We start from the raw sequence: 72,089 nt of genomic DNA, 5'->3' as shown, positions 1-72,089 counted from the left end.
ACTGAAATTGGCTATTATATCTTTCTATCTCTGCTAGAAGCATTTCTTAAATTGAGACAGTTTCATTGAGTCTTTTCGGGATTCCAATCTTGTTTGTTTTTGAAACTCCACAAATTTAGGGTCTGGGGATTTAGGCTAATGTTGAGTTCAATAAAAAAAATGCAGAACTATTAACATGCAAAAGGTAGTGTGGTCTGTTATTTAAAAGATGCAATGAGTGTTCTTGAATGTTCTGCTTCACTGGAGTCCTCCTACACCACACATGTTACCAGTAAAGGCACAATGTTTTCTCCTTGAAATGGTCCATGCTGTTTCATTTGAAACGGTGTGTGCTGCTGCTGGGTGTTCTGTGGTTCTGTCTCAACAACATTACTCAGAACTCACATTCAGCAGGTATCAACCAATAGGCCCTTTGGTATCAGAGGAGGAAATAAATCACATTCTCTAGAAACACCCATCTGTTTTGAATAGTCCCATAGATGGCTGGCTGTTTCAGGGAATATTTAATATTAGAAAAAACTAGTCCAAACAGTTTACTCTCCTTAAGACTAAGCAGCAAAAGGTCTTCCAGTAAATGCACTGCATAATGGGAGAGGCCAGAGACATCCCTCTGTGACTCAAAAACGGAAAGAAAACAAATACTGATAATTTCTGTGACTTTGGTGACCTCTAGCGATCAAATCTTAGAACAAATCCACCAAGTTTCTTTTCTAAAATAGAGGGCTCTACAGAGTTAGATACTACATATTCGTTTTGCAATTTTTCTATTCATTTTATTTATTGGTTATTATTTTTAATTGCCACATAATAAGTGTACATATTTGTGAAGTGCAGTGTGATATTTTCATACATGTGTACAATGTGTAACCATCAAATCAGGGTAATGAGCAAGACAGTCACCTCAAACATTTATCATTTCTTTGTGTTGAGAATACTCAAAATCCTCTCTTCTAGCTATTTGAAAATATACAATAAATTGTTGTTAACTCTGGTCCACCCTACAATGCTATAGACCATTAGAACATATTCCTCCCATCTAGCTATAATTTTGTATCCCTTAACCAATCTCCCCTAGTCCCTCTTCCCCCTACTCTTCCCAGACTTCGTAACCACTGTTCTACTTTCTACTTACATGGTATCAACTTTTTTAGCTTCCACATATGAGTGAGCTCATGTGGTATTTGTCTTTCTGTGCCTGGCTTATTTCATTTAATATAACGTCCTTCAGGCTCATCCGCGTTGCCACGAAGGACCAAATTTCATTCTTTTAGTGGTTGAACAGTATTCCACTCTTTATACACCACATTCTCTTCATTTATTCATTTGTTGATGGACACTTACTTAGGTTGATTCCATATGCTGGCTATTTCGAATAGTGCTGGAATAAACTGAAGAGTGCAGGTATCGGCTGGGCCTGGTGGCTCACTCCTGTAATCCCAGCACTTTGGAAGGCCGAGGCTGGCTGATGACCTGAGGTTAGAAGTTCAAGACCAGCCTGGCCAACATGGTGAAACCCCATCTCTACTATAAATACAAAAAATAGCCAGGCATGGTGGCGGGCACTTGTAATCCCAGTGACTCGGGAGGCTGAGGCAGGAGAATATCTCGAACCCGGGAGGCAGAGATTGCAGTGAGCCAAGATCACCTCGCTGCACTCCAGCCCGGGCGACAAGAGCAAGACTCCATCACAAAACAAAAACAGAGTGTAGGTATCTCTTTGACATACTGATTTTTAAATATACACTCAGCAGTTAGTGAATCATACGGTGTTCTATTTGTAGTTTTTAGAGGAACCTCCATACTATTTTCCACAGTGGCTGTACTATTTTATATCCCACCAACAGTGCATAGGAGTTCTCCTTTCTCCAAATCCTCACCAGCATTTCTTCTTATTATTATTATTTTGGCTTTTTGATAATGTCCATTCCAACTTGGGTGAGATGATATCTCCCTGTGGTTTAGATTTGCATTTCATTGGTGATTAGTCGTTATGAGCATTTTTCCAAATACTTGTTGACTATTTGTATGCTTTCTTTTGAAAGATGTCTACTCAAATTATTTATTCATTTTTCATTCAGATTATTTGTTTTTTGCTGTTGTTTGAGCTTTTTGCTTTCTAGCCATTCTTTAAATAAAATAACTGAATAACTGTAGATGCTTTTCCTTATTAGTTAACAGCAATGTGTTCCCATGGTAAAATATTTAACAAACAAAAGGAGGAAACAATCTTGTTCTTTGAGATCATGTTCTTTTCAGTTTTGTTTCTATATGTTTACATACAGATTCCCAGCAATACACAAAAATTCTTTCTCCACAATAGAATCATACAGGACATACTATTTTCCAATTTGCATTTTAATAGTATATCGCTAATATCTTTCCATGTCATTAAATATCCTTCTACCACATTACATTCTACTGGCCACTTAATCATAGCATCTTCAAATATTTCTCTATTATTAGTTATAGATTGTTTTAATTTTTCTTATTATCTTTAAGGCTAAATCTTTGCATTCTTCTAAGCATTATAGATTTGACATAGAGTCTTAGAAATAAAATTTCTGTTTCAAATTCTGTTATGGAAAACACAGTGGTTCTTAATACATATTATCAAATTGCCAGATAATTCTAAGAAAGAAATAGTCACCTAGACACAATTACAGTGTCATCCAAAGGGAACACAAGGTAAGCTGGAGACTCTAGGGCAGCCTAAATGCATGGCACTGTTACCAGCCAGGTATTCTTTGAGGGGCCTGTAACCAAAGAGGGAACCAAAAATAATCAAAAACGCTATAACATGTGAGGTGCATAATAGCCTGTCAATCAATTCAAGGTTATGCCCATTGAAAAAATGAATAATTAAAGAGTTATCAGATTCCAAGGAACTTTATTTTGTAAATACATATTGACATATGGCTCCTACATCAGCAGCAACTTCTAATCTTACATAAAGTATCCATTCACTAGCTGTCAGCTAAAATTTGTAAATGGAGAGTGTTTGCTGAAGGCTTAATTATTGCTCCACGGGTTTTGCATTCACAGGGTAAATGCACAGTTCTTTTTTTCTTCTCTTTATAAAATAAATAATACCCAGATAATGTTTGCAATACAGGGGCAAGCAGGAAGAAGAGAATTACCGGACATCTGTTTTTGCAATTATCAAAGTCAGGGTGGCACATTCTCAAATATTTTGTATGTGTAAATTAGATTTCCAGGCTATACTGTTTTATAAATTCATACTATCAATGATGTACTATATTTAGCCACCACTCTGTACCTCCCTACCTCAGGAGTATGTATCTGAATATCAAGGGACTATGTAGTTTTTAAGAAACATATTCATCTACCATTTTTTTTCAATGTCAATTACAGAAAGTAAAACTCCTTTAAGTCTTCTGAGTGTTTTGAAACTGAAGTTGGATGGAAAGAGTGGGTGGCAGGAGTTAAAAAGATTGAGAAACACTGAAGCAGTTTTTATATACTGGGTCTCCAGTTGGAGAATTATTTGGTAAAGTTGAAGGATGTGTTACAAGGTTCAGTCAACTTGCCCTTGCTCTCAAGTCACAATCTCAAGGCCCTGCTGGTCTCCTAATAGCTACATATAGCCACTCCCTGGGGTTGTATAACCAAGATTGAAAGCAGCAGCACAGGCTACAAAGAGAGAGGGCCTATCCAGCCTGTCTGTTTAGCCTTTTTCCAACAGCATGAAGATACAGATGCCACAAAGATACCAATGCATCGTGGTCCCCAGGTACAACCTCACTCTGAGATTCTGATTTTAGGGCTCTTTCTCTTTGATCATGATTGCCTTCTACTGTATTTGTATTGGTTAGGGTTATATGGTTGAAAGCAAAATAATGCTGTCTAATGGAAGACAAAGCATAAACAAACAAACAAAAAGAATTGCTCAGGAGATCCAGGAAAATGGTACTGAAGAGTCATCTCTCCAGGGTGTGTTTAGGAAAAACCAGCTTAAACCAGGTTCTGTGTTCGAATTCCTCCACTCAAGACACCATATATGTAGGTATCTCCTTCAACCCTGCTTACCAATAGGAAATATTCTACATAGAGCCAAAGTGATTTTTATTTACTATTACTATACTATTTAGTGTATATTATCAAATTGTGTACTTTAAAGTTTTCCCAGATAAATAATGATGCCAATTAGGTATCTCATTGACCATCTCATGTCTTGAGGGAACAACTTATATGCTATTTCTGGGTTCTAGTGTTTTTTTTTTCACTAGCTATGGAATTTTGCAGAATCATTAAACAAATCTATGAAATGTAAACAAATAAATCCTTAAATCTCTACTGAAGTTATTTAAGTATTACATTACTAAAATCTTTTTTCTTTCTTATGACTTAGCATTTCCTTGTTTATTCTTTTAAACTATATTTTGCATCAGTTACAATTTATACCAAAGGTAGTACATTAGAAACATTACTATATGACTCATTAAATCATACCAACTATGAGTCTAGGGACATAGATATGAGTCTAGGGACATAGAAAGTGACTGAGTACTTAAAAATGCCTTCTTCCATCATTTCTTATTCTGGGAACTTTTGTCCAATAAAGAAAGACATCAACATTTTCAAGTACTTTCTTCTCCCTCCTCCCTATGTCCAGGATCTGAGTAGAATGCCCAAATAAAAAAGGTGTCAGCCTTCTGTGCTGTCACATCCTATGAGGGAAAAAAAACAACCCTGGTGATTTAACTGAACACATAAATGAGAAACAGATTTGTGTAACATGAGTTTGCTCCAAGCCACAAAAGGCCGACACCATCCATTGGCATATTTTTAAAGTTAAGGGGTAATTGAATCCCTTCTACACTAGACAGATAGTTTTTTAAAAAAAATGAAGCAGCAGGATTTGTCTGGAAGAGACAATTCAAGCTCACATCTCACTTACGAGAAAGCGTGGCAGGACTGAAGGGCATATTTAGCATTGTACTAAACATCCCCACATGATTACCCATGCACAAAAGGGCCCCTTAGTCATTTGAAGCCAAATTATATGCAATGGCTTTAGCAAGTGCAGTCACCACAGTCTTCACTGTGTCATAGAGAGACTTGCAAAGCCGCTTATCTTGGTCCCTGGCCAGCTCAGCTCAGCTTCAGCCTTTGCTTCATTCTGTTAATGATTCCCTAATTAGACACATCAAGGCTGTCCTAATTAAGACTCTTTTGGTTGCAAGTATCCCAAACCCACTTTAGAATATCTTCATAGAACAAGAGAATTTATCTGAAGGATACTGGGCTGCCTCACAGATTCCAGGCATCAGAAAAGGTGGGAACCCAGGCAGTTCAGTGGACCCCAGGAGATTTTTGGTGATACTCACTCAAGAATTCTATTAATAGGGCTAAGCTTCTAGCACCCAGTCTTCTGTGTTTCTCCAGAGAAGAATTAGAAGGGCCGAAGTTGTATCCAGTGTCCATGCATGAGCTAATCAGCCATAGTCAAAATTAATGGTCACATAACAAAGTCTATGTCTTCTGAGTGCCACCACTGAAAGAGAGGAAATTACTCCAATAAAAGGGATAGGTTCTGGGCAAAACAATCTCTTAGAAGGCCACAGCTGGATATTACCAAAACCTGGAATTTAATTGATTTGATATGGACTAGGTCATCTCCATTCTCCAGTTCTCACAACTAGACTTAGAGACCTTCTAGCACCTGTTTATACAATCTAAAGATACTACAGACCTGTCTTTCTCCTGATTGCTATCCATTAGGATAGAGTGAATACTTCTATTCTCTCAATGTGCAGGCAGACAGATGACTGCCACATCTCTGTCTTCAGTCTTTATTCCTCTTCTGAGTCCCAAATTCAAGAGTCCATCTTCTTCCTTGACCTCTCCACTAGTATATTCCAGAGAAACTTTAAATTTAACAAATCTAAAATGAAACGTGTGATTTTTCTTTCATTTCCCGTCTCTATAAACAGAACCACTCTTTACCTAGTCATTCAAACTGAAAACTTTGGAAGCAACCTTTAGCCTCCTTCTTATCCTCCTCACCCAATTAAACACAAAGCCACTCAATGTTAAGTTCTAAATAGTTAAAACTTAAAGATGCCAAGGTAGGAGGTTTGCTTGAGCCCAGGAGTTTGAGATCAGCCTGGGCAACATAGTGAGAGCTTGTCTCTACCAAAAAATTAGCTGGCCAAGGTGGTGCACACCTATAGTCCCAGCTACTCAGGAGGCTGAGGTGGGAGGATCACTTGAGTCCTGCAGGTAGAGGCTGCAGTGAGCTGTGATCATGCAACTGCATGCCAGCTTGGGGAACAGGGCGAGACCCTGTCTCAAAAAAAAAAATGATGGTTATTGAATCAGTTTAACTAACACCCCAATAGCTGCCTTAGTTGAAATATATGACTTTACTCTTATCTCAATTTCTGCTAAGAGCTTCTTACAATTCTGCTTGTCAACCTTGTTACTTCCCTAATATCTGTTTATCCTGTAGACAGTATGGCTCCACCCTGCTGCACAGCCTCCAGTGGCTTACCAATTGTCTATGGGATGAAGCCCCAAACCCTAACATCATGATCTCACTGCCCATACCTTACAGCCATATCTCTTACTATGACTCTCACCTCTCACGCTATATTCCCCAGTCATACTCAATTTCACTCCTCAGAACAGTATGTGACTGTCTCTTTTGAAAGAGAGGTATCTATTCAAAAGCCTCTTCATCTGCTCCCGCACGCAGCTTATGAATAATGCCAGAATTCTTGCATTTGACCTATCCCTGCTCCTCCAGACAATGCTAATTGACTTTTGTTGCATGTTTAATATAGCAGGAGGACGTATAGTTTATAGAGAATAAACCTGGGCCATAATGACAGACTGCCTGGGTTCAAATCCTGGCTGTACCACATGTTTAGAAAATAATACATATCTCATAAAATCATGATAAGGAATAATATATTGCCCACAAGAAGTAACTAGTACAGTGCCTGATATGTAGTTAGTATTCAATAACTTGTAATGTCAGAAGCAAGAGTAACATAAGCAAAAGAGTAACAATGTGATAGGCATCCCATGGTATTATAATCTAAAAATAAATTTATTATTTTTGAGGTCAGCTGGTTCTCAGGGCATGTAGAGACTCACTTATATTTGTTGCTCCAGCAAGCCACCGAGTTTCTGTCCTTTGACCCAAGACTGCAGTCAAAACAGGGGAAAGAGCAGGGATATTGGGATCTGTAGTCTTACAATTTTATGAAATATTACCAGTCTCTTGGAACTCATTTTAAGGAAATTGGAAGTCTATCACTAAAAATTACCCTTGGCTATTTGCCCATTGATTATTTGAAACAAGAAATAAAACTGCTCCTCTAACTGGGGCATATTTGGAAGAAGGGTGAGAATACCATCAGAAAATTCTGTTATTGGCATCATAATCACATTCAGGCATGAGAGGTAATAGGGAGTTCCACAGTCACATGGGGGAGCTTTCATTTCCCTGGGGGAATTTGGCTATTTGCTCATTTCTTCTATGGCAGCTAAGTAGATTATAAGCAGGAAAATACCATGGAAGTGGGGAGGAGGTATTAAAACCGTTAGAGCTCTTAGTGGTTAGTCAGGGCTGGCAAAACAGGTTAAGACTAGAGCCCCAACCGCAAAGCCTGTTTTCCCCAAAGGACACTTGCTGAGTTTCAGAATGGCGCAGTAGGCTGAAAAGCGAAATTGGGAAAAACAGCAAAATCCCACCAGAGAGAAGGGACCTGCAATAAAGCACGATTAATATCTTTCTCAAGACATTTCCACTGAAGCTGCACACTTAGGAAACTAAAAAGCTAAGGTCAAGATTCTGCATATGGGAAAAAATATGTTTAGGCATGCAAAGTGGCAGAAAATGTGGCAAATAATCAAGATTTTTAAAAATGAAAGCTTATGGTTGTACACCTAGAGTGTGAATGCACTTAATGTTATTGAACTATACACTTAAAATGTTAAATGATAAAATTTTGTTATATACATTTTATGATAATAAAAACAAATAAATAAAAACTGAACTACAGATATCTATATATTGGAACCAGGAGACAAATACATTAAAATAATTATGATTAGCATATTCAAGAAAGCAGAGTGAGTTACATAGAATAAATGAAATAAGTAGAATTTCTTTTTTTTGTTTTTTAAATAATTTCAACTTTTAGATTTAGAGGGGACAGGTGCAGGTTTGTTACATGGGTATATTGCATGATGCTGAGATTTGGGGTATGATTCATCCCATTATCCAGGTATTGAACATAATACTCAATAGTTTGTTTTTAAGCCCTTGCCCTCTTCCCTTCTCCCCCTTAGTAGACTCCAATTTCTGTTCTTGCCATCTTTATGTCCATGAATATACAACGTTTAGCTCCTACTTATAAGTGAGAACATGTAGTATTTGGTTTTCTGTCCCTGCATTAGTTCACTTAAGATAACAGCCTCTGGTTGAATCCATGTTGCTGCAAAAGACATGATTTTGTTATTTTTAAATGGCTGTGTAGTATTCCATGGTGCATATGTACCACATTTTATTTATTTAATCTATAATTGATGGGCACTTAGGTGGATTCCATGTCTTAGTTATTGCTAATAGTGCTGTAATGAACATAAAAGTGCATGTATCTTTTTAGTAGAATGATTTATTTTCCTTTGGGTATATACCTAGTAATGGGATTTCTAGATTGAATGGTAGTTCTAAGTTCTTTGAGAAATATCCAAACTGTTTTCCACAGCACCTGAACTGTTAGATTGATGCACAAGTATAATAATTTACATTCCCACCAACAATGTATAAGCTTTCCCTTTTCTCTGCAGTCTCGCCAGCATCTGTTGTCTTTTGACTTTTTAATAATAGCTATTCTGACTGGTGTGAGATGATATCTCATTATGGTTTTGATTTGCATTTCTCTGATGATTCGTGATGAGGAACATTTTTGTACATGTTTGTTGGTTGCTTGTACATCTTCTTTTGAGAAGCTTCTGTCTTTCACCCATTTTTAAGGGAGTTATTTGTTTTTTGCTTGTCCAATTGTTTAAGCTTCTTACAGATCTGGATAGTATACCTTTGTCAGGTACATAGTTGGAAATATATTCTCTCATTCTGTAGGTTGTCTCTTTACTCCATTGATAGTTTATTTTGCCATACAGAAGCTCTTTGGTTTAATTAGTTCCTACTGGTCAATTTTTTTTCTTGCAATTCTTTTTCAGGACTTAGTCATAAACTATTTTCCAAAGCTAATGTCCAGAATGGTGTTTCCTAAATTTTCTTCTAGGATTCTTATAGTTTGAGGTCTTACATTTAAATATTAGTAGAATTTCGAATATAATTGAAACTTATAAAAATCAAATGTGTATTCTGAATTGAAAAATTTAATATCAGCATCAGAGAACTAATGATATAGGTTTGACAGCAGCCTGGGCACAGCAGATAAGATTGTTAAAAGTCATTACATAGCAGCCAAGCTGAAGCACAGCAAGGAAAAAAAGAATGTAAAAAATGTGAGTAACAATCAAAAGGTCTAATGCATGAAAAACTGAAGTCCCAGAAGGAAAACAGAGACAATATTTGAAAGCATAATCAAGATTTTTCCAAAACTGCAAATAATATGAACCCAAAATTTAAGAAACTAAGAAAATACCAAAGAAAATGACAAGAATATACATCATAATCAAACTCCCAAAAATATAAAACAAAGAGAAAGTCTTAAAAGCAGTCAAAGGACAAAAACATATTATCTTCACTGAAGGATCAATAAGACCGATGACTGATTTCAACAAAAATTATGAAAGCCGGAAGATAAAAAAATGGTATCTTCAAAGTGTCAAACAAACAAACCCCTGAAAACCTGGACATCTATACACAATTAGAATAACCTTCAGAAAAAAAAAAGAAAGTCATTTAAATACAAACATAAGTTGAGCAAATTTTTCATCAGTACTGCCAGAACTACCAGTACTACCAGAAATGCAAACACACACACACACACACACACACACACACATACACACACGCACACACACACACAATTCATGCTGAAAGAAAAGGATCCCAGATGGGAGCATGGGATTGGAAAGGGCACAGAGAAAGCTAGGAAGTGTAAATATATGTATAAATAGACAAGAATTTTAAACTACAACTAATAATGTCTTATGATATTTATAATATATAGAAGTAAAAATATTGTTATTTATTTTAATTATACAATCATTCCATACTTAGATCTTATCCCCTATGTTTAATCAGTTGAGGAAGCTGAAAGCTCAGAGAAATGTAGTAATCTGACAAAAGTACCTTTGGCCATAAGCAGAGTAAAAGTCTGAACCCAGGTTTACTTCAGAGTCCATGCATGATATTTTAAGCACTTTGGAAAATAAGAGTTGCTTTATAAATTTTTTTTTTTTTTTTTGAGACTGAGTCTCACTCTGTCACTCAGGCTGGAGTGCAGTGGCACGATCTCGGCTCACTGCAAGCTTCGCCTCCCGGGTTCACGCCATTCTCCTGCCTCAGTCTGCACCCAGCTAATTTTGGGTTTTTTTTGTATTTTTAGTAGAGACGGGGTTTCACCATGGTCTCGATCTCCTGACCTTGTGATCCGCCTGTCTCGGCCTCCCAAAGTGCTGGGATTACAGGCATGAGCCACCACGCCCAGCTAAATATTTAACAGTCATGTTCCCTCAAGCCCTACACAAAGTAAAATGCATCACATATGCAATAATAATAAAAATAATAATTGTGCAAATAACAAAAGGGAAAAAAGAGGCAATATGTGGTATGTCTCTTGCATTATTCAGGAACTGGCAAAACTACCAACTTAAGGTATATTATAATAAATCAGTCTTAAAAATACACGACTGCTTAACTAAAGCACAAAATTATTGATTTATATAAAAGAAAGCAGGAAATTATAAATAACCAAAGAACAAAGGAAAAAATGCACAGCAACCAGGAAAGATGGCAGACTTAAATACAACTATAAAGTTAATTTATTAAATGTAAATAGATTAAAAACTCCAATTAAAAGACAAAGTGTGCCAGACTAAATTAAAATATCTACCTTTATACTGTTTGTAAGAGACACACTTTAATTATAAAGAAACTTGTTGAGAGTAAGAGAATGAAAAATGATGTTGTATGAAAATATTAATCAAAAGAAAGCTATCTTAATATTACACTAAAGAGAATTTAATGCAAGAAGCTTGAGTTGAGACAAAGAGCAAAATTTCATAAAAATAAAAAGGGCAATTCAATAGTAAGATATAACAATCCTAAATGCATATGCAAATAATAACATAGCTTTAAAAATATAAAGGAAAAAATAGCAGAATTAAAAGAAATAAACAAATCTTCAGTCACAACTGAATATTTAACACACTTCTTTCAGTAACTAATAGAAAAAGCAGATGAAATATTGTTAAAAACATGATTAACTAAGTTGATCTAATGACATATACAGAACATCATGGCCAACAAATTGCAAAACACACATTCATTTTAATTGCACGTGAAATATTTGAAAAGTCAACTATACACTAGAGTGTAAGTGGTATCTCAACAAACACAAAGAAGAATTAAAAAAATACAAAGCACATTCACTGACAACTATGAAATTTAATTGGAAATCAATAACAGAGAGATAAATAGAAAATCCCTAAATGATTGTCAAGTAAATGACATCCTTCTAAATAACCCATAGGTCAAAGAAAAAAATAGAAAACTATAAAATATTTTGAACTGGATTATAATGAAAATATAATAAAACATGTCAGATACAGCTAAAATATTAGTTCATGAAAAATATATAGCTTTAAATTCATATTAGCAAAGAAGAAAGTAGAAAAAATAGGATGTAATCTTCTATCTTAACAAACTAGGAAAAGTCACATCAAATTAAACCCAGAGGGAAAAAAGTAAAGAAATACTATAAAGCAGAGATAAATAAAATAGAAAGCAGATGCTCAACAGAGAAAAACATTAAAATCCAAAGTTAGTTCTTCAAAAATATTAAAAATTATTAAGGAAGCATGAGAGAAAATACCAATTACCAATGTCAGGAATGAAAAATGAGCTATCACTAGGGATTTGATAACATTAAAAATGTAACAAGGAGAGGCTGGCCAGAATGGCCAACTAGAAGCAGCTAGTGTGTGCCACTCTCACAGAGAGAAATAGAAGGGGCAAGTAAACATAGCACCTTCAACTGAAACATCCAGGTACAGTCATTTGGATTCAAGAGGAATAACTCAACCCATGGAGAACAGAGAAAAGCAAGGCAGAATGACCGCCCACCAGGGAGCAACACAGAGCCAGGGGAGCGTCCCCCATGCAAGGAAGTGGGAGTCTGAGGCAACTAAGAACTGGAGCTGTTCTTTGGCACAATGTAGCAGCTCTGTGGAGTAGCCAGACTGCTTTTTCACATGGGTCCTGGAACCCATTTCTCTTCATTGAGCAGAATCCCCCAAAGAAAGGCTACAACCACCTCCACTGGTGTGTTCAGGGTGGCAACAGATGCTGGAAAGTTGAGGTGACTAGGGACAAGAGCAGACCCCCAGCATACTGCAGTAGCCCTACAGAAAACTGGCCAGGTAGCTCTGGAAGTCCATGGGGTCCAGGTGCTCTGCATCCACCCAGCACAGAGTGCCCAACTCAGAAAAGTGGCCAGACTATTCTCCACATAAGTCCCAGACCTCACTTCTCACTAATCAGGGCCACCTGACCTGGGACACTAGCACAACCACCCTCCCCCACCTAATCACTTTAATCAGAGGCAGCTCAGCAGTTAGAGGAACATCCACATGCAGAGATGAGAAAGAACCAACACAAGAACTCTGGCACCTCAAATGGCCAGAGTATCTTATGTCCTCCAAATACACTAATTCTCCAACAAGTGTTCTTAACCAGGCTGAGTTAGCTGAAATGACAGAAGTAGAATTCAGACTATGGATAGGAATGAAGACTATTGAGATTCAGGAGAATGGCAAAAGCCAATCCAAGGAAACTAAGAATAACAATAATATGACGCAGGAGCTGACAGACAAAATAACCAGTATAAAAAAGAGCCTAACACATCTGATAGAGCTGAAAAACACACTACAAGAATTTCCCAATGCAATCACAAGTATTAACAGCAGAACACACCAAGCTGAGGAAAGGATCTTGGCTTGAAAGACTGGCTCTCTGAAATAAGACAGTCAGACAAAAATAAAGAAAAAAAGAATGAAAAGGAATGAACACAACCTCTGAGAAATGTGGGATTATGTAAAGAAGCCAAATATATGAATCACTGGCATCTCTGAAAGGGAGAGGGAGAAAGCAAACAACTTGGAAAACATATTTCAGGATATCATCCATGAGAACTTCCCCAACCTAGCTAGAGAGGCCAACAGTCAAATTCAGGAAATACAGAGAACCCCTGCATAATTCTATACAAGATTATCCCCAAGATACACAACCATCAGATTTTCCAAGGTCAAAATGAAATGAAAAATGTTAAAGGCAGCTAGAGAGAAAGGACAGGTCACTACAAAGGAAACTCCATCCAGTTAACAGTGAACTTCTCAGCAGAAACCCTAAAAGCTAGAATGTATTGGAGCCTATATTCAACATTATTTTAAAAGTCTTCAACCAAGAATTTTATTTTCAGTAAAACTAAACTTTCTCAGTGAAGGAGAGATAAGATCCTTTTCAGATAAGCAAATGCTGAGGGAGTTTGTTATCACCAGACTCACCTGATAAGAGATCTTGAAAGGAGCACTAAATATGGAAGGAAAAACCATTATCAGCCAATACAAAAACACACTGAAGTACACTGAAGAGTGACACTATAAAGCAAACACACAAACAAGCCAGCATGATAACCAGCTAAAACCATGATGACAAGATCAAATCCACATATTAATACTTGAATGTAAACAGGCTAAATGCGCCATTTAAAAGGCACAGAGTGGCAAGCTGGATAAAAGTGCAAGACCCAATGGTATGCTGTCTTCAAGAGACCCATCTCACACACACTGATACCCATAGGCTCAAAATGAAGGGACGGAAGAAAATTTACCATGCAAATGGAAAACAAACAAACAAAAAAAGTGGAGATTGCAATCCTAGATTCTGACAAAACAGACTTCAAACCAACAAAGATCAAAATAGATGAAGAAGGGCATTACATAATGGTAAAGGGGTCAATTCATCAATATGCATGCACCCAATAGAGGAGCACCCAGATTCATAAAGCAAGTTCTTAGAGACTTATAAAGAGACTTAGATTCCCACACAATAGTAATGGGAGAACTCAGCACTCCACAGACAGATTATTGAGGCAGAAAATTAACAAAGATATTCAGGACCTAAACTCAACGTTGGATCAAGTGGATCTGATACACCTCTACACAACTCTCCACCCCAAAACAACGCATAGCCTTTCTTCTAATCACCATATGGGACAAACTCTAAAACTGACCACACAATCAGAAATAAAATAATTCTCAGCTATTACAAAAGAACCAAAATCATACCAAACACACTCTCAGACCACAGAGCAATAATAATAATAGATGTCAAAACTAAAAAATCACTTAAAACTATGCCATTACATGGAAATTAAACAACCTGCTCCTGAATGACTTTTAGGTGAATAATGAAATTAAGGCAGAGATCAAGAAGTTCTTTGAAAGAAATGAGAATAAAGATGCAACATACTAGAATCTCTGAAAGATAGGTAAGGCAGCATTAAGAGGGAAGTTTATGGCCGGGCGCAGTGGCTCACGCCTGTAATCCCAGCACTTTGGGAGGCTGAGGTGGGTGGGTCATGAGGTCAGGAGATCGAGACCATCCTGGCTAACACAGTGAAACCCTGTCTCTACTAAAAATACAAAAACTTAGCCAGGTGTGGTGGTGGGTGCCTGTAGTACCAGCTACTCGGGAGGCTGAGGCAGGAGAATGGCGTGAACCTGGGAGGCAGAGTTTGCAGTGAGCCGAGATAGTGCCACTGCAGTCTGGCCTGGGTGAAAGAGCGAGACTCCATCTCAAAAAAAGAAAAAACAAAAAGAGGGAAGTTTATAGCACTAAACGCCCATACCAAAAAGTTAGAAAGATCTCAAATTAACAACCTAACATCACAACTAAAAGAACTAGAGAACAAAAACCAAACCAACCTCAAAGCTAGCAGAAGACAAGAAGTAACCTAAATCACAGCAGAACTGAAGGAGATAGAGACACACACAAAAAGTCAAAAGATCAATGAATCCAGGAGCTTGTTCTATGAAAAAATTAATAAAATAGATTGCTAGTTAGACTAATAAAGAAGAAAAGAGAAAGATTCAAATAAACACAATCAGAAATGATAAGGGGGATATAATCACTGACCCCAAAGAAATGCAAATAATCATCAGAGACTATTATGAACACTTATATGCACGCAAACTAGAAAACCTAAAAGAGATGGGTGAATTCCTGGACATATACACCCTCCTAAGACTCAACCAGGAAGTAACTGATTCCCTGAACAGACCAATAACAAGCTTTAAAATTGAATCAGTAATAGCCTTCCAAACAAGCAAACAAAAAGCCCAGAACCAGCCTAATTTTACCAGATGTGCAAAGAAGAGCTGGTTCCATTTCTACTGAAACTACTCCAAAATGTTAAGGAGGAAGAACACTTCTCCAACTAATTCTACAAGGCCAGCATCATCCTGATACTAAAACCTTGCAGAGACACCACAAAATATGAAAACTTCAGGCCAATATCATTGATGAACATTGGTGTAATTATCCTCAACAAAATACTTACAAACCGAATACAGGCGCACTTCAAAAAGCTAATCCATCAAAATTAACTAGGCTTTATCTCTGGGATGCAAAGTTCATTCAACATATGCAAATCAATAAATGCTATTCATAACAAACAGGACCAAAGACAAAAATCATGATTATCTCAATAGATACAAAAAAAGGCTTTTGATATTAAATAGAATTCAACACCCCTTCATGTTAAACACTCTCAATATACTAGATATTGAAGAAATATACCTAAAAATAGTAAGAGCCATCTATGACAAAACCACAGCCAACATCATAATGAATGACTAAAAGCTGGAAGCATTCCCCTTGAAAACTAGCACAACATAAGTATACCCACTCTTACCACTCCTATTCAACGTAGCATTGGAAGTCCTGGCCAGAGCAACTAGGCAAGAGAAAGAAATAAAGTTCATTCAAATAGGAAGATAGGAAATCAAATTTCTCCCTGTTTGCAGATGATGTGATTCTATATTTAGAATATTCCATAGTCTTGGCTGAAAAGCTCCTAGATCTGATAAGCAACTTCAGCAAAGTTTCAGAATACAAAATCGATGTACAAAAATCACTAGCATTCCTTTATACCAATAACAGCCCAGCTAAGAGCCAAATCAGAAATGCAATTTCATTCACAGTTGCCACAAAAAGAATAAAATACCTAGAAATACAGGTAACCATGGACATGAAAGATCTCTATAATGAGAATTACAAAACACTGCTCAAAGGAATCAGAGATGACACAAACAAATGGAAAAAACGTTACATGTTCATGGATAGAAAGAATATTATTAAAATGGCCATTCTGTCTAAAGCAATGTACAGATTCAATGCTATTCCTATCAAAAAGCCAGTGACATTCTTCCAGAACTAAAAAAAAAATTGAAATTCATATGAAACTAAAAAAGAGCCCAAATAGTCAAGGCAATCCTACGCAAAATGAACAAAGCTGGAGGCATCATGCTACCTGACTTCAAACTATACTACAGGGCAACAGTAATCAAAACAGCATGGTACTGGTACAAAAACAAATGTATAGACCAATGGAACAGAAAAGAGAAGATAGTACTGGTACAAAACAAACGTATAGACCAATGGAACAGAAAAGAACAGCATGGTACTGGTACAAAAACAAATGTATAGACCAGTGGAACACAGAAATAAGGCTGCACACCCACAACCATCTGATCTTTGACTAAGCTGACAAAAACAAGCAATGGGAAAAGGACACCCTATTCAATAAATTGTGCTGGGATAACTGGCTAGCTGTATGCTGAAGATTAAAACTAGACCCCTTCATTAAACCATATATAAAAATCAACTCAAGATGCATTAAAGACTTAAATGTTAAACCCAACATAGGAACAGGCAAAGATTTCATGCCAAAAGCAATTGCAACAAATGCAAACATTGACAAATGGGATCTAATTACACTAAAGAGCTTCTTCACAGCAAAAGACACTATCAACATAGGGAACAGATAACCTACTGAATGGAAGAAAATTTTGCAAACTATGTATCTGACAAAGGTCTAATATCTATAAGAAACTTAAAAAAATTTACAAGAAAAATACATGTAACCCCAGTAACAAGTGGGCAAAGAACATGACCAGACACTTTTCAAAAGAAAACATACATGTGGCCAACAAGCGCATGAAAAGAAAGCTGAACATCATTGATTATTAGAGAAATGCAAATAAAAACCACAATGAAATGCCATCTCATATCAGTCAGAATGGCTATAATTAAAAAGCCGGCCAGGGGCAGTGGCTCACTCCTGTAATCCCTGCGCTTTGGGAGGCCGAGGCATGCGGATCACGAGGTCAGGAGATCGAGACTATCCTGGCTAACACAGTGAAACCCCATCTCTACTAAAAATACAAAAAAAGTAGCTGGGTGCAGTGGCAGGTGCCTGTAGTCCCAGCTACTCGAGAGGCTGAGGCAGGAGACTGGTGTGAACCTGGGAGGCGGAGCTTGCAGTGAGCAGAAACACTGCACTCCAGACTGGGTGACAAAGCGAGTCTCTGTCTCAAAAAAAAAAAAAAGAAGAACAAAAAAGTCAAAAAATAACAGATGCTGGCAAGGTTGTGGAGAAAAGGGAACACTTATACACTGTTGGTGGGAATGTAAATTAGTTCAACCACTGTGGAAGGCAGTGTGGTGATTCTTCAAAGAACTATAAGAAGAACTACCATTCAACCCAGCAATCCTATTACTGGGTATATACCTAGAGGGATATAAATCATTCTACGGTGAAGATGCATGCGCATGGCCAGGCACAGTGGCTCATGCCTGTAATCCCAGCACTTTGGGAGGCCGAGGCAGGTGGATCACGAGGTCAGGAGTTCAAGACCAGCCTAATAACATGGTGAAACCCCGTCTCTACCAAAAATAAAAATTAAAAAAAAAAATTAGCCAGGTGTGCCTGTAATCCCAGCTACTCAGGAGGCTGAGACAGGGGAATTGCTTAAACCCAGGAGGCGGAGGTTGCAATGAGCCGAGATTGTGCCATTGCACTCCAGCCTGGGTGACAGATACTCCATCTCAAAAAAAAAAAAATGCATGCATATGTATGTTCATTGCAGCACTATTCACAATAGCAAAGACATGGAATCAACCTAAATACCCATTGATGTTGGATTGGATAAAGAAAATTCCATATACACCACGGAATACTATTCAGCCACAAAAAAGAACAAGATCATGTCCTTTGCAGGGACATGGATGTAGCTGGAGGCCATTATCCTTAGCAAACTAATGCAGGAACAGAAAACCAAATACCACATGTTCTGACTTAAAAGTGGGAGTTAAATGGTGAGAACTCATGAACACGAAGAAGAGAACAACACACATTGGGGTCTCCTTGTGTGTGGAGGGTGGCAAGACGAGAGGAGCAGAAAAAGATAACTATTGGGTACGGGGCTTAGTACCTGTGTGGCAAAATAATCTGTACAGCAAACCCCTGTGATGTGGGGTTTGTTATGTGTGACATAACAAACCTTTACATGTACCCCGAACCTAAAACAAAAGTTTTTTTTTTAAAAGAAATAGATTATTTAATCAGATCCCATTTGTCTATTTTGGACTGTGAACTAGTTCAACCATTTGTCTATTTTGGCTTTTGTTGTCATTGCTTTTGGTGTTTTAGTTATGAAGTCTTTACCCATGCCAACGTCCTGAATGGTATTGTCTAGGTTTTCTTCAGAGTTTTTATGGTTTTCTTCAGAGTTTTTATGTTTAAGTCTTTAATCCATCTTGAGTTAATTTTCGTATAAAGTATAAGGAAGGGATCCAGTTTCAGCTTTCTGCATATGACTAGCCAGTTTTCCCAACAGCATTTATTAAATAGGGCATCCTTTCCCCATTTCTTGTTTTTGTCAGGTTTGTCAAAGATCAGATGGTTGTAGATGTGTGGTATTATTTCTGAGGCCTCTGTTCTGTTCCATTGGTCTATATATCTGATTTGGTACCAGTACCATGCTGTTTTGGTTACCGTAGCCTTGTAAGTATAGTTTGAAGTCAGGTAGCCTGATGCCTCCAGCTTTGTTCTTTCTGCTTAGGATTGTCTTGGCAATGTGGCCTCTTTTTTGGTTCCATATGAAATTTAAAGTACTTTTTTTCCAATTCTGTGAAGAAAGTCAATGGTAGCTTGATCAGGTTAGCATTAAATCTATAAATTACTTTGGGCAGTATGGCCATTTTGAGGATATTGATTCTTCCTATCCGTGAGCATGGAATGTTTTTCAATTTGTTTGTGTCCTCTCTTATTTCCTTGAGCAGTGGTTTGTAGTTCTTCAAGAGGTCCTTCACATCCCTTGAAAGTTGTATTCCTAGGTATTTTATTCTCTTTGTAGCAATTGTGAATGGGAGTTCACTCATGATTTGGCTGTCTGTTTATCTGTTATAGGTGTATAGGAATGCTTGTGTTTTTTTTTTTTTTTTTTTTTGAGACAGAGTCTCGCTCTGTCACCCAGGCTGGAGTGCAGTGGCGCGGTCTCCACTCACTGCAAGCTCCGCCTCCCGGGTTCACGCCATTCTCCTGCCTCAGCCTCCCGAGTAGCTGGGACTACAGGCGCCCGCCACAGCGCCTGGCTAATTTTTTGTATTTTTAGTAGAGACGGGGTTTCACTGTGCTAGCCAGGATGGTCTCGATTTCATGACCTCGTGATCCACCCGCCTCGGCCTCCCAAAGTGCTGGGATTACAAGCGTGAGCCACCGTGCCTGGCCGAATGCTTGTGATTTTTGCACATTGATTTTCTATCCTGAGACTTTGCTAAAGTTGCTGATTGGCTTAAGGAGATTTTGGGATCAGACAATGGGGTTTTCTAAATATAAAATCATGTCATCTGCAGACAGAGACAATTTGACTGCCTCTTTTCCTACTTGAATACCCTTTATTTCTTTCCCTTGCCTGATGGTCCTGGCCAGAACTTCCAATACTATGCACAGTAAAAGAAACTATCATCAGAGTGGACAGGCAACCTATAGAATGGGAGAAAATTTTTGCAATCTATCCATCTGACAAAGGACTAATATCCAGCATCTACAAAGAACTTAAACAGATTTACAAGAATAGAACAAACAACCCCATCAAAAAGTGGGCAAAGGATATGAACAGACACTTCTCAAAAGAAGACATTTATGCAGCCAATAAACATATGAAAAAAAGCTCATCATCACTGGTCATTAGAGAAATGCAAATCAAAACCACAATGAGATACAATCTCACGCCAGTTACAATGGCGGTCATTAAAAAGTCAGAAAAAAACAGATGCTGGAGAGAATGTGGAGAAATAGGAATGCTTTTACACTGTTGGTGGGAGTGTAAATTAGTTCAACCATTGTGGAAGACAGCGTGGTGATTTCTCAAGGATCTAGAACTAGAAATGCTATTTGACCCAGAAATCCCATTATTGGGTATATACCCAAAGGATTATAAATCACTCTATTATAAAGACACATGCACATGTATGTTTATTGTGGCACTCTTCACAATAACAAAGACTTGGAACCAACCCAAATGCCCATCATTGATAGACTGGATAAACAAAATGTGGCACATATACACCATGGAATACTATGCAGCCATATAAAAAGGATGAGTTCATGTCCTTTGCAGCAACATGGATGACACTGGAAACCATCATTCTCAGTAAACCAACACAAGAACAGAAAACCAAACACCGCATGTTCTCACTCATAAGTGGGAGTTGAACAATGAGAACACATGGATACAGGAAGGGGAACATCACACACTGGGGCCTGTCAGGGGGTAGGGGGCTAGGGAAAGGATAGCATTAGGAGAAACACCTAATGTAGATGATGGGTTGATGGGTGCAGCAAACCACCATGGGACGTGTATACCTATGTCACAAACCTGTACATTCTGCACATGTACCCCAGAACTTAAAGTATAATTTAAAAAAAAGAAATAGATAAACTGAATCGTACTTTGATAAAGAAGTTGTATCTGTGAAATCCAGTTGAATACATAATTTAAAGAAATTAAAACATTTCTTACAAAGAAAACTTCGGGTCTGGATGATTTTATTGTAAAGTTTTTCAACATTTAAGAAATAATTAATTTTAATCTTACACAAACTCAGATTATTGAAAAAGCTTTCTATTTATGAATACAGTAAAACCTTGCTAACAAAACCTGAAAAGAGAGTGTAAAAAAGAGAAATAGGCCGGGCGCAGTGGCTCACGCCTGTAATCCCAGCACTTTGGGAGGCCAAGGAGGGCAGATCACAAGGTCAGGAGATGGAGACTATCCTGGCTAACACGGTGAAACCCGGTCTCTACTAAAAATACAAAAACAAAATTAGCCGGGCGTGGTGATGGGAGCCTGTAGTCCCAGCTACTCAGGAGGCTGATGCAGGAGAATGGCGTGAACCCGGAGGCAGAGCTTGCAGTGAGCAGAGATCATGCCATTGCACTCCAGCCTGGGTGACAGAGTGAGACTCTGTCTCAAAATAAAAAAAAATAAAATAAAATAAAAGAGAGAGAGAGAGAAATAACAGGGCATTAGCTCTTATACATGTAAATTTATAAGTCTTTAAAATATATGGGTATTGAATCTGACTATATATAAAAACTGATAATACCTTATGTCTAAATTTGCTTTACTCTAGAATAAAATGTCACTTTAAAATTCAAAAATACCTCATCTTAATCTTTTCCAGAAAAAAAATAAAAAACAAAAATAGATTTATGTAACTAATAAAATTTATTGATAAAAAGAGGAAAATGATATGATAATTGCAATAGCTGCAGGAAAAGCACTTGATAAAATTTAACAACCTTTCATGATAAAGTTTCTCAGAACTAGAAATACAACTGTCTTATTTGACAAAATGTGAGTACTACTATCACTTTATTAAACATATTACTGGAGGTTCTAGACAGTGCAAAACAAGCAAGTGTGTGTGTGTGTTTGTGTTTGTGTGCACGCACATACATATAATGTACACCTAGCATTATTTACAGACTAATAGGATTATGTACATTGAATATACAAAATAATACATAAAACTATTAGAATTAATGTGAATTTTAGAAAGATAACTAGATATAAAATCAAAATGAAAACATTGTATTTCTATATAAAAATAAACAATTGAAAATTTAAAGTAAACAAGCCACATACAATAGCATAAATCTAACAAATAATGAGGAAGACTTCTACATAAATAATTACCAAACATTGATGAGAGAAACTAAAGAGAACCAAACTAAATAGAGTAAGATACTGTGTTCATGGATTGGAAAATGAAATACTGTTAAGGTTTCAATTCCTCCCCAAAAGATTTAAGGATTTAATGCAATTCCAGAACATTCTTTTGGTGGAAATTAACAACCTGATTCTAAAACAAATAGGTGAAAGGGCATCTCTACCTCCCATCTCAAAGATGTAAAATATCAAAGGCTACCTTGAAAAAAGAATATGTAAGTTCATAAAAATAAGAAAGGAAGAAGTAAAGCTGTCTCTATTTTCAGATTATATGATTGCTTACATAACAATTATAGAAAATACAAAAAACAACTACTAGAAGTAATATGTGAAGTTAGCAGGGCAAAAGAAAAAAGCTAATTTGCAAAAGCCAGCAAAAATATCCAGTATCTGCATAGAAATATCAATTTTATCTTATTATTAGATTGAATAGTCTGTGCCTGAATGGCAGAGCTGGGCTATCAGAGTATGTACATTCAAAAATACGCTTTTAAGAAGGAACATGATCTAAAAGAGAAAGGGCATCCATTCAGCCTTGTAGAAAGTGTAGGATTGGGTGGAGCCAAGATGGCCGAACAGGAACAGCTCCAGTCTACAGCTCCCAGCGTGAGCAATGCAGAACACGGGTGATTTCTGCATTTCCAACTGAGGTACCAGGTTCATCTCACTGGGGAGTGCCGGACAGTGGGTGCAGGACAGTGGGTGCAGTGCACTGTGCGTGAGCTGAAGCAGGGCGAGGCATTGCCTCACCCAGGAAGCACAAGGGGTCAGGGAATTCCCTTTCCTAGTCAAAGAAAGAGGTGACAGACGGCACCTGGAAAATTGGGTCACTCCCACCCTAATACTGCGCTTTTCCAACGGGCTTAACAAATGGCACACCAGGAGATTATATCCCACACCTGGCTTGGAGGGTCCTACGACCACAGAGCCTCACTCATTGCTAGCACAGCACTCTGAGATCAAACTGCAAGGTGGCAGCAAGGCTGGGGGAGGGGTGCCCGCCATTGCTGAGGCTTGAGTAGGTAAACAAAGCGGCCGGGAAGCTCGAACTGGGTAGAGCCCACCACAGCTCAAGGAGGCCTGACTGCCTCTGTAGACTCCACCTCTGGCAGCAGGGCACAGACAAACAAAAGGCAGCAGTAACCTCTGCAGACTTAAATGTCACCATCTGACAGCTTTGAAGAGAGTAGTTGTTCTCCCAGCACGCAGCTTGAGATCTGAGAACGGACAGACTGCACCCTCAAGTGGGTCCCTGACTCCTGAGTAGCCTAACTGGGAGGCACCCCCCAGTAGGGGCAGACTGACACCTCACACTCCTCTGAGACAAAACTTCCAGAGGAACGATCAGGCAGCAGCATTTGTGGTTCACCAATATCTGCTGTACTGCAGCAACTGCTGCTGATACCCAGGCAAACAGGGTCTGGAGTGAACCTCTAGCAAACTCCAACAGACCTGAGGCTGAGGGGCCTGACTGTTAGAAGGAAAACTAACAAACAGAAAGGACATCCACACCAAAATCCCATCTGTATGTCACCATCATCAAAGACCAAAGGTAGATAAAACCACAAAGATGGGGAAAAAACAGAGCAGAAAAACTGGAAACTCTAAAAATCAGAGTGCCTCTCCTCCTCCAAAGGAACGCAGCTCCTCACCCGCAACGGAACAAAGCTGGATGGAGAATGACTTTGACGAGTTGAGAGAAGAAGGCTTCAGAAGATCAAACTACTCTCAGCTAAAGGAGGAAGTTCGAACCAATGGCAAAGAAGTAAAAACCTTGAAAAAAAATTAGACAAATGGATAACTAGAATAACCAATGCAGAGAAGTCCTTAAAGGACCTGATGGAGCTGAAAACCACAGCACAAGAACTATGTGATGAATGCACAAGCCTCAGTAGCCAATGCAATCAACTGGAAGAAAGGGTATCAGCAATGGAAGATGAAATGAATGAAATGAAGTGAGAAGTTTAGAGAAAAAAAAAATAGAAAGAAATGAACAAAGCCTCCAAGAAATATGGGACTATGTGAAAAGACCAAATCTACGTCTGATTGGTGTAACTGAAAGTGATGGGGAAAATGGAACCAAGTTGGAAAACACTCTGCAGGATATTATCCAGGAGAACTTCCCCAATCTAGCAAGGCAGGCCAACATTCAAATTCAGGAAATACAGAGAATGCCACAAAGATACTCCTCGAGAAGAGCAACTCCAAGACACATAACTGTCAGATGCACCAAAGTTGAAATGAAGGAAAAAATGTTAAGGGCAGCCAGAGAGAAAGGTCGGGTTACCCACAAAGGGAAGCCCATCAGACTAACAGCTGATCTCTCAGCAGAAACTCTACAAGCCAGAAGAGAGTGGGGGCCCATATTCAGCATTCTTAAAGAAAAGAATTTTCAACCCAGAATTTCATATCCAGCCAAACTAAGCTTCAGAAGTGGAAGAGAAATAAAATCCTTTACAGACAAGCAAATGCTGAGAGATTTTGTCACCACCAGGCCTGCCCTAAAAGAGCTCCTGAAGGAAGCACTAAACATGGAAAGGAACAACCTGTACCAGCCACTGCAAAAACATGCCAAATTGTAAAGACCATCAAGGCTAGGAAGAAACTGCATCAACGAATGAGCAAAATAACCAGCTAACCTCATAATGACAGGATCAAATTCACACATAACAATATTAACCTTAAATGTAAATGGGATAAATGCTCCAATTAAAAGACACAGACTGGCAAATTGGATAAAGAGTCAAGACCCATCAGTGTGCTGTATTCAGGAAACCCATCTCATGTGCAGAGACACACATAGGCTCAAAATAAAAGGTTGGAGGAAGATCTACCAAGCAAACGGAAAACAAAAAAAGGCAGGGGTTGCAATCCTAGTCTTGGATAAAACAGACTTTAAATCAGCAAAGATCAAAAGAGACAAAGAAGGCCATTACATAATGGTAAAGGGATCAATTCAACAAGAAGACCTAACTATCCTAAATATATATGCACCCAATATAGGAACACCCAGATTCATAAAGCAAGTCCTGAGTGACCTACAAAGAGACTTAGACTCCCACACAATAATAATGGGAGACTTTAACACCCAACTGTCAACATTAGACAGATCGATGAGACAGAAAGTTAACAAGGATATCCAGGAATTGAACTCAGCTCTGCACCAAGCGGACCTAATAGACATCTACAGAACTCTCCACCCCAAATCAACAGAATATACATTCTTTTCAGAACCACACCACACCTATTCCAAAATTGAACACACAGTTCGAAGTAAAGCACTCCTCAGCAAATGTAAAAGAACAGAAATTATAACAAACTGTCTCTCAGACCACAGTGCAATCAAACTAGAACTCAGGATTAAGAAACTCACTCAAAACTGCTCAACTACATGGAAACTGAACAACCTTCTCCTGAATGACTACTGGCTACATAACAAAATGAAGGCAGAAATAAAGATGTTCTTTGAATCCAACGAGAACCAAGACACAACATACCAGAATCTCTGGGACACATTTAAAGCAATGTGTAGAGGGAAATTTATAGCACTAAATGCCCACAAGAGAAAGCAGGAAAGATCTAAAATTGACACCCTAACATCACAATTAAAAGAACTACAGAAGCAAGAACAAACACATTCCAAAGCTAGCAGAAGGTAAGAAATAACTAAGATCAGAGCAGAACTGAAGGAGATAGAGACACAAAAAACCCTTCAAAAAATCAATGAATCCAGGAGCTGGTTTTTTGAAAGGATCAACAAAATTGATAGACCGCTAGCAAGACTAATAAAGAAAAAAAGAGAGAAGAATCAAATAGATGAAATAAAAAATGATAAAGGGGATATCACCACCAATCCCACAGAAATACAAACTACCATCAGAGAATACTATAAACACCTCTATGCAAATAAACTAGAAAATCTAGAAGAAACAGATAAATTCCTCCACATGTACACCCTCCCAAGACTAAACCAGGAAGAAGTTGAATCTCTGAATAGACCATTAACAGGCTCTGAAATTGAGGCAATGATTAATAGCTTACCAACCAAAAAAAGTCCAGGACCAGATGGATTCACAGCTGAATTCTACCAGAGATACAAGGAGGAGCTGGTACCTTTCCTTCTGAAACTATTCCAATCAATAGAAAAAGAGGGAATCCTCCCTAACTCATTTTATGAAGCCAGCATCATCCTGATACCAAAGCCGGGCAGAGACACAACAAAAAAAGAGAATTTTAGACCAATATGCTTGATGAACGTTGATGCAAAAATCCTCAATAAAATACTGGCAAACCAAACCCAGCAGCACATCAAAAAGCTTATCCACCATGATCAAGTGGGCTTCATCCCTGGGATGCAAGGCTGGTTCAACACACGAAAATCAATAAATGTAATCCAGCATATAAACAGAACCAAAGACAAAAACCACATGATTATCTCAATAGATGCAGAAAAGGCCTTTGACAAAATTCAACAACCCTTCATGCTAAAAACTCTCAATAAATTAGGTATTGATGGGACGCATCTCAAAATAATAAGAGCTATCTATGACAAACCCACAGCCAATATCATACTGAATGGGCAAAAACTGGAAGCATTCCCTTTGAAAACTGGCACAAGACAGGGATGCCCTCTCTCACTACTCCTATTCAACATAGTGTTGGAAGTTCTGGCCAGGGCAATTAGGCAGGAGAAGGAAATAAAGGGCATTCAATTAGGAAAAGAGGAAGTCAAATTGTCCCTGTTTGCAGATGACATGATTGTATATCTAGAAAACCCCATCGTCTCAGCCCAAAATCTCCTTAAGCTGATAAGCAACTTCAGCAAAGTCTCAGGATACAAAATCAATGTGCAAAAGTCACAAGCATTCTTATACACCAATAACAAACAGAGAGCCAAATCATGAGTGAACTGCCATTCACAACTGCTTCAAAGAGAATAAAATACCTGTGAATCCAACTTACAAGGGATGTGAAGGACCTCTTCAAGGAGAACTACAAACCACTGCTCAATGAAATAAAAGAGGATACAAACAAATGGAAGAACATTCCATGCTCATGGGTAGGAAAAATCAATATCGTGAAAATGGCCATACTGCCCAAGGTAATTTATAGATTCAATGCCATCCCCATCAAGCTACCAATGACTTTCTTCACAGAATTGGAAAAAACTACTTTAAAGTTCATATGAAATGAAAAAAGAGCCTGCATTGCCAAGTCAATCCTAAGCCAAAAGAACAAAAGCTGGAGGCATCACGCTACCTGACTTCAAATTATACTACAAGGCTACAGTAACCAAAACAGCATGGTACTGGTACCAAAACAGAGATATAGACCAATGGAACAGAACAGAGCCCTCAGAAATAATGCCACATATCTACAACTATCAGATCTTTGACAAACCTGACAAAAACAAGCAATGGGGAAAGGATTCCCTATTTATTAAATGGTGCTGGGAAAACTGGCTAGCCATATGTAGAAAGCTGAAACTGGATCCCTTCCTTACACCTCATACAAAAATTAATTCAAGATGGATTAAAGACTTATATGTTAGACCTAAAAGCATAAAAACCCTAGAAGAAAACCTAGGCAATACCATTCAAGACATAGGCATGGGCAAGGACTTCATGTCTAAAACACCAAAAGCAATGGCAACAAAAGCCAAGATTGACAAATGGGATCTAATTAAACTAAAGAGCTTCTGCACAGCAAAAGAAACTACCATCAGAGTGAACAGGCAACCTACAGAATGGGAGAAAATGTTTACAACCTACTCATCTGACAAAGGGCTAATATCCAGAATCTACAATGAACTCCAACAAATTTACAAGAAACAAACAAACAACCCCATCAAAAAGTGAGCGAAGGATATGAACAGACACTTCTCAAAAGAAGACATTTATGCAGCCAAAAAACACATGAAAAAATGCTCATCATCACTGGCCATCAGAGAAATGCAAATCCAAACCACAATGAGATACCATCTCACACCAGTTAGAATGGCAATCATTAAAAATTCAGGAAACAACAAGTGTTGAAGAGGATGTGGAGAAATAGGAACACTTTTACACTGTTGGTGGGACTGTAAACTAGTTCAAACCTTGTGGAAGTCAGTGTGGCGATTCCTCAGGGATCTAGAACAAGAAATACCATATGACCTAGCCATCCCATTACTGGGTATATACCCAAAGGATTATAAATCATGCTGCTATAAAGACACATGCACACGTATGTTTATTGCAGCACTATTCACAGCAAAGACTTGGAACCAACCCAGATGTCCAACAACGATAGACTGGATTAAGAAAATGTGGCACATATACACCATGGAATACTATGCAGCCATAAAAAATGATGAGTTCATGTCCTTTGTAGGGACATGGATAAAGCTGGAAACCATCATTCTCAGCAAACTATCGTAAGGACAAAAAACCAAACACCACAAGTTCTCACTCATAGGTGGAAATTGAACAATGAGAACACATGGACACAGGAAGGGGAACATCACACACCAGGGACTGTTGTGGTGTGGAGGGAGCATGGAGGGATAGTATTAGGAGATATACCTAATGCTAAATGATGAGTAAATGGGTCCAGCACACCAACATGGCACATATACACATATGTAACAAACCTGCACGTTGTGCACATGTACCCTAAAACTTAAAGTATAATAATAATAAAATTAAAAAAAAAAAAGTAAAGCTACTCCTGCTTGCTTCTGGTTGCATTTGCATGGAATGCATTTTTCTACCCCTTTACCTTAAGTTTACGTGAGTCCTTATGTGCCAGTTGAGTCTCATGGAGGAAGCAGATAGTTGGTTTATGAATTCTTATCCATTCTTTAATTCTGTATCTTTTAAGTGGAGCATTTAGGCCATTTACATTCAATGTTAGTATCGAGATGTGAGGTACCATTCCATTCATTGTGCTATTTCTTGCCTGTATACCTTGTTTCTTTGTTGTTGTTGTTTGTTTGTTGTTGTTGTATAGGTCCTGTAATATTTATGCTTTAAAGAGGCTCTGTTTTAATGTTGTTCCAGAATTTGTTTCAACATTTATAGCTCCTTTTAGCAGTTCCTGTAGTGCTGGCTTGGTAGTGCCAAATTCTCTCAGCATTTGTTTGTCTGAAAAAGACTGTATCTTTCCTCCATTTATGAAGCTTAGTTTCGGTGGATACAAATTCTTAGCTGATAATTATTTTGTTTAAAGAGGCTGAAGATAGGGCCGAAATCCCTTCTAGTCTATAGAGTTTCTGCTGAGAAATCTGCTGTTAATCTGACAGGTTTTCCTTTATAGGTTACCTGGTCCTTTTACCTCACAGCTCTTAAGATTCTTTCCCTCATCTTAACTTTAGATAACCTGATGACAATGTGCCTAGGCAATGATTTTTTGCAATGTATTTCCCAGGTGTTCTTTGAACTTGTATTTGGATGTCTAGGTCTCTAGCAAGGCTGGGAAGTTTTCCTTGATTATTCCGCAAAATATGTTTTCCAAACTTAGATTTCTCTTCTTCCTCAAGAAGGCTGATAATTTTTAGTTTGGTTGTTTAACATAATCCCAGATTTCTTGCAGGCTTTGCTTGTATTTTCTTATTCTTTTTTCTTTGTCTTTGTTGGTTTGGGCTAATTTGAAAACCTTGTCTTCGAGCTCTGAAGTTCTTTCTTTTACTTGTTGGAATCTATTGCTGAGACTTTCCAGAGCATTTTGCATTTCTATAAGTGCATCCATTTTTTCCTGAAGTTTTGATTGTTTGTTATTTATGCTGTCTATTTAATTGAAAATTTCTCCCCTCATTTCTTGTATCATTTTTTTTTCACTTCCTTAAATTGGGCTTTGCCTTTTCTGGTACCTCCTTGATTAGCTTAATAACTAATCTTCTGAATTCTTTTCCAGGTAAATCAGGGATTTCTTCTTCATTTGGATCCATTGCTGGTGAGCTAGTGAGATTTTGAGGGGGTGTTAAAAAACCTTGTTTTGTCATATTACCAGAGCTGGCTTTCTGGTTCCTTCTCCTTTGGGTAGGCTCTGTCAGAGGGAAAGTCTAGAGCTCAAGGCTGTTGTTCAGATTCTTTTGTCCCACAGGGTGTTCCCTTGATGTAGTACTCTCCCCCTTTTCCTAGGGATGTGGCTTCCTGAGAGCAGAGCTGTAGTGATTTTTATCCCTGATTTTTATCCCATGCAGGTTGTTAGGGAAGTTGAAGTCACAGGCCTCACCCAGCTCCCACATAACCCAAAGGGCTGGTCTCACTCCCACCATAGCCCCTACAACAGCACCGAGTCTGTTTCCAGGCAGTGGGTGAGCAGGGCTAAGAATTTGCCCCAGGCTACCTGCCTCCCAGCTGCAAAAGCAAGTAGGGCTTTGGTACTTCCCCACCTGTGGAGTTTGCACACTGGATTCATGCCCTCCCCCAAGTTCTGGCCAGGAGACTTCTCAATCTGTTCAAATTGTTACAAAGTTCAGCTGGAAGTTTCCTTCTGTTTGTGACCATTTCCCAGTGCCTCTGGTAGCCCTCCTCAAGGACCCCTGTGAGGCAAGGCAGAAATGGATGGCTAGGGAACCCAGTGAGCCCACAGGGCTTTTCGCGCTGCTTTCTCTAGCAGTGTATGTCACTTGGCTCTCTAAATTGACTCAGCTCCAAGTATGGTCAAAATCTTCTCCTGTGATCTAGACCTTTAGGTTCCCCAGTGAGGATGTGTGTTCAGGAGCTGACTATTCCCCTTTCCCACTTCCACAGTTTGCAGTTTGGGCTCCCACAGCATTTGGGGTGTCTCCTGAGACCTGCAGGAGCAATCCACTTCCTGCAGAGGGTCTGTGGGTTCTCTCAGCTTTCCTGATTTATTCCTGCAGTCAAAGTTCATGATACAAGCCTCTACACGCTGCTTTGTCTGTCCAAGTGGGAGCTGCAACCCAGTCCTGCCTCCCATCCACCATGATCTCTGGAATACATCTGAAATATTCTATGTCTTGATTTGAGTGACAGTTTCACACATATACTCGTGTGTGTGTGTGTGTATATATGTGTGTATATATATATGAGTTACACACAGTTTGTGTTACATTTTAATAAAAATAAATCTTAGAAATGACTGCATATTTGTTCCTTTTCTTTTATCAATATACTTCCTCTAGTATTCATATAGAGAACCAGGGCTAAATTCATGTTTACAAAGGTAAACAGCAGAATGAATTGATATCCTAGACATTGAAAAGAACAAATGTGAGATTAAAATTTCAAACAGTTTTGAAAACTACTACATTGTGTACTCTTGCACTATCTCTTTCTTGATATCAGACGATTGCTCATGCTGTTATCTCTGCTTAAAATGTTCTTACTTCTCCTGTGACTTGTCTACTCATCCTTTAGGTCTCATTGCTTGCTCTGGAAAACTTTTCCAGAACCCCAAGTCTGAGTTAGGTACCCCTCTTATGTACTCTTATAACACCCTTTGCTTACTACTATCATCCACTTGATACTCCATAATGCAATTGCCTTCTTAATTTATTTGTTTGCCAATTAAGCTGTCAGTTCCTGAAGGGAAACTTGAGTTACTGAAGGTTGTGTCTTCCACACTTGGCACAGTGCCCGGTAGGTGCTCCAAATCATTTGTTGAATTATTATTTGGATGTAGAACAAGCTGGACCTATCAATTCTCAGCAGAAAGATTATGTATGATACCTGATTCCAGCAGTATAGCACAATGGACTTAGAGGCAACTGGGAACAGTTTTTCACTGTCTACGTCACCATTGTAGTGATGAGAGTTTCTCACTTCTGGGGTTTCTTCAATGCACATCATATCTCATTATAATTTTAAAGAAAGGAAACTGAAAACTGGGTTAAAGAAATCTCATCACTAGAAGGTGTTGAAGAAGACTCCTAAATAAATTAGATTTCCAAACCCAAATGCCAAAAGCTTAGAAAGAGTATAAATGAATGTGATGGATTGTGTTTTTGCTCCCAATTATTAGGGCCCTTCCTGTAAGTGTTTTATATATCCTCACCATTGACCTATGACTTGCAGGACTTCCGTTTGGAAGAATTATATTTACTTGTCCCACTGAGGTCAGCTTGGCCACTAATTTGCTTTGGCTAATAAAATGTGAGAAAAAAAATAACACATACCATGTCTGAGAGGAAGCATTAAAAGCCATTCCTTATTTGGCCTTTTTCCCCCAGTTTGCAACAAGAACAGCATATTCCAAACGGGGGTGGCTCCTTCAGTCTGGATCCTGGAACTTGTCACCGTCATAGACCAAATGTAATGTGAGCAGGAAATGAACCAGTGTTGCTGCAAGACACTGAGATTTTGAGGCCTTACCACAGTAGAACCTAATCTAAGAAATGGAAGCAAGCATCAGGTGGAGCACTTACCAGACTCAAGAAAGCCTATTTGTCCCAAGAGACAGCCAGTCTTTAGCTCTCATGGATTGTCACAATGTAGAACTTCATGCTAACTCTTGCCAGATCTTCCTGTAAGAGGAGCCAAATTTTTAATTAAATCAATTCCTGATTTTTAATTAAAATATACCTTCTTTTTAAATCTTGGCAGCTAAATCCATACGTTTAAAAAACACTTAGGGCAAATCAAATCAAGTAATACACTCATAATCTCTTTTCCATTCCATAGTTTGCTCATATATAAAATAAGAATGCTAATATCTGTTCTGCCTCTCTAACAGGGTTATTTTGAGCATTAGATTTATCTTACCTTGTAGTTGTTTTTTTATTTTAAAAAATTTTGAAATGATAAACTAACAAAGGTCAGGGAAAGTTCTCAGACTACTCTGGCAAAGCAGGCTGGAAAATTCTAAGGCGATGAGGTACCAAGGAGGCGAGTAGTATAAACCACTGTGCCTCAACTTTCCTGCCCACCCCGTTCTCCACTCCTCCATGCAAAACATGAAAAGCAGATCTCTCCACTGGCAGATCAGACTAGCATGCAACCATCTTCAGGAATAATCTAAGCCTGAAATAGTTGAGGGGTAAGTAATTGACAAAAATGAATGGTTCTCTGTCACGAAACAAGCAAGGTATAAGTTTGTGTTGATCGATCCAAGTTGCCTTTCCTAGATTATAACATTGAACTTCATCCTTCTTAACTACGTCATAGAAATGACTCAGGCAATTAAAAAAATAGCTTAAAGACATGTAGTATCAAGAAAATTGGATAAGTTTTTTATGTTTGATCAAATGCCTCAAAAGTACTTGTTTTATTTTATGCAAAGAGTCAAAATTCTTAAAAGATGTGGATTTGTCTAATAATTTGCATGATATAGCTCGTAGGTAGAATTTTACGATAATTCTGAATGTGTACTTCAGTAAAAATATTTTTGAAAAATTTAAAGAAGATTAGGGAATGCTTGAAAGAGAAAAATGTAATCTGATGTATATTTTTTTCTGTTGCATTTTCAGGGCTCACATTTTTTCCTTCCATTGTGCAGATACGCCACTAGAGAGCACTGTAGGGCTCTGCTTCCTCACACCCTGTGTGAGGTGCTGAATCTGACCTCTGATTTCCTCATCGAGAACCCTCCAGGTTTTGACTTACTTTAATAGGGCCAGGTACTCTATAGGGCATTGTGCCAGATGCTGGAAACAGAACAACAGAGACAGGACCCACAAATATAAAGGAACAGATTATTCAGAACAACCTGAGACAGGTGTTAATAAACAGGCATGCGTCAGCACTACAGGAGTTTAGAGAATTGCTAACAATGAGATTCTGCAGGAAAGGAAAGTGGGAGGTCATGGAAGAGAAAGCACTCTCAGACTCTGACCAGTTCAGGCTGAAGAAGGTATGAAAGCTGAATTTTAGGCTGAGTTTCCTTTTCATTTTCCCCTTCCTGCCTTAGCAATGGACCTCCATACTGGAGGGAACCTGAAGCTAGGATATGACAAAGGTTACCTGCAGGATATATAAAAAATGATCAGCCTATACACCCAGGACTGCCTGTGAGAAGTTGCTTTCCTCTGCACTGCAATATTCATTTGTCATTTATTGATTTGAGAAATATTTATTGTCAAGTGTGCCCCAAGCACTCACTGGTAAATAAGATAGCCATAGTCAGGGTGTGCCCACTTAAAAACTGTAGTCCAGTGAAGACACAATGATTGCAATGTAGTGTAATAAGTCCTGTGATAAGGGAAGAAGATGGAACCACACAAGTATAGAGCAGGGGCACCTGACAAAGACAGGAAGTCAGGGAAGGCTTCGTGGAGGAAGTACTATTCAATTAAGACCCTAAGCAGAATTGGAGGCCACCTAAAAAGGACTAGGTGTATTCCAGGTTAAGACAGCACAACCCAGAGGAAAAAAGAATCAAATAGGATTTTATTTGTGTATACACAATTTTGAGATCTTGCTGTTTTCCACTTACCCATTTTATCCTGAGTCTCCATATCTTTATTTTTGTAAACATGATTTTAATAGTTGCTCTAATAGTCCATTGTAAGAATAGTGACATTTATTTACCCATTTTCAGAAATAGCATTTTTAAGACTTATGCTAATTGCTCTCCCTTTGTCAATATAAAATCATGTGAAATAATTCTTACTGCTTATATCAACAACATTTCCTTTACTTGGCTGACTCTTGAGCACAATTCCTGCAACTCAACCTGATATCCGGCCATAACAAACACTGAATTTATGGAAGGTATTAATTTATTATGTATTGTTTAATTTTAACTTTTTAATAAAATTTGCTGGAGTTGTTTTACATGAATTGGCAGGGCCTTAAGTGGCACTCTGGATTCTTGTCCTGCTGCTCAGATTACCCGCTATGTGTCATTCATTCTTCCATCCTCCCCAAGTCTGCATCTCCACTCCCTCCATCCACTAGTCCCTCAATCTCAGGCTCCTCCCTCTCTGGGATGCTCTGCTGATACTTATCTCCATCTTTTCTCCAGTAAGTAATTTTTTTTCTCTGTGGCCCAGTTTCCTGAAGCTGCAAACATTAGCTTCATAAATGATTTTTTTAAACCACACTTTGGGTGAATATGTAAGTATGATATATGTGGCAAATTGATTTTCTGGGTCAGGCAGGAAAGACTTTCACAAAAATCTTACAGGAAGTAAGATGATTTAGATGGAGTATCCAGTCACCTTCTGTTGAACCATTTCAGACCTAATTTATATTTTTTGTTCTGTCTCCCTTTAAAATTGAGCTTCCTCACATTTCCATACCTTTCATTTTAACCTGCTTTAATGATAAGGTTTTTGGTTTGTTGGGTTTTGTTTCTGACTGTTTGCATTTATTGTCTTGGTATTCATTTATGCTTGCTTAGCAAGGTATATTTCAGAGAGAAACAGCTCACTGGTTTCATAGCTGTGCAGCACTAGCTGTTCAGTTCAAACTCTCTTTTCACTGAAAGATTTGTTGCATCTCATGTCTCTTACATTGCTGTGTGACTCACCATGAGTTTGGGGGTCTTTCAGAACCTCAGAACACTCAAATGATTTAAATCTCTCAAATATGTTCATTTCACATATAGGAAGTCACTTTCATTTGGACCACCGGGTCTTGACATTAGAAATGAGAAGGTCCATGGCTCCACAACAGCTCCCTCAGCCTGGCACGTGCCCTGGCCTCAGAGATTCACAGTCTAGTTCTTTGTCCAGTTGGGTGGCTCCTGTCTACCACCTTACCATGCCCACTTAACTTATGCAAAGTTAATATCACAAGTAGCCACCTGTTCCTTGCAGTGAAAATTGTACTAACCACTTTCATAGCCCCAAGATATCCACGTATCTTTATTAACAGGCGCTTAACAACTTGCATCATTTAAAATGCCTCCCCTGCCTGTCAGCTGATGATGGCCGCAGGAAGGTGGGCCTGGAAGATAACAGCTAGCAGGCTAAGGCCAGACACTGACAGTTGCAGTTGTCTTTGGTAGTTTTTTTGCACTAACTTCAGGAGCCAGCTCATGATCAGGATGATCATGACCATGATCAGGATGATCATGACCATGATCAGGATGTATGAAAAAATAATCTTTGTATTACTATTGTCAGGTAAGTGATTTTATTTCATCTTGGTTCTGTTATATTGGGTATGAGATCATAGAATAAAATATAAACTATCCTATTTTAGTTCTATCTTATTTAAATGAATAAATGAGTAGTATTTCCTATTCCAGTCTGGTGGATGGATTTTACAGGAACTCAGCTACCGATGTGGGAGAAATGGCACAAGGGAGCCCAGTATTTATGGCCGAATCCAGTTTTCTAGTATGAGAAGCTTACTTCAATTCTAAGTCTAGCTAGAATTAAAATAATTTTATCAAATGCTATGAGAAATACCTCTCTGTGAATAAATGTATTGCTCTGTTTGAGTTATAAGGAGATTCATTTCCAAACTAAAGAGTTATTAACAAAGGTGTTGGTAGCTATATGGCTTTTAGTTTTCAAAAGGTATAATTTCCTATTTCTGCCAAATGGCGAGAAGCCAAAAGCATGAACACTGAAACCGTGGGGAGTTGTTCGCTTCTCTGTGGGTCCGTTACTAAAGTGTCACATAGGAAGAAAAAAAAACAAAAACAACTCTTACTGGTTTAGGTGTCATGTGAATTTTAGGAGAAATTTAAATCCATTAAAATAAAGAAATATCATAGGGTTATTATTAAATTGTATTAATTCAATAATTTGAATTTAGTTTAAATTTAATTATTAATTTAGTGTATTAAATTAACATGATTTTGGCCTCTTTCTGAGAATATTATAGTTAAACATCCTCTCAAGTGCAGTGCTTATGTGTTAGCAATACTAGTGCCCAGCACACAGGGGGCAGGCAGTTGCTTGAAACATTCTGAGTCTATTAGACATTGCTGTAACCCAAGTGAGAGCAAGTATCAAGGATCTACTGAGCACTCTGTAGCATACAGGGAAGAGAGATCAGCATTTTCTAAGATACCCTAGGGGAGGATAAAATAGTGCAATAGTTAAGAGCACAGGCATGAGGAACAGACAGAACTGGGCTCAAATCTAGTTTTACTTCTCAAGGCTGGGGAACATTAAGGCAAATTACGTGCCCACATTTTTATGTGTCCTTGTCTTTAAATGCAGGCAATGTTGGTACTTGCCTCATAATAATTGCGTAAAGATTAAACAAAATATTTAATGGAATACACTTACTGATGCCTGAAACAAAGTAAAATGTTAAGCTTGCTATGCATTTTCTATGATTAGAATTAACTATCATGATTAATAAGTATTAATAATATAAGTATTATTAAAATAAGTAGTAGCTATCCAATAATTATACACTAGAGAACAAACCTATGTATGTGATTGGTGATTTCTGAAAAGTCAGAGAGAAAAGAAAATTACAGAAAGAAAACAGAAAACAAATATAGCTACTCTAATTTTTTAAGCAGAAAAGTATGAAAACATTTAGTTTGAAGAAAAGAAAACAAATGAAAGGGATGTAGTGTAATATTTGTATATACATATTCATATATTTGAAGTGCTATTACACAGAAAAAAAAGATGTATTCTTTGTGTTGCTCCACGGGGCAAACCAAACTGGGTGTAACTCAAACAAAATTAGACACTTCATACTCTACTGGGGGTGTGCCAGCATTTGGGAAAACGGTGTGACTTACAAGTGCCCCAAATTTGGAAAGGGCTCCTGGCAAAGAAATGATTTTTTTTTAAATTTCTACAACTACACAAGCAGATCGTGAATTAAAGCCTTAAATGGCACTTGATAAAGAGGTCACTGGGGCAAGATGATCCTGAAGCTACAATGGTCCCCAGTATCCAAGCGGTTATCATCTTCGTAGCTTCAGAAATCCTCCAAGGAAACTTTGATGTGGCTACTTTATAGTATAACAGAAAGGTGTAAGATCAAGTTTTTCCCCCATACTGATTAGCTGAAGAGTAAACATGGTGAAGTCTTTTTCTTTTTTTTCTTTTTTTTTTTTTTGCTATGAAAAAAAGATGAATGCCTTGCTTTCTCCAAATCTTAAGAATAAAGCCGATATTTCTAATTCTAAACTTACCAGAGATCTTCCAAATGGAGAACCCATTTTTTCTAATACGACTTGATTCCCAGTCCCTGAATTCCTGCACTCATTTGATGATTCAGTCATTACATGTCAGATTGTGAACCAGACACTGAGCCCACAGCAGGAAGAAAAATGGGCTCCCATGGAGGATACACGGAGGGTGTGTGCAGTGGATGGTGGGAGGGAACGCAGATAATAAATGGAACAACAACTATCTTATTAAAATAAGATAAAACAGTCAAAAATAATACAAAGCATATAAAACCAGGTAAGATGATAAACATGAATGCCGAAAACTGCTTAAGAAAAGGGTAGCAGGGAATTATTTTCTGAGTAGATGACATTTATGCTAAACGTGGAACAAGGAGACGGAGCCAACCCTGAAAATTCTGGGAAAAGAGGACGGAAGGCAGAGGGAAGAGCAAGAGCAAAACTTCTGAAACAGGAGGTAAGTTAGTGTTTTCAAGGAAAAGCTGGAGCTTTTATCTGAAAATCAGATTCTGAAGCTAAGAACCAATTTGAAAATACAGTACTATATCACTTCAACTGGGAAATTATGGCATAAACCAGGAGTCTCCAAAAGTTTTTTGTGTTTACTTAAAAATTCATACAAAATTTGCATTCTAGCTCATAATATACTAATTTAATTGGAGGAAACAAAGGCACTGGTATGATATCATCATGCCTACTTTATTCATCCGTGTATCCCCAGAATCTAGCACAGTTCTCGATTAGTATTTATAGTAGCATATTGGTTGAATAAGCAAGGAAGGAGGTGAAGGGAGGGAGGAGAGAGAAGCAGAGAGGGAGAGGAAGGAAGAAAGAAAAGAAGCAAAAAAGAAGGAAGGAAAGAAGAGAGGAGGGAGAGAGAGAGGGAGGAAAGAAGGGAGAAGAGAGAAGGGAAGGGAAGAGACAGGAGGAAGGGGAGGAGAAAAGGAAAGAGGAAATATTTGTTTTCATCTGGTTAGACACAGTGAGTGCTCCGCATAGGCAAATCATTATTACCCTGTGCATCTGACTTATACCCCTGCAGATACATCAGTCTGAAAAGCACATATTAAGTGAAGAAACAAGGCATCTCTTTTTTTTTTTTTTTTTTTTTTTTCAGGGATCCAAGAAGAGCCTTGCTAGCTGTCTATTTAATTGGCACAGGAAAGAGTTACAGGAACTGTATGCCAGGGAATACATGACCATAAATTCTTTAAAAGCAGAACCTGTGTCTTCGCTTATGTGTCCCACACATTGTCAGCCACATAGTAGGCAGTCAATATCAACTACTCAAAATGACAAACGACAAATGACCAGAATTTTGTGGCAGACTAGTTTAGCCATGAAAAATCATTTAACACCTGTGGGCCTCAGTTTTCTTGTGCCTATTCAATAAAGCGCCAAGTAGATGGTATCTACAATCATTTTTCATCTGTAAACCCCAATGAATCCCCAAAATTCAGCCTGGATGAGCTGGACTAGTTGCGAAACCTATAGATATCTTTAGCATGGTGTGAAGTAGGGTTTTTAGAAAGAAACAGACACCCACTGTGAACTGCTTTGCATAAAAGGTCTGAATAGAGGGGAAAGTAGTGATGGTATCTCAAACTTACTTTGTAGTGATTTTAAATTAGGAAATTTAGCTTAACATTCTTGTGATAAATTTCTTTTCACCTTGGTTTCTAGAAGATTATTCAAAACATCCATGAGACTATTTGAGAAGTATACTTTTGAGGAATTTCCCCCAAGTTATCTTTATAGATTATATTTTGACACCAACTGCAAATGTAATATCTTTTGCCCAAAAAAAACCCCAATCCTACTTAAATGGTGCTGACAAAATCAGGCTGGACCTACATTTTTACATCATAGATTTCCAGCCATTATTATCATATCCACATCTTTAGTAAGTACCTATCTGTGTAGTTTCCTGTGATAAATGAACTAAACTAAAACTTAAGCAAAAATGTTGAAAAAAAATTCTGAGTTTATCTCTGAGTGTTGGGATTGTAAGGTTTTATTTTTTTTTTTCTCATTTTAAATACTTTCTAAATTTTCTGCAAAGAGAACCATATAATATAATCAGGACAAGTTTTAATATATTTTAAAAAATAAACCGAACAAACACAGTCTCTGCTTTCTAAGAAGTCTTTAATTTTTGTACGTTGGTCATAGACTATGACTACACAATTTATTTGTGACATTTATTAAGAATTTCTGTCTAACCCAAATTATTATATGTAAGCACTGGAAAAATGGTGTCATCTTTGTTTGTAGTGTACAAAGCTCTATAAACAGCTATTTAATCAACTTTGGTATTTCCATCCCTAGATTTATATACAGCAGGTTAGGTTCCATACATAGGCAGGTTCTGAATAATAATGACCAACACTGATATAGCACTTACTTTGTGCCATGTACTGTTCTAAGCAATTTACATACACTTAATTTTTAAAATTGTAGTAAAATACACATGATATAAATTTACCATTTGAACCATTTTAAAGTGTACAATCGGTAGCATTTAATGCATTCAAAATGATGCACACCCATCACCATTATCTAGTTCCAGAACATTTTCATCACTCCAAAAGGAAACCTCTTACCCATTAGCAGCCACTTCCAATTCCTCCAGCCCCTGGAAACCACTAATTTGTTTTCTACCTCTACAGATTTACCCATTTTAGATATTTCATATAAATGGAATCATATAATAGGTAGCCTTTTGTGTATGGTTTCTTTCACTTAAAATAATGTGTTTAAAGTTCATCCATATTGTAGCGTGTATCAGCATTTCATTCCTTTTATAATAAGTATTATTTCATTGTGTTGGTATATCACTTTTGTTTATCCATCCATCATTTGATTAAAATTTGGGTTGGTATATCACATTTTGCTTATCGATCCATCATTTGATTAAAATTTCTGTTGTTTCCACCTTCTGGCTATTGTGACTAGTGCTGCTATAAATGTTCCTGTACTAGTTTTGTTTGAACCCACTTATAATACTCAAAGATGTATAGAGGTAGAATGGCTGGGTCATAGTAATTTTATGTTTAACTTACCAAGGAACTGCTAAACTCTTTTCCACAGGAGCTGCACACCTTTTTACCTTTTCACCAGGGTGTATGAGGTGCCAATTGCTCCACAATCTTGCCAGAAATTGTACTTTTTCATTTTTTTAATTATAGCCATTTCAGAGGCTATGAAATGGTTTTTCACTGTGGTTTCTTGCATTTTCCTAATAACTAATGATGCTGAGAATCTTCTCATGTAGTTGTTGGTAACTGCATTTTGCATATCTTTGGAGAAATGTTGGTTCTAGTCCTTCACCCATTTTTAAATTTATTTTTGTCTTTGTGTTGCTAAGTTGTAAGAGTTCTTTCTATGTTCTGGATAAAGAGTCTTATCAGATATACTATTTGCAAATATTTTCCTTCATTCTGTAGATTTTTGTTTTTACTTATGATAATGTCCTTTGATGCACAAATGTTTTTCATTTTCAAGTCCAATTTATTTTTTTTCTTTTGTTGCTTATGCTTTTGATATCATATCTAAAAATAATTGCCAAATTTAAAGTCATAAAAATTTCTCCCTATGTTTTCTTCTGAGAGTTTTGTAGTTCTTCTCTTATATTTAGATCTTTGGTTTATTATCAGTTAATTTTTCTGTATGATAAGAGTCCACCTTTATTATTTTGCAGTTGTCCCAGCACCATTTGTTGAAGAGACTATCCTTTGCCAATTGAATGGTCTTGACACCCTTCTTGAAAGTTAATTGGCCATGGATATATGAGTTTATTTATGGAGTCTCAATTCTATCCTAAGAATATGTCTGTTCTTGGGGCAAAATCACACAGATTTTATTGCTGTTACTTGGTTATAAGTTTTGAATTCATGAAGTGTGATTCACCAAACTTTGTTCTTCTTCAAGATTGTTTTGGCTATTTAAATCCCTTACAATTTCATTGAAATTTTAGGATTAGGTTTTCCATTCTTGCAAAAAAAAATTATGTGCGTTTTAACTTAATCTGTTCAATAACTCTATAAGATAGAGACTAACCCATGTATAATGATGGAACAAAAATATAGAGATTAAGTAAATTTTGCAAGGTCTCAGGTAGTTGCTAGAGGAATTAGTTTGAGCCTAGGCAGTTCCACTGCAGAATCTGTGCACTTAGAGAATATGTTATGTTGCCTGTACCATACCTAGTGATGTTCCAGGATTGGCTCCGTTACTCTGACAACATTGTCACTCAGTGTTCTGCTTGTGCTTTCACCAAGCTGAAGACTTTAATGAAGGTTGATGATCTGTCTTCCTCATGTGGTGCAGCTAAGGAACTCTAACTGTGTGGCTGTTATGTTAGCCTTTTGCTCCTTTTTATATGGGCTACAGAAAATGTTTTTAAATTCTGGAGGCCTCCTTTTGATGTTATCACTTATTTCCCAGTCATCATTATATTTTTAAAAACCAAAATAGAAGGAAATAAATACAAAACATAAAACATGAATAGTACAGCTATTTGAGGCAACTGAGAATATAGATTATGGCACTGATACTGCATTTTGCTAGGAAAAAGACCACAAAAGTTCTTCCCTTGCTCCCTTTCCTGAACTATTCTGCTAGATTCAGACCTCAAAAACATTTTATCAGGAAATACAGAAATGTTCTTTCAAAATGAGCATATGGGAATGTGGGAATGCCTAATAAAATCTGTCCTCATTGATTCGTTAGCAAAAAATCATATAAATCAATAGCTTGTGATTGCAAACAGATATATTTCAGATCCTTTCTGTGTTTGTTTTTTACTTTCTTGATCTATCACAATTGGAGAAAACTTAAAATTTCTCAATGGTATTGTATTTTTGCCAGTTTCTTATTCTGCTTTATATTTCTCGTTGCTATATTATTGGGCTATAATGGTCCATAATTACTTAAGAATCATTGTGAAATATATTGCTTAATGACACAAGTAAATCTTTTTCATTGTTTGTAATGTCTTTGCTCTTAATTCTACTTTGCCTAAGATTAATACAGTTATTCCTGTTTAGTTTTATATGTATTTATTTATTTATTTATTTTGAAGATGGAGTCTTGCTCTGTCGCCCAGGCTGGAGTGCAGTGGCACGATCTCGGCTCACTGCAACCTCTGCCTCCCGGGTTCAAGCAATTCTCCTGCCTCAGCCTCCCGAGTAGCTGAGAATACAGGCACACACCACCACGCCCAGTTAATTTTTTGTATTTTAGTAAAGACAGGGTTTCACCGTGTTGCCCAAGCTAGTCTCCAACTCCTGAGCTCAGGCAATTCACCTGCCTCGGCCTCCCAAAGTGTTGGGATTACAGGCATGAGCCATTGCACCAGTCCTAACCTATCTCTTTTGACTCAATCTAAAAGTTTCTGTCTTTTAATACAAAACCATAATCCATATGCATTCATTAATTCACAACTGACACTTAGTATCTTATTTCTGTTATCCTATTTCATATTTTATTATATGATTCCTTGTTTCTGCTCTTTTGATATATATACTGTGTTTTATTTGCCCTTATCGTTTCATGTGTTTCTAAAGTATATAGCCTACTTGTAATTGTCCCATTAGCTAACTTTATGTTTTTGAAAGCATTCTCTCTCAGAATTCCCATTTTAGTGGTGCAGCACACATAGAAAGTCTAAGTGCTTTCTGGAGCTAGATAAGCTGGATAAAGGTGTGCATGAGCCACTGGTCAATGGCTTGTGCAGGCCGTGAGTGCATTTCAGGTATGTCATACGCTATTGATCTGGCAGCCAGGTATTCAGATAGGGTATAACCAGGTTCATCAGGCTCAAAACATAATCAAGTATTATTGAGACATAGTTAATATGCACTACAACTCACAGCACGCAGACTCACACACACATTTGTCTGACACAAAATTCCACAAAATAATACCTTCCTTTATTCTGTGTGATGTACTTTGATATATTCTCTCCTATTTTATAGAACTTAATTTTTTTTAGAGACAAGATTTTGCTCTGTGGCCTAAGCTGGACTGCAACAGCACAGTCATAGCTTACTTCAGTCTTGAACTGCCGGATTCAAGTGATTCTCCAGCTTCTGCCTCTCAAGTAGCTGAGACTTCAGGTGTGCTCAATCACACCTGACTAATTTTTTTGTTATTTAATTTGTAAATATGGGGTCTTGCTATGTTGCCCAGGCTGGTCTCGAGCTCCTGGCCTCAAGAAATCCTCCTGCCTTGGCCTCCCGAAGCACTGGGGTTACAGGCATGAGCCACCACACCTAGACTACAACTTAATTTTTTAGTGCCTGTGACAACCCACTGGACTGATTTCATAGCCCATTAGTAGAGGAATGCACCATCTTGACTGCAGGTTGGAATTTTCTCAGAGGATCTATGTAGCACTGATGATTGGGTTTCACATCCAGAGATTCTAGTTATGCTAATACAGGGGCCAAGCAAACTATAGCCTGTGAACGGCCGGCCCCCTAGTTTTGTATACCTTACAAGTTACGAATGATTTTTACTTTTTTAAGTGCTTAAAAAAATCAAAATAGGCCGGGTGCAGTGGTTCAAGCCTGTAATCCCATCACTTTGGGAGGCTGAGGCGGGCGGATCACGAGGTCAGGAGGTCGAGATCGTCCTGGCTAACACAGTGAAACCCCATCTCTACTAAAACTACAAAAAATTAGCCAGGCTTGGTGGCGGGCACCTGTAGTCCCAGCTACTTGGGAGGCTGAGGCAGGAGAATGGAGTGAACCCAGGAGGCGGAGCTTGCAGTGAGCCGAGATCGCGCCACTGCACTCCAGCCTGGGTGACAGAGCAAGCCTCCGTCTCAAAAAAAAAAAAAAAAAACAAGAAAGAAAGAAAGAAAAAAATCGAAATAATAATAATAATATGTGAATATTCTATGAAATTCAAATTCTACTGCCCACAAATCATTATTGGAACATAGTCATACTCATTTATTTATGCTTTGGTTTACATATTGTCTGTAGCTGCTTTTGCACAGTGACAGAGTTGAATATTTGTAATAGATGGCCCAAAAATCCTAAAGTAGTTACCCTCTCTCCCTTTACATAGGAAGTTTACTAATACTTGTGCTAAGGGATCTCAACAGACAATTTGAAAAACTTAAGTTTTAGACTAAAGATTTCCAATCTAAATTCCTGTGGAGCTTTCTGAAGCTGCCAGGTGGAGATGGGAACAGGTTGTGAGGCTGCAGGCCAAACACTCAGGCCAGCTTCCACCAAGCAGTTCAACTCTGTCTGTTTCACACACTGATGAGCTTATCCTTGGAAAGTGATTAAAGTAAAATTAAATGCGAATTGGGAGGAAGTGAGGGAGACTGTGGCTCTAAAACAAAACCCTAAGAAACACCAACATTTAAGATGGCAAATGATGTTATTTCTAAAGTCGTTCAGGCTAATATCCCATACTGTAGCTGTTCACTTTATAGATAAAGGTGACACTAGAGCCATAGAAAATGTAAGAATGGACCTCGAAACTCAGGAAGATGAAGTTTACGTATATTAATCTATATTACCAACTGAAGCAGTTGTTCTCACTGCTGGCCGCACATCAGAATCCAATGCCTGGATATCACAGATGATTCCACCATGCGGTCAAGGATGGGAACAAACTAGTTTCATTTCTGCAATTTTTTATTGTTCAACCAGTGAAAGGAAGTACCAGTGGCGTGAGAACTTTGGGATAAAGTTTTTGTTTTCAGTTGAAATTATTTTCATCCAGCCCACTTCCTTAAGCCCAAATTTAATGTGTATGAAGTTCAGCTACAGAAATACCAAACCTTAGACTAAAGCGGACACAGGTAAAATATGTGAAATCCCCTTTTGTTCTGAGGATTCTTTAGTAGGCAGGAGTGACCAGATTGGAATATGCTTGGCTGGAAAAATTAAGATTCAAGTTAACAAACTGTTAATAACCAGAACCATCTGCTCTTTCGTAATGTGGATTTGCCACTGCAGGTCACCCTACAATGTGCTATGTTAGAGGTACAACACTCCTACCCTCAGGCTATGAACAAGGTGAATTATTATCTTTATATCTCTTCATTTAGCCCTGATTTGTTGAAGTGAACGCTTGCTTGAGAGTTGGTTGCATTATAATTTGGTGAGAATTTAATCTCTCAATGACAACTTACTTGATTCTCTCATTCTCTTTCTGCTACATAGATCACAGTAGACATTGGCAGACAGTTCTGTAGTTACATAGGTCTGAATTCAAAATCCAGGTCTGCCACTTGGTGGCTGTGTGAAATTAAGCAAGTTAGGCAATGTTTCTGAGTTTTTTTTTTTTCCTCCTCCACAAAGAATAATTAATATATGACAATAGGGTCTCAGCTAGTTGTTTTAAAAATGGTTAGAGAGATGTGTGGAATGAAGTAAGTGTGCAGTAAGTATTAATTACAAATATTATTATCTTAGACATACAGATTTCCATGATTCATGAATGGTGAAGCATCTTAGAAGACATCCATTCCAGGCCAGGCATGGTGGTGCGCACCTATAGTCCCAGTTGCTCAGCAGAATGAGGCAGAATTGCTTGAGCCTGGGAGTTTGAGGCTAGTATGGGCAATATGGTGAGACCCTAACTCAAGAAAAAAGCAAAACTTTTTTTAAAGTTTAAAAAGAGAGACATCTGTTCCACTACTGTCATCTTAGAGGCCAGAAAACTGAGGCTCAGATCATCTCAGAGACTTGCACATATCCCCCAACCATTTGGTGGCAAAGCCAGGAATAGAACTCTGCTCTCCTTTCCCACTGGGACAGTGGACAGAAATTCGTCTTGATTTCCATCTGTCCAGGCTGAAGAATGTGCACTGGCTGGAATGACAGAGTGACCAATTTTTTTCTCCACCTCTGCTGTCTCAGCAATGGTTTGGGACAGTGTGGATGACCAGAAGCTGGATAGTACAGAGCCAGGCTAAAAAGTTCAGGCTTCCTGAAGGGAAGCTGCAGTCCTCCTAGGCCAGAACACCTTCGAGATAGAATAGATAAAGCACCCTTCTCTACCAAGTTAGGAAAGGAAGAAGTGTGACCAATTAGCTGTATGGGGACTGCCAAAGCACGCCAGTCTGAAGATGAGCAGAAACTGGCTCATTCCATTTGGCATCTAGCACACTAACTGCACCAGTTAATAGGCCATGCTTTTCTGCAGAACCATTGGCTGAAGAGCTCAGATAAAAAGTATTGAGAATAGGCTATCCAAAACAGTAGGCTCAGATGCTATCACACAAAGCACTTTATCCTTAAGTTCAATTTTTCTAAATTGTAGTTGGCTGCTTTGGCTTAATAAAAATCTTCCAGAAAAGAAAAATGAATGGCCACAGACAGTATGGGTATCTAACTATATTATCACAACTTGACCAAGATTGAACTTGCCAATACTTTGGTTCAAGAGCAAAACAAAATTGTTCCCTTAAAATATTGCTTCATGGGAACAGTCTTCTTCAAACATCTTTTAGCACAGGCAAGATTCCCATTTATATGTGAATTCTGTCCAAGACAATGAGATCTGGCAGAAAAGGCATTGAGTTGGAAGTCAATGGATATGAGTTTTTGTCCCAGTTTTACCACAAATTAGCTGAGCATAACTTCCACAGATGCATTTATCAAGCAGTTTTCATGGTCTTTGCAATGCCAAAAAACTGTAGCATTTAGAAAATTTAGTTTTCAGACTTGGAAACTATTTAAGGCATTTCATATGAAGGGCGTGTCCTTGTAAGAGTTTGCTTATGCAAGATAAGGCTTCTTTCAGCTGCAAGTCAGGAGCGAACCAAAACTCAAACCAGCTGCTGCATGAACTGACTTTATCACATCTTGACAAGAGCTCAGCCACTGGAAGTTTTGGCACACAGCAAAACTGAAGGGTACTTATACAATATCACATTTTATTTTTATTGTTTCTAATAGCATTCCAGGTTAGAAATGTGAATTATTTGGGAAAGCTGAGTGGTCTGGTAGATAAAGCATATAGCAGAGAGCTAGGAGGCTGGCTATTTCCATTTGTTATCCTAACATGTCTTGGGCCCCCAAGTCACCCCACCTCCTTAGTACAATGGGAACAGTGGCAGAAGTCCATGCTCTCTCCCCCAACACATGGGGATAAAAGACAAGAGAGGTGAAATGTTCTGGAACACATCCAATGTTATACAAGTATAAGCTGTGAGATGATCCAAACACAAATTTTGAATATTTCATTTTCTAGAAAGTATACCAATTCATTCCACCCTTCTCAAACCTAAATTATACAATTCAATTCAGGTCACACAGATTTACTTTGTACTAAGTAGCACAGCAAATGCCATTTCAGTGCCTGAAAACTGAAAAACATTTTAAAGTAGGAGTTTGAGGCCTCACTAATACGACAAAACATACTTTTATATTTTATTTTGCACTAATTTGCCACTTAAACATTAAACTCTTATCAATCTGAGAGATTTGCCAACACTTGCCTGCTAGGTGCCCTAAGCCTCCACATCAATGCATGTTATACTCCCCTTTCTCCATATGTTAGCCCATGCTATTTCTTTATCCCTCCTCCTCTGCATCTTCACCTAAAATTCTGCCCATCCTTCAGGGTTCATCCAGTGATTCATTTGCAAGTAGTCATGGGGTAAGGTCTTGAGAGTATGTTTTTCAGAGGTCCATGCAGCTAAGAAAATGTGCAGTGTTGGCGCAAGGTCTGCCTATTCCTGGGTAGTCAGATGCTAGACACATCTTTCCTAACACCACAAGGTAGATATACTTCACTTGGAGAGAGAGGTGAAATTTTTCAGGTATAGACTGGATGTGCTCCTGTCAGAAGACTTGAAGGGATTAAGAAACTGACTCTCATCTCAGTATTGCTAGAGCAAAACATAATTTCTCGTAGTGGCTATAGTATAAGGACACTGAGGGGTAAGAGATATAATCTAAGTAATACAATAAATTAGTGTGGAAAAAAATCATCAAAATGAAGACTACATGGTTTTTATTAAAATTCTAGCTTTTAGGATGTCCAGGGAGCTCAGGAATTTAGTTGTCCTTTTTTGTATGTACAATATGCCCCAATGCTTGCTGACTAATGTACTAAAACATTAGAGAAATCTTGCTGACAAGATCTCAACCAGGCAGCGAGATCTGGAAGGTGAGAACAATATTGGGGTTCAGCAGAATTAAGTCTCAGTTCTGCTCCTTACCAGATATGCTAATCTGAGCTAGTCATTTAATTTTTATGAGACCGAATGTCTATCTGTAAAGTCAGCAATTTGGATTAGATGTGCTGCAAGTGGTTTTCTAGCTTAAATGTACCTTCTGAATTCAACAGGACAATACTTAAACTGACCTTTAATCTAGGAATGACACAAGTAGATTTTTGAAAGCTAATTTAGCTACAGAAAGCTGAGAGCTCCAAAGGCAAAGAGATAAAAATAACAGGAGAGCCTTCCCTTAATCCAGTCCCTAAGCAGTTTTGGCAAACTAAAGTTTGTTGTTCAATGGTTACGAGTTTGCTTAAATGCTTTCTACCCAGTTTACTGAACTAAATAGTATATAGCTATAGTAAAAAGTTCTATTCAAAAACCATCTTCTCACAGATATTTTGCAGCTTTGCAGAATTGAATATGTCCACAGATGTCTATTAGCTGGTTAGGGTCTTAGGAATCTAGGAGAGCCAAGTAGTTGTATGAGCTGTTGCTATCAAATGTAGTTTTGAACATTCTTGGTGATTTTAAGGGATCATATTGTGGAAATTTGGTTTCCTTACCTTGAATTTTGAATGAAGCTTTAGCATTTGAGGATGTTTCTTTTGTTTCTCCTTCCAGGTAAGTGATTTTGTTTTTTCAACCAGATGCTGGTTTATTTAATTTGAAGCTATTGATGAAATTCTTTAAATTGCCCCCATGTGATTCTACTCTGGAATAACTAACAAATTATTTAAAAGTTAATTAATACTAGAAAATATGAAAACGCATTTTTATGGGAATTATTGTTCCTTCAAGATGACACTGTTTTGTAAACTATGGACTTCCAATAACAACCCTCTGTGCCTTCCTCTTACCACTAAGCAAGCATGGGTATTAATTCCTACTGAAAAGCTTATGCTATCTTTTTTCCAGAAATGGAAGAAAAATGAACTATGAAAAAGGTCATTTTATAGGTCAGCTACCATTATGAGATTGTTGAGGAAATGATATAAAAAACAATTTTTATCAAATTATCTTTAGGACATTTATATGTTTATTTTCTTACTGTGTTGACTTAGGTGACTATAAGAAGTTGTATCAGAGCAACTGATTCTGGAGAATTAAAGCAAGTATTTCTAAGAACATAAGTGGCAACTTTCAGTCTCAAATCAATTTGGCCACCAATCAGTTTTTGTAAGGGTACAAATAGGACATAACATGCTCAGATGGTACTTGGATAAAGTGTATACAATTTTACATCGAGGAAATTGTGTCAATGTGTTACCTTCAATGTTAGAAATTCCCAAGTTCTGACAATAGTTCAGAGCCTTGTTAAAAGCCAGAGTGGAGGCATGTAGATCCAGCTGGAAAGACAGGCATTATGGTCTAACTTAGGACAAATTTTAAAGCCAGTGTTAGGGTCTGAGTCCAGCTTTGTAAACTTGAGTACAGTGTTTGATCTCTGGGGTTTCAGCCTTGACTTCAGAACAAAATTTCCACCAAGTGCTCTTTTACTGTGAGGAGTAGCTGCTGAAGAAGAAAGAAGTCTACCTATTTGCTAGAGTGTTAAAATTGTTTTGATAAAGCTCAAAACTTATCTAAATAAGCTCTCTCTCCCTAAGCATGTTTTTATTTTTATAAAAAAGTTACATATATTTGCTTATAAATTTAAAATACTTTTCACCTCCTCTGACTTCATTTAAAATTAAAATAATTAAAGTGCCAATTTTAAGAGATGTTAGCTCCCATTGTTGGTTCTTTGCCATATTCTTCTGACAACCTGCTGTAATTTTCTGCTCCCTTTAGAGCCTCAGGCTATAGGCCTTCTCCACCAAAGGAATGTTAAGAAGTGATAAGGACCTTCTGTGAGCAGAAGTGGCTTGTTTGCAAAGGGACTGCTTATCTTGGCCACTCTTGAACACAAGATGGGACCCTCTACTGCAAAGCTCCGGCGTGATTTTTTTCCCCTAAGTTATCCCCCATACTACTGACAGTGATTTTCCCTAAATAAAAAACTGCTTCAAACCCTTCATTGTCTTTCCACTGCCTTAAAGATAAAGTCCAAATTCTAGAACATGGCCCACAACATTTGGTGCCTCACCACCTCTTCAGCCTCTCATTTGCTGTTCACCCATTTCTCTATTCCTCTCCTTCTCACACCTTGTGCTACAGCCACATAGATAACCTGCAGTTTCTCTACCTTGCAATGATGTCTCAAATTCCAAGGCATTGCTGGTACCACACAGCCTGCCTGGTAAAATCCTAGACTTCTTTCAAGATAAATTCAAAAACACCTCCATGAGGTCTTTCTACCTCTCCAAGTAGAATTGACCACTGTCTCCTTTGTGTCCCCACTTCCACCACCATCCTAAAATACTTATTATACTTAGATTAATAATTGTCGCTCTTACTGTACTGGAATTACCCTGAAAGGAAAGGCCATGTATTATTTATCCTTATATTTCTAGTACATAGCCCACAGCCTATACCACCCACCCCAAAAAAAACCTTTTGTAAATAATTGAACAAATTAATAAACACCCAAGGCCCCCAGTAAACATCAAGGCCTAAGGAATGCATATCTGGATTCTAAATAATCATAAGGTTTTAAAACACCATGTTAAGCACCAGGGACTTCAGAGAGCTTTTAGTCTAAATCTTATTAGAGAGGCCAGCGAAGACCTCCCAAAGGAAGTGGCATTGAACTGAGACTTGAAAAGCCAGTAGTTAGGCAAAGATAGGGAGGGAAATATTTCAGACAAAGGGAGGAGCTGGCACAAGATTTAGGACATGGAAAAGGTATGGTGCAGTCATAGAGCGAAGAGATGTGCAGAATGGCTGGAGCCCCAAGAGGGAAGGGAAGGGTGAAGCAGTGAAGATGCGAGGCAAGCAGGACTGGACCATGCAGAGTCTTGCAGGTGTTCACAAAGAAAATTGCAGCACCCTCCCATAGACTGAAAACACCTCTCTACCTGAACCCCTGGAATTCTGACTCAGGTAGTCCCTAACATCCTGCTGAACAGTTAGGAAACTTGGAGGAATATGTATATTTGTACTCATAGTCAAAACTACTAGATGGCATTTTCAGACTATATTTTGTGTATTTTTATTTTTTACTTCTTGTTTTTTTTTCTTATGTTAGCAAAAGTATGCTTGCTATTCAAATGTTGAAAATATTTCATTGGTCTTAAAATGATGCTTATTTTTCCAGATGCTTGCATTCATTCTGCATGTTCTATTTTGTCATTTGGTTTAATTTATTAAACAATCTTATTAATTAAATTAAATGTATTAATTATAGATTAATTTATTATAATTAATTAAGTTATAATTAATAATAAATTAAATTTATTAATTATTTAAATTATTATGTTCACATTCAGATGCAATCTGAAAACCCATTTGTTCTCACACTGCTATAAAGAAATAACTGAGACTGGGTAATTCATAAAGAAAAGAGGTTTAATTGCCTCATGGTTCTGCAGGCTATACAAGAAGCATAGTGCTTCTGCTTCTGCTTCTGGGGAGGCTCAGGAAACAATCATGGCAAAAGACGAAGGGAAAGTAGGTATGTCTTACATGGTTGGAACAAGAGCAAGAGAGAGAGTGGGGAGAGAGAGCACTGGAGCAAGAGCAAGAGAGAGTGGGGAGGTGCCACACACTTTTAAACAACCAGATCTTATGAGAAATCACTATCTCCCCGACAGCATCAAGGGGGATGGTGTTAAGCAATGAGAAACCAGCCCCATGATTCAATTACCTCCCACCGGGCCCCACCTCCAACATTGGGGATTACATTTCCACATGAGATTTGGATGATGACACAGATCCAAACCATACCATTCACCTAATTCTTTCTCCATAAGAATTTGTCCAAGCATTTATAACAATTAGCATTTCATTTAACATCTTTGATGAACAAAGCACTATTCTCATGCTGAGAAGATTCAAAATAATGGGATATTGAAGTCCTAGGAACAAGTTTTATGTTTCAGAAGAGCCCATTTGGTATCCACAGGGATAAGAAATGTGCACCCTAAATGTAAGTGGATTACACTAAACTTATAGGTATAAAGAAGGAGTGGAGGATTAAAGGGAGAAGCGTGGAGAGGATGAAAGTTAGAAATGGAAGTGACGAGCACACCTGAGTGAAGGATGAGAGCTCTGGCTGCCTCTTCCAGTTGTATTCCCATGTAGCTGAGCCAAAGGCTGATCTCAAGTTTATTGTTACATGCCCATTTAACGCTTCTGGCCATTAACACTTTTGATTTTTTTTGGCTTGTTATTTTACTAGCTATTTTCATAACACTTTCATAGCTAAACCTATTTTACTCAGATTGTATGCCTTTTCAAAAATACAATAGATGGTCCATATTCCATTATCTAGAAATAAGCCGAAGCTCATATCTAACATTTATTAAGAGAGATGGATTATTTTTGTTCATTAGTTATCTTTGTAAATAATTTTTACATACTTTAGTTGACTCATAAAGATGTTTCTTTCTGTAATTTTAATCTTAATATTTGTTGAACTTCAAAATCCCTATCACCAGGTTACTGTTTAAAAGCATTGGTTTTTCTATTATCTTAAAAGCCGTTATATCTGAGTGCTGAACAACTTAGAAACATTCAGTAATTGTTTTGCATGCTATTTAGTGAATTCATAAGGCAATCGTTTATACACACATGATGGAATCAGGTGGCAAGCCAAGTTAAAGAGCAAGGCCAGAAAAGAACTTAAAAGAGAAGAGAAAACATAGACAGTTTAGGAACAATAGATCATGTCTTCTCCATGATTTGGAGGTAAACTGATTATCTATCAGCTGATAAATAGAGGAAGGTTTTAGAAGTCTTCACTTGGGTAGACTAATGAAAGGTGTCAGAGAAGATGTTTTCTGTTATTTGCGGGTTCTCCAGGAAACTTTGAGCATTCAGCTGAGGGGCCAAGTTGGCTGCTTCTGAGAAGAAGTCCTTCCACCTCCACTCCATTGCACTTGGGTGCCATTCCCCTCATTTGAATGTCTCAAAGAGATGAGCAAAGGTACATCTACAGAGTTCAGGGTACTGACGTTTACCATAATGATTTATAACTCTCAGAAGAGTGAAAAACACATGAATGCACAGAATAGGAGATTGAAATATAAACCACAGAACATTCATATAATGGAATACTTTGCAGTCATAAAAATCTTCTCATAGAAGAATATTTGACACCATAGGGATATCTGTGGCATACAAAGTAGAAAGTCAGACTTGTAAACATTATATACATATTCATATATATTTAAACACCATGATCCCATATTTAGATATAACAACTAAAAGTTCAGATGGCTATATTTCAAAATGTGTCAAATGTTCAACCTTGCGTAGGCTGACTGTAGATGAATTTTATATTATTCTTTGTGCTTTCTTGTAGTTCCCAAATTTTCTTTATTGAATCTATATTACTTTTGTAATTTAAAGAATTTAATTTATAAAATTTTATAAAATAACTTATAAATTTGAAATATATTGCATTTAAGAATAAAAAGCGTTTAATTACAAAAATAATTCACAATTTATTTAATGAGATTTTAAAAGGATATATTTGAGTCTACATTCTGATTTCATGTTTGCGTGCATGGTTTTTTTGAGACAGAGTCTCACTCTGTCGCCCAGGCTGGAGTGCAGTGGCATGATCTTGGCTCACCGCAAGCTCTGCCTCCTGGGTTCACGCAATGTAATAGTGTTTTATTATTGTTTCCATTTTTATTGAAGAAGTAAGATTGTCCCTAGCAGATGGAGACACTGAGATATGGGACAGAACTTTTGTTCTATATAATTATTACGTCCTTCCACCTTTCTTAGCATAGACAGTTTCCCAAATGCAACTTCAAGTTACCCCTTTATAGGCATAATAACAATACTACCCAACATATATGTAATGTTCTTTATGTGCCAAGTACTATACTAACGCATACACATCACATCCACATCACATACACACACATACCACATACACACACATATTTAAACTAATTTCGTTCTCACAATGACATTTTGAGGCAAGTATTATTATTGTACAGATGAGAAAACCAAGGCACACTTTATCTGTAAACCTCTGCTATGCAGAAATTCTGGAGGGGCTTCTGGCCCCTTAATTTTAAAATAAGGCCAATAATACAATAATTACCACATAGCAATTCTCTAAAGATTATGTAAGGTATATACAAAAGCACTTAGCTCAGGGACTGGAGGGATGTGAGAGAAATTTGTCTTTTGCGATATGCTTTATGGTCCGCTCGGTCACCTCATTCTTAATCCCTTTCTCGACTTCTATTTTATACAGAAATTGTGAGCATACCAGCATCAAATACCACCGGTGAGGTAATGCACACTTCAATCTCTTCTTCGGTCACAAAGAGTTACATCACACCACAGACAAATGGTTTGTTTTCATTTTTATTTTTAAATTGTGGCTCCGAAATCATTTTTGTGATGCAACCCTATTTTAGGGGACCTGTCACCGCAGAGAAACTGAGAAATGCGAGCTAAGTAGACACAGCCTACTAAGTAGACACAACTCCTACTACAGAGGAATTCTTGCCTCTGAAATATCTCACAGAAATAATACTGTGAGTTAAAGAAACTAAAATAATGTGGCAAAGCACAGAAATGATGCACGTGACCATGAAATAGTGGGCCAGATAAAGGGGACCTAATAGTGTGGTGGTGTGGAGGGTCTGTGGGCAAACTGAGTTCAGCTCAGACCCGGGCTCAGCTCTATCCCAGCTGCTGACCCATGGTGAGTTGCCCTGCAGGGTTTCTATCCCATTAATTTTAAAATGGGGCCAATAACACAGTACTTATCTCACAGCATTTCTCTAAAGGCTAAATAAGATGTATCTAAAAGTTATTAGCTCAGAGCCTCAGACATTCTCAGTGACTGATAAACAATAAGCAAAGCTGGGTGCTGAGATAAGAGTAATCTGGTGGCAGTCTCTCTTGTTAGTTTTCAGGGGAGAAGAAGAAATTCTGGAGCTGCTGCTGGGAGGGATGTGGGAGAATTTTTCTTTCATGATATGCTTTATGTCCACGCAGTCACCTCATTCTTGATCCCTTTCTCAACTTCTCTTATATGCAGACAAGCACAAACAGGACACATATCCAGCCACTCCTAGTGCTCATGAAGTTTCAGAAATTTCTGTTATAACCATTCACTCTCCAGAAGAGGAAAACGGTATGTTCTTAGTTTTAAGTAGTTGCTCTGGAGTCATTGTTGTGATTGAACTCTATTTACACGAGCTGTAACTCATGACAGTTCTCAAACTTTCATGACAGAAAACCCATCTGTTTTACTCCAAAGCCCATATAGCACCCACAACTATTAACTGTGACCAAGAAAGAGAAGGCAAGCCCCAATTAACCTTTGTATGTAAAACCTAAAGAATGAAAAAATATACCTGAATCCTTAATCATCAAACAACATAGGTATATACTAAGTAATTTGTAATAATTAAACTCTAGAAAATTGTGTGGCTTTGGTAGTAAGAGAGCTTCATGACATAAAATGGCAAGTGGAGACAGAGACAAAAGTAAGCTGTGGACTGAGAGGGAAGGTTAGCACAGATGGAACAATAAGGCAACCATACTATCAATTGCTACTGACAAAGAATCCAGAGAGACTATTGGCAAAAGCTCAAATGAGACACAGTAACAGTTTAGATTCAGACAGTGGCTGTGGCATAAATCTGGAAAATTGATAGCCACATGACCCCTCTTTGCATGGGACTGACATCTGTGTGGAGTAATGGCTCCATATGCCTCCTTTCTTCTCATTATTTTTACATTTTTTAAAAATGCATCTCTTCTTGTGGAAATCAATAAGTGATTCTTCCAATACTTGCTCATTCCTTTCCCCTCAATTATGAGACAATTTGCTTATTTCTCATCCGTGAATACTTGTTGGGTCATTAAAAGTAGATACTGAAATTACTAACGGTAAGACGGACACATTACCTCATAAATTTTACTAGCTTGATGTTCAAAGTTGACCAACAACTCTCAAAATATGATTAAGAAAAGGAAACCCACAGAACAGTTTGATTCCAAAATGATTTTTTTCTTTGCACATGTCTTATTTGGACTTACATTGAAATTTTGCTTTATAGGAGAAAGGGGACAACTTGTCCATCGTTTCTCTGAACCAGGTATGTTAATATTGGACAAAGATAAAGTCATTCCATTTTAAACTATCCATTGCTTGTTTCAAATGCCTAAGAAAATGTGTCAGTCTTAAAACAGAAGAGCATATGTTGTTAACTTTATTCACACGAAATTGTACAGGCAAAGAAAATATTCTTTTTAAAATTAAAATAGGCATTTCTTATTTTTAAAAATATTTTGGGGGCCAGGGTCAGTGGCTCATGCCTATAATCCCAGAACTTTGGGAGGCTGAGCCTGGCTAATCACTTGAGCCCAGGAATTTGAGAACAGCCTGGGCAATATGGTGAAATCCATCTCTACAAAAAATACAAAAATTAGCTGGGATGGGGCACGCACCTGTAGTCTCAGCTACTTGGGAGGCTGGATGAGGTGGGAGGATCGGATCGATTGGCTGAGCCTGGGAGTTTGAGGCTGCAGTGAGCTATGACTGTGCCACTGTACTCTAGCCTTGGTAAGACCCTGTCTCAAAAACAAATACATAAGTAAATAAAAATAAATAAAAACATTTTGGAAATAGAAATACATAATTTGGTAATAGTTTTTCTCTTAAGTTAGATGTTTTATCTTTCTAACCAACACCGAGTACTTGAAAAAAGCCTCATAAGAGCTTATAAAACAAATGAACTTCCCTCTTCCCTCATGTAGAAAGCAAGGCATTTAAAATCATCTAATTAACTGGTACTGTATTTCAAGGGTAAATCTCAGCCTTGATTCATTTTTGGCCCAATGCAACCACTTAGGGACCATCTTGACAACCTCTGCTGAAGGGACATCCCTTCCCCTCACTTGAATATCACTGTGTGTGCTCATTTGCTATTCTGCATTCTAACCCTCCCTTCACACTTGGCTGTGTCCACGGCTCACAGGGTAAAAAGCACATCATAGAACTTCATCACTATCACATACATTCAGGCTAAGTGGTCAAGAAGCCTGGGCAACACCAGCAAGAGGAAATGCTACTTCTACTTTTTATCAATAATAGGACTTTTAAATATTAATTAGGCAAATAAATGAGCCATTTTACCTTTATGTCTAGCCTTGCATTCTATTTACTTCATCTGGAAGCACTACAAATATGCTCTAAATATGGAAATATCTCTTACTTAATTGATTTCAATTGTTTCATTCCCAACATGTAAAAGACTTAAAAAGCATTTTTAGTGACTATATTGGAGACTATGCATAAGAATACTGTGGAAGGAATAAAGCTTAGACTATAGATGACCTGCATTATAGTTATAATTCTACTTTTCACTAGTTGTCTGACCAAGGCTAAGTTAACCTTATTCAGCTTCTTTTCTTCATTTGTAAACTGTTTATACCAGTTTCTTTCCAAAATTATGATTCTATGATCTGTTCAATGCTCTTTTATACGTTAAGACATTATTTTCTCTCATAACTTCCAAACTATGAGAGAATTTGTGGTTTTTTCCCCATATTTAAGTAGAATGTCCACTGAGTTCTTATCTACAGTTACACTAGTGAAGAACGCTGGGTCTGGAATCAGAAGCGTCAGGTCTTAGTTCTGTCATCAACTATTTGTACGACCTTGGACAAAAGACTTGATCACTCACAGTCCCAGTTTCCCACAAGGTTACTGTAAAGCACACAATTTTAAAAAAGACAAAATATACGTAATAGTATATTAATTGTACTTTCTATTAAAAGGCAAGGTGATGGTATGCTGATGTTATCTGTCTTATTTTTCAATTGCTATGTGGTCATTTATTTCAGACTTTCATAATTTTGCTGCTCTCTTTATCTCCTGTAGTGATAACACTCATTGTTTTTGGGGTGATGGCTGGTGTTATTGGAACGATCCTCTTAATTTCTTACTGTATTCGCCGACTGAGAAAGGTGAGAATTCAGTTTTTAATTTGGCTCTAAATACCAATGTGAACAGCTCTAGGAGGGTTTATTCCTCTGAGTTCAGTTAAACTCAAAAGAGAAACAGAACTGCATAAAATTCCATCTTTTTCAACTGCACACATAGAAGTCACTGTGTTTCTTTAGCAGAATTTTTTTTTTTTGCATTTGCCCAATTAAAGGGAACCTCTAAATAAAAATCTGTCCCCCATTTTCCCCATGAAAGATCTCCCTAAGTTTTTGTCTAACTTGCTTTCACATATTTTGATGGATATTGAGGAAATATTAAGATTCTACTTATAGTATTTACCCTATTAGTGTATAAAATATTTAAAATAATATATTTACGTATGTTTAAAACTTTGGGGGAGGCCAAGGCAGGAGGATTGCTTGAGCTCAGGAGTTTGAGACCAGCCTGAGCAAAAAGGTGAAACCTAGTCTATACAAAAAATATGAAAATTAGAAAGGCGTGGTGGTGCACATGTGTAGTATCAGCTATTCAGGGGGCTGAAGTGGGAGGATTGCTTGAGCCTGGGAAATCAAGGCTGCAGTGAGCTGTGATCATGCTACTGCACTCCAGCCTGGGCAACAGAGTGAGACCCTGTCTCAATAAATATATAAATAAATAAATAAAAATAAACACAATAAAACTTTTGCCTTTCTTAATTCTCACATATTCTGAAACAGATTTTTCAAATTTCCACCCATGAATTCTTAACATCAGTGATTTTTTTTGAATCATTAATGCTTTTTTTAATTTTTTTTTTTTTTTGAGACAGGGTTTCCCTCTGTCACCCAGGCTCGAGTGCAAAGTGGCACAATCTCTGCTCACTGCAGCCTCTGCCTCCCTGGTTCAAGTGATTCTTGTGCTTCAGCCTCTGCAGTAGTTGGGCCTACAGGTGCAGGCCACCATGCCTGACTAATTTTTGTATTTTTTTAATAGCAGAGATGGGGTTTCGCTGTGTTGGCCAGGCTGGTTTCAAACTCCTGACCTCAAGTGATCCATCTGCCTTGGCCTCCAAAGTGCTGGGATTACAAGCACGAGACACCACGCCCAGCCCACTAATGCTATTTTTAAGTCCATACAACACAGCTTATCGAAGTGCATAACTTTTGCTATCACTTTCTATTCACGATATTTAAGACATAATATGTGTGTGTGTATTTATGATGCTGTCACTGTCTCTGTAATCCTAGATCAGAAGTACTTAGTCACATGAGATTGGTACAGTTGTGTTTTCATTCATCCTCTATTCTTAATCTCTCTTTGTGATTTTTGAGACCATAACCACTATATAATTCTTTTAAAAAGGCTGAGAGGTGTGACAGCACTGCAATTGTGGGGCCATCAGAAGAAGAATGATAGTAATATCTACATTAAGTTCCTTTGCCTCTTTTCTTTTTTAACTGCTTCTAACAATTAACTTCTACCATCATCCAATCCTACAATTGATTTTCATTATTCCATGTAAATATATCTTCCTTAAATAATACTTTTTGTTAATCAAAGAAAAGTAACTAAGAATGCCTACTCTTGTATGAGGTATTTTGTAAGGACTTTAATATAAGATAACTTTTCTTGCCTGGAGTATAAAAGAGAAAAGTCATCTTCTTACATGGGCATATATGGCAAAGTGGGTTGTCTTCTCTCTCAGTCAATGTTCTAAAACCTGAAAAAGCCAAGGAAATATTTAGTTGGCAAAGTTCAGAGAATTTTCTAAATATATATGGATGAATTTTGTCCTGGTCAACATGATGCAGAGATCACACACTTTATTTTTATTTTCACTTTCACTATTTATTACAGCAGGGAAATATGTAAGTATCAGTGTTTGCGGTGATATATCTCCTACTGAAATACCAAATACTATAAAGGAACACAAATACAAGTTTAAATCAATGCTTATACTAGTAACTAGTAACAACAACAACAATAACAAAATCTCTGCAAAGGGGATTTCAACCAAAAGAAAATAAAATTTTAGAAAAAAATATTTTTAAGCTGAAGCATTTTACTTTTTACTTACTGTCTTAAGATTAGAAAACTGTGTTATTAATATTTTCTGGTATTTCTTCATAGCAAAGCCCATCTGATGTGCAACCTCTCCCCTCACCTGACACAGACGTGCCTTTAAGTTCTGTTGAAATAGAAAATCCAGGTTGGTGTTAATATTTGCAGTTCCTTTTGCCTTTTAGGAAAAAACAAACAAACCAGTGACTTACTTCTTTCTGATTTGAGGGAGGAGGAAACCAGTTATGAGTCATTTCTATTCTATTTCATTAATTCTACCTCTTTGACTTTTTAGAAATGTAAGTTTGTCTGCAGCATAGTGAGATTCTCCTTTGGACACAAAGTGTTTTTTTGTTGTTGTTTATTTTTGTTTTTGTTTTTTTAAAAAAAACTCAGTCAAATAGTAAAAGCAAAAAAGAAAACCAAGTGTACTTCTTATTTCCCAAACTGCAAAGTTATGTGTATAGGAGACTCTATGGTCAGTATGGTGTAGCATAGTGTAATAGCCCCAGATCTGAAATCAGACTTGGATTTGAATCCATGCTCCAACACCTATTAGCTGTGTGACCCTGAGCAAGCTACTAAACCTCTTTTAATATGGGGATAATGATAGTATCAACCTCACAGAGTTTAATGAGAATTAAATGAGCTACAACCGGTAAAGCATTTAAAACCATTCGTGGCCATCATAAGTCCTCATGCCCATTAGCTGTTATCAATATAGCACTGACATCAATGCTACATCAATATAGCATGTTATCAATATAGTGTCATTCCCAAATGACCTCCTGTGCACACTGGCAAGCCATCTGGCACATGCTTTCATCTCCACTCCCAGGTGCTAAGCAGATATAAAACATGTGAAAGGCCATGGATATATTTTGTTTATCCAGAACAGTATTAAACCACATAGTGCTTTTTGAAAAGAACATTTATTGTCAACCTTTAAAAGTGGGAAATTGTTACGTTTTAAAAATCAAGTATTGCTATTCCTTTGGGGAAAAATGTAAACTCCCAAAATGCTGAGAACCTTCATACCAGCATGAGACCAATTCCTAAGAGCTGAGTAGTGGCTGCTACCTCTACTGTTTGTCTAAATCCCTAGCCAATTGCATTTGTTTTCTTCACCGTGGCCCCTGGTATGAATTCACTAAGAAAGCATATAGTTCCTATTAAACTTTGCCTGAAGCATAAACCCAAATGACATCTATTTTGGGAGATAGTTACTAAGAACAAGTCTCTGGAATGAGCTTTATTTCTCAAGCAAAAGAGATTTCATTCTGCCTTCTATAAAATCAATTAATTTTTCTCCCATAATTTTCAAAAATCATGACAGATCAGAGGTCTTGTATGCTTCTGGATTTCAATTTTAACCTGGACCAGTCTAGGTTTTCTAGACTTTAGAGTCACAGAACACAGAGTTTTAAAGATCCATCACAGCTACACAGGTTATATACAGGATTTGACACATCACATTATCATGTGAATTCTTAAAGCTTAACAATAATTGTTATATAAGTTTATAATCCTAAGACGTTCCTGCTATGTGGAAATGAATGGCATAGATATGATCCTCAGCTAAAAGGATCAATAAAATCCAATCTGCAGATACTTGAAACAACGGGAAGTTTTTGAGTCATATGCCAGATTCACTTCATTTACTAAGGTTATCTTGTTATTGGACTGGCAGCTGGAACAAGTATCTGTAAAATATTCATTTTATCTGCATCTTGCCTTGTTCCACAAAAAAGTCTTGATGCAGTTTTTTAAATGGAGCAATTACAAACTAAAGCCTATTTTTCAAATTGAAATTTATATACACTTTTAGCTACTTATCTATTCTAGTGACAAATTTACTGTTTAGTGTTTCCCGTGCCATTTTTTTTCATACAATCTTAAGCATCTCAAATGTTTGGGACAATTTAATACACCACAATGCATTAAGATGTCCTTGTAGTTTAATTCAATTAAGTGCAACACACATTTGCTAAATGCATACAGTGGGGTAGGCACCACACTCACATTAGATATACTAATATGAGTCTTCGTCCTTTAGAAGCTGAGAGACTAATGGAAAAAACAGAATGTCATTGCAGTGAACAAGTGCTACAGTAGTGGAAGCAATAGCTCCACTTGTCCCAGAGACTGAGACAGGTATCAAAGGCTTCTGGAGATGAAATCACCTGGGATTAGCCTTAAAAGACAGATAGATATTACCTAGGGCAGGGTAGTTTTAGCAGAAGGGCAGCCTGAGTGAGTAAAAGTATGGAAGACAGAATGTGTTTACTTAAAGAATTGTATGCATTTCCACATTAGCAGGATTGCTGCTTTGGTTCTCTGTTCAGGTCTCATATGTGTGTAATGGCAGTGGAAAGTCAGAAGAACCAAACTTTAGGCTCACTTTATTTCCCCACATTTGTGCAAGTGAAGTTATTAAACGTCTTAGTATGTTAGCGAGACAAGTTATGAATTCTGACTGCACCTCACAGAAAACATAGGAAAACACATTATTAAAGATTATTTAAAATGCTTTAGTCCTACTTTTATAGAATATGGCTCTAAATTAGTTTATAAGCCAAAGGCATAAGAGGTTAAAATGACAGTACCATCTCAACAAGAACTAATGATGTTAAGGAGTAATTAAAGTATAAATTGTTTTAACCTTCTAAAAGTGCACATGATCTGTGATTGGTGAAAAATGAGAATAAGCGAATCTGAGTCAGCTGCCCACTGTGGCATGCACATGTGACCCACCAGCCTATTTCCCACAGGAGAATGTTTGAGATGCACAGTTCCTGTGGTGCCCAAATAGAAGAAGACTGGAAAAGCTCTGCTTCTGGAAGAGCAAGGGCTCCCCTCTCCCTTTCACGCAGTTTCTAGGAGCAACATAAATTCAATCTTCCAACCAGGAAAAGTGGAGCATCGGGTTTACTGGAGAAAACTAGCCCAGTGCGCTTCTTTTACACCCTAGAACCAGAGAGGAACTTGGCCATAAGCTTTTGTGCAGACTTCTCCTTGAGGGGGGGGGAAAGAAAGTCATTACTAAAAAAGACATGACAGACTTAGAAACATGCCTTAAATTTTAACATGCATATGTGATTCAACTTATCATTTACTGGCTTCACATTATATTTTGCCTCTATACAAGTTTGGCTGTTAGTTTCTTATCTCTGTAGAAACTAGGAGCAGAGCAATTATATTTATTCTTTACCTAACGCTTTTAGAATAGATATTCTAAGAAATTCTGTATTTTTCTTTACACAAAACTTTAGAATAGAGCTAATATGTAAGGACAGTCCTTTCGTTTCCTACTAATTACATTCAAGGACAACTCTGCAAGAATGTAGAACCCTAAAACGTATACTGTGCATTAATTTCCTGTTGTGTTTAAACATAACTATGTCTCATATTTCGGTCTTGTATTTTTTTACTATAATCCTTCTAGAGACAATTGATCAATGAGAATCTGTTCACCAAACCAAATGTGGAAAGAACACAAAGAAGACATAAGACTTCAGTCAAGTGAAAAATTAACATGTGGACTGGACACTCCAGTAAATTATATACCTGCCTAAGTTGTACAATTTCAGAATGCAATTTTCATTATAATGAGTTCCAGTGACTCAATGATGGGGAAAAAATCTCTGCTCATTAATATTTCAAGATAAAGAACAAATGTTTCCTTGAATGCTTGCTTTTGTGTGTTAGCATAATTTTTAGAATTGTTTGAGAATTCTGATCCAAAACTTTAGTTGAATTCATCTACGTTTGTTTAATACTAACTTAACCTATTCTATTATATTATAATGATGGTTCTGTCAAATGAAAGGCTTGAAATACCTAGATGAAGTTTAGATTTTCTTCCTATTGTAAACTTTTGACTCTGGTTTCATTGTTTTAAATAAATTAAGGGGACACTAAAGTCCTATCATTCATTTCCTTCATTGTTGAACAGGCAAGATAAAATATTACATGAATGATTACTATATTTTGTTCACACTAATAAAGCTTATGCTCAGAAATGCCATACACACACACACACAAAAACACACACATTTATCATTTAATGCACAAATCAACACAAAAGGTTTTCCCATTAATATGAAATATTACATATATATAAATGCCATGTTTAAAATAATTTGTCTAACAGTAGAACTGTGTCAGAGCACTCACTGAAGCTTGCATTCCACTGAAAGAGTTATGCGTATAAGTAGAGTATGCTGAGAAGGAAAAGAACTTATGACCTTCCTTTATAACAGAAACTCAACTCTAAATTCAACAAGATGTGCAAACTGGACATGTGGTGAATATTTTAATAGGTTACTATATGTTCTCAATTAAATTCTTTAATCTGTCCAGTCCCAGCTTCTCTTATTAATAAAACTTTGGAAATTGCTTTAAACCATTTAAAGGAAATTTCTAGATATAGAAACTAAGGACTATGACTATACAGCTGTCACTCATTTGTAGTGAAACTTAAAAAGCAAAAACAAAAAACAAAAAAGACCTTCCTGTGATACTTTATTTCTGAACTAATAAAAATCTATATGACTTTTTATTGTCGTGTGATAACAAAGTAAATTTTTTGTATTTTGTATATTTTCAGGCCTGGCAACTGAAATTTACCTTTTAATAAATTAAAAAATCTAAATTTTAACCTACTTGTATGTTCAGAGAGTGTTTTTATACTAAATTGACTATTTAAAGAATGAGACTAAGAAGGGAACATTTCTGTTGATACATGTTTTTTAAAAGTAATTTTAAGAGCATTATTAGGTTAATTTAATCCAATTAATGACCCAAATGCCAAGGTAATTTTAAATTTACATTTTTAATAAAAGCAACATGTTGAAACAAGAGAGGGTGAGATTGACCTTTTCGCTAAAGTAATTTACAAGTCAAAGACAGGAAGAGATCAGAGTGAATGTGCCATCTCAACCAGAGGTACAGAATTTAGTGAATAATTAAAGTACAAATTGCTTTAACCTCCTTGAACTTTTCCAAGCAATTTATCTGTACTTCTATATATGAATGTCTTAATCAATTTTCTGCTGCTATAACAGAATACCACAGACTGGGTAATTTAGAAAGAAAAGAAATTTATTTTCTTCCTAGTTCTGGAGGCTGGGAAGGCCAAGGGCATGGCACTGACATCTGCCTTGTATCTGATGAGAACCTTCTTACTGCATGATAACAAAGCGGAAAGGCAAGCAAAAGCGTAAGATGAAGAGAGAGGAAATGATGCCAAACACATCCTTTCATCAGAAGCCCATTCCCTCTATAAGGCATTATTCCACTTATGAGAATGGAGCCCTCATGACCTAATCATGACCTTAAAGGCCCCTCCCGACACTGTTACAATGGCAATTAAATTTCAACAAAGGTTCCAGAGGTGACATTTGAATCAGCAATGAATTTTTCATAGTTAAATTTAATATTCGTGGGGGAAGAAATGACCATTTCCCTTGTATTTTTATAATTAAATCAGCAAAATATTGTAATAAAGAAATCTTTCCTGTGAAGATATCATGACCCCATGGATGGCTTATGTTGGATTTCTTGAAATTGGGGCTGGGATGGGAAGGTTTGGCGATGCTGATTATGGAATTGTACTCCTCAGCCCTGGGTGTTTGCTTGTGTAATTGTGAGCAAAAGGTCTAAATGAGGGAAAAAATGAATGGAGAAGGCTGAGAGGCATTGTGAAGAAAGAATGACCTTTTCTTGCAATAGAAATTTAACTCTGAAGACAACTCTGAATGGAGAGCCAAAGAACAGCATGGGCAAAGGGGTATTTTGGTGATATTGATATACAGTGATTGAAGAATAGCCTTTTGGTTTATTCTGAACATTTATCCTATCAAATGTAGCAAATTTCTTAGAAGAAATTCCTAAAAGCCAAGTGTTATTTAAATAAAAATAAATAAATAATTCAACCCAAAGTGATGCATAGGCCTTTTATTGTGTCAACCAATTCTAACGCATATATGCCCTCAGCTGTATTTAGGGGGCATGTGCATTGCCAACTGCTAACCCACTTTCAGCATCTAGATGTAAACATATCCTCTGAATCCTCACAGCACTTATACATATTTTGTAGCATTACTACGAACTGAATTCCATACCCTTCTTAACTATGATTCATTAAGAGCAAGAACTTTAATTCATTTTTGTAACTCCTGAGAGGCTTAACAAAATTTGCTTCTTATTTCATGAAGCCTTTATTAATATTTAAAATGGCATGATACACGGTGACATCTTAAAGGTTTGGTCTGGCATGGTGTGGACAGAGAATCAGATTTGGAGCCAGTATTTGAACATAACTTTTGTTTCTTTATCTGAAATATGAAGATTAGAATAACTGCCTTGCAGAAATGTCACAAGATTTATATATTTATATATATTTATACAGAAAAATGAAAAACAAGAAGAAACTATTAATATCAGTCCAAAAGGAAAAAAAATTACTACATCTCTCATGTAGTGAAAGATAATCCTCATGTCAGTCATGTGCAACTTTTGCAATTCTCTCCCATATCTTCTCAAACCTGAAAAGTGTCTAGTTTATATACATTTTGATGTAATGTGTAGAGTGATATTCTCCACAACTGTTTCCCTCAGACTAAAGCCCCTGGATTTTTTAAAATTTTGCATAGAAACTAAACCAAGATTAATCCATAAGGAGGAAGCACACAAATGCTTTTTGATGGAAAGAGGTATATTACAGCAAAAGATGACTCAAACATCATTATATACAAAATCTGCTTTTGTATGGGAAAATAAGCAGCTTTTTAGAACTAGCCCTGATTTATCTTTAAAGAATGTAAAAGTGCTTATATTGAATTTGTATATAGCTGTAGAGCTTAGTATTAAGACATAATTAATACGAGAGAAAGAAAAATAAAAGGATAAGCACAGTTATGTTTTATGAGTTTACCTGCAAGATACTATATTACTTGTCTGCAAAAGACACAACAGGTGGGTTCTCAAAATAGAAAATAAATCCAGCTGAGCGCAGTGCCTCACACCTGTAATCCCAGCACCCTGGGAAGCTGAGGTGGGTAGAACACCTAAGTTCCAGACCAGCCTGGCCAACATGGTGAAATCCCATCTCTACTAAAAATACAAAAATTAGCTGGGCATGGTGGTGCACACCTGTAATCCTAGTTGCTCAGGAGGCTGAGGCAGGAGAATCGTTTGAACCTGGGAGGTGGAGGTTGCAGTGAGCCAAGATCGTGCCACTGCACTCCAGCCTGTGTGCTAGAGCAAAACTCCGACTCAAAAAAAAAAAAAAAAAGAAAGAAAAAGAAAATAAAAAAATAAATCCAATTATGGAAAAAACACAGTCATAGTTTTGTACCCTGAGTTGCGATTATTCATTTTTAAAAATACGTTTATTATTTCCTAATACCTTATTTACCCATGAAAAGAAATTAATTATTAAGAGGTATGATAATATTTCTTCTTAAACCTACACTTAAAATGTCAAAAGTGTGACCATAGAATGAGGGATCTTAAAATTGACAACTGGCTGAGCAGCCTGGGGTAAGAATGGGGTAAAATACTTGTGCACAGGTATCACAGCCAGGCCAGGGAATCATGCGAAAGGGAAGGTGAGAGTGCTCATCACCTGACTGATTATGAAATTTAGTGTGCATATGGTTCCAAATTTGAACACTGGAAAGTGATATAGACAACCTGGGATCATTTGGAAGATGGAAAGTAGACTAGGCTGGATACATCAGCATAACCTATCTGAACATAAATTCATCACATGAAGGACAACTGGAAGAGAGAGGGAGAGGAATGGAGGAAGAATGAGAAAGTGAGCTAGGTCCTGAAGAGCTGTGCATCCAGCTGTGCCTAAGCAGACACAACCTCTTCTCAGTTATGGGAGTCAATAAATCCCCTCTTTGCTTAAGCTGGTTTTTTTAAATTAGGCTTTTTGTCATTTATAATAGAAAGAGTCTTAGCTAAAGTAATAGAAAATTAAAATAGATGATTGGGCTGACACCTTATATCCAATAAAGACTGCATTCCAGGTTGACATATAAGACTTAATACAGAATTTACAAAGGAAATGTCTAAAGATTGTACAATTCTAAAACTCTCACCAACAGCAAAAGTATAAAAGTGTAAGGAGTTGGTGATGGAACAAAAGGAAGCGTAGAGAAGACAGCTGTTTGTGTGTCTTCAAGGTCTCTCCTAAGGAGGAGAGGTGAGGAGTTCTCCTCTCTTCACTTTGTCAAGAGCTCTAGAGGGTCTTGGGAGAACTTGAATGTGTCCTTGGAATGTCAGAGAATTATGACTCTTACTTAAGAAATCTAAAGGGCAAAAAAATGGCCCCAGTCCTGCCCTGAAAGTATATTAAGGAGATATTGGAAAGCTAGGGATGACAAGCATTCCTACAGTTTTAAGAGGCATTGAAAAAATGAGTTTCTTGTGGGCTCTAAACACACCAACTGGAAAAAAAAATGTTCCTGTGGGTTATCTTTGGTCATGTTGGAAATGACTTCCTAGAGAGGCCAATAACTTTTAAGAGAAAGAAAACGAAGTGTTGCCAGACATCTAATACTTTGTTTACCCATGAGGGACGGAAGAAGGATGCAGGTAAACAACTGAAACAGACATGGATTTATACAAGCCAAGAGAATATCACATGAAAAGTCCCAAGTGATGGGAAAATTCTGAAGAACCCTCAAGAATATCTACAAGAGGAAGGTTCAAATATAAATCTCTGCCAAGAGAAAATGTGGGACCACTGTGAAATATTAGTCTAGTAGGACTTTCCTACTTCTTTATCTAGTTTTTTCCTTCCTGTGTTCCAGTGCTAGAGGGTTTAGAAACTTTGAGGAGAAAGATGGAAGAAAAGGAATAAATGCTCCAGTTTGGGGTTGGGGAGGAGAAGTTGACCAGATCATTCCTTTCCTGAATCCAGGGAAGAGAAGAAATACAAACATTAGTTTTAAATCAGAATGGAAATGTTGATTATTGCATTGGTATAGATATTTTAATTACAAACTGGAGAGCCATTTGTATTACCTAATGGTGACCAGAAGAGTAATGGGATGTTTGGGCAGAGGAACAATGCAAGGACCAGTTCTACAGAAGACATTTAAAAGGACACAGGAGACATGACTCAAATTATTTCTAATTGAATTCTGAGTCTTGTTTACTTAATACAATCATTATACAGATAGAAGTATTCATGTAGCAAAAGCATTTGTTGATGACTTAGATAAGGCATAATGGGAAAAAATACTTATACATTATTAGTAACTGTAAATTGACTCAGAAACTTAGAGCAATATATTCCAAAATTCACAAATTTGTCTATATATTTTTGGCCCAGTATTTCCATTTTGAAGAATGTGTTCCAGTAAAATTACAAAAAAGTGTAAATTATTATTTTGTAATTTACATATTAATTGCACCAACGAATAGCAAAAAGAAAATAACCCAAATCTTCACTAACTTAGTAATGTCTACGTGTCAGTTATAATTTACATATTAGCATATTAACAAAATAGACTATTATGTAGCCAACTAAAAAGTATGTGTACACTTTGTCTACAAGTGAAAATGTGTGTAGAAATGAATTTTTAATGAAAAAATAGAAAACATAGTACGACTATCCTGAACTAAAAAAATATGTAGTGCATAAATTTTAAAGCTGAAAAAGAAAAACTTCAATACTCAGTAGTTTCTTCCTTCTTGTTTTTGTTCAAGAACTAGTGCTATGGACTTACAATGCAGTACTAACATTTCTGGTTCCTGTTGAATATTTCTAAGCTAGAGCTTTACTTCAAAACTGAAGACCAGAGACATCTTGGTATTGCCCCATGTTCGTATCTCACGAAACATATGTTTTTTGGGGTGTGTTTAAACTGTGCTGTGACTCTGCAAAAATAAGCCTTGAAAGCTGAAGGAGAAATGTTTCAAAGGGAAGGAAAGCCAGAAATATCTCTGTTTCCTAACTCAACAATAAGATAACTTAGTTCATATACCTTGGAAGGAATGTGATTCCACTTTTTAAATGTGAAGTGTTTCTAAAACTTTTTTTAACATTAAAATATATTAGAAAGACAAATATCACATGTTCTCACTCATATGTGGGAGCTAAACATGTGGACTTCATGAAGACAGAAAGTAGATTGGGTAGATTGGTAGTCACCAGAGGATGGGAAGGAGAGTGGGGAGGGGATGATGAAGGCAAAATAAAGAACGCAATTGTGTTTATTACCACTGAGGTGTATATGCAAAATGGTAAAGATGGCAAATTATACATGTATA

The 72,089-nt window shown here is 37.3% G+C and overlaps 1 protein-coding gene across 5 annotated transcripts; it reads left to right on the top strand.

Moving 5' to 3' along the window:
* Positions 1-36,290: 36,290 nt before the first annotated feature.
* GYPA (glycophorin A (MNS blood group)) lies at positions 36,291-66,460 on the top strand. Of its 5 annotated transcripts, none has more exons than XM_054554514.2 (8): positions 36,291-36,544; positions 53,197-53,279; positions 56,043-56,141; positions 56,838-56,933; positions 57,865-57,903; positions 59,691-59,776; positions 61,866-61,944; positions 65,242-65,380. In XM_054554514.2, exons 2-8 carry the CDS (start codon positions 53,255-53,257, stop codon positions 65,256-65,258), a joined length of 441 nt encoding a protein of 146 aa, XP_054410489.1. In that variant the 5' UTR covers positions 36,291-36,544; positions 53,197-53,254; the 3' UTR covers positions 65,259-65,380. The 5 variants fall into 5 exon arrangements, with proteins under 5 accessions (XP_054410489.1, XP_054410491.1, XP_054410490.1 ...); XM_054554516.2 differs by lacking the exon at positions 53,197-53,279 and adding an exon at positions 48,304-48,415; XM_054554515.2 differs by lacking the exon at positions 53,197-53,279 and adding an exon at positions 38,904-38,986 and having other exon boundaries at positions 36,292-36,544.
* The last annotated feature ends 5,629 nt before the right edge of the window (positions 66,461-72,089 follow it).

Source organism: Pongo abelii, chromosome 3, assembly GCF_028885655.2.
Source record: "Pongo abelii isolate AG06213 chromosome 3, NHGRI_mPonAbe1-v2.0_pri, whole genome shotgun sequence".
Classification (NCBI taxonomy): Eukaryota; Metazoa; Chordata; class Mammalia; order Primates; family Hominidae; genus Pongo; species Pongo abelii.
The sequence above is the reverse complement of the archived record's forward strand: the minus strand, read 5'-3'. Positions and strand labels throughout refer to the sequence as shown.

Bases quoted from the DNA above. Each gene is read 5' to 3' on its own strand.
- GYPA (XM_009240345.4), top strand. From the start codon at position 36,457: ATGATCAGGATGATCATGACCATGATCAGGATGATCATGACCATGATC. The intron at 56,142-56,837 runs GTTTGTTTTCAT...TCTTATATGCAG, and splicing joins CATCACACCACAGACAAATG to ACAAGCACAAACAGGACACA. The intron at 59,777-61,865 runs GTGAGAATTCAG...ATTTCTTCATAG, and splicing joins GTATTCGCCGACTGAGAAAG to CAAAGCCCATCTGATGTGCA.